Here is a 72,089-nt window from a genome sequence, read left to right as displayed (position 1 = left end):
TACTGGATGTTACTTCAGCTGATTCTTTGATATGCTTCCGATTCATCCTAATTTACTAGACAGTCCTTCTAATTATTTTCATTACCAGCTTTAGAAGAGCTGCATTTATTATGGCATAGTGAAAAACAAATTACTTCAGCTTATTAAGAGTAAGCTTTTTGGCATGACTAACCTGATTATTGTTCAACTAGGATAGATAAATGGGTCATCTCATAGAGGAATGACAGCAGTCTGCTGATGATGATTTGGTTATTTCAGTTATTTTACCAGGGCTAAATAAAGCTGAGGAAATAGAATCTTTACTGGCTCAAGCAAAGAGCTGGCATGAACCCATACCAGCAGGACCTCAAAGTAAAAGGCCCAAAACATATCCTACATGGGCAAAGATGTACCTGTATGCAATGAAGAGAGAAAGCCTATCTATACACTTGGAACATTTCTCAGAATACATGTTAAGCTGTAAATATCTTGACATATTGAAATTTCATTATAAGTGATGTTGCACAGATGATGGAATTTCAAATTAATCCAGATTTCTGTTGCTGTATAACATGAAAAGTGGGTTAATAGTATGAGGAATGTTTTCTTGGCACACCCTGGATCCTCTGATTCCTGTGGATGAATGTTTGGATAGTAGGACTTCACTAAGCATTGTGGCCAGCCAAATTCATACCTTCATGGCAGCTGGTTTCCCCTATATCAGAAAAACACTTTCAGCAGGGCAATGCACCATGCTACAAGAGTCAAATGGTCATGGATTTGTTCTCACATGTCAGTGAGTTTGCTTTCTTCTCTGGCCTTCACAGTCCCCAGTTCTTAATCCTTTAGAGCATCTCTGTAACAAGGTAGAACAGGCTGTTCAGAGCATGTCAGTACCTCGCTCTGATTTGTGGCAGCTGCAAACAACTATGCTGTCCACATGGGCCAAGATTCCTGCAGAACAATTTAAATACCTAGTGGAATCTATGTCATGCTAAATGCTGTGGTTCTGAAGGCTAAAGGTGTATGTATGTGTCTACATTGAATCATATGCTTTTCATGTAGTTGATCCAGGCAATGCTTAGATTGGTCTGGTCCGCTCTATGTTTCAGTAGATGGTACTTTCTGCCTCTGGTATTATCAGTCCCCTTTTAAGCAGTGCTGATGAGCTTCCATATATGCACATTCAACTTGGTGGCTAGTATTCCTGACTGGCGCGTCCATGTTATAGACAGGCAGGTTAATGTAGTTGGGTGGTATTTATTGGGGTCCTTCATGACCAGCCAAGATGGGAATCGGTATTTGGCTGGTGGTTCATTTGTTCTGCTAGCCAGCCAAGCAGAGCTGTTAGTTTCTTTAGCCAGTAGACAGAGATCATGTCAGAGGCAGGGACTACCCAGATCATCATGTTTCCAACCCACTCTTGGACATCTGCTGTTGTAATGCTGTCTGGTTTCGTGACTTCTGCAGCCAGGCTTTGATCTTTAATCTTTATGCCCTTCTGGAACTCTATAAATTTGCTGACTTCCATCTGGGTTGTCTTTATCTTGGTTTCTAGTCTCTATTTCCAAGGGTGACAGCAGAAGTGGCCTGTGGCTTGTATTTTGTGGCCTAAGGTCTCAAGAATGACTACTGCAGCAACATACACCTGTTTGTTCCAGTTGCATTCTGACTGCAGTCTAGGCAGTGATATTTACAACTTGTTTAATCTATCTCCATAGATAATAGGAGATACATAGTTGTAATAGGAGGCATCATTTCCAATGGAATGCTTAGCCCTGTATAGTCAATACGACCATAAGGGCCCTCATACAGAACTCAAACAAACACTAGAGAACATAGAAGCCAACTCAAAGACAATTGCTCAGGTCACCATAAAGTGTAGTATATACTAAGGATATGCACTGTCCCTACTACTTTTCTGCATAGACCTAAGTCCTCTCAGATAGATCGTCAATAAGAGTTACAAGTACAGATTCAGGAGTGAAACTTCAATCAGCCAAGACAGAAAGGGACATTGACTCATGGATCCACCAGGCTATAGCATTTACAGAAAGGATTTAGGAATGTAATTTGGCTGATAGTTATAAAAAAAAAAATTAAAAAAAAAAGATTAGGACAGAAGGAATTGAACGTCCATTAGGTCATATAACAGATGTGGAAGACAGGAACAAATACATAGGGATTATCCAGTCATACAGGAACCATGAGACAGAAACAAGAAGGCCAGCAACATCCAAGTACCTCCATGCACTCCGTGCAAGAAGAGCAAAGCCATGCATGGCATGACAACAGAGCCTCTTATACAATCCAGCACCTAGTAACAGGATACACAATGCCGGCAAGAAAAGCATACTCTGACACACTACCAAGTATCATATAGCCATATCAGCTGGACAGGCCAAAGTCCAAATGGGAGGAACCACACAGCGTGGTGGAGAACAACAAGGCTAAGATTCTGTAGGACCTCCATATCCAGACAGATAAACAAGTAACAGCAAACCAACCAGACATCATGATGGTGGACCAGATGCAGGAAACAGCAGTGACAATACATGTGGCAGTCTTAATTGATTAAAAGGAAACATTCAAAGGAAGGAAAATGAGAAGTTTAAATATATGACAGACTTAAAAAGGAAATCGAGAGAATGTGGAAGATTAAGTAAACACCAAGGTTGTCCCAGTGGTGATAGGTGTGCATGGAGCTGTGACCCCTAAGCTGAAAGTGTGGCAGAAATCTCAGTTCAGAAGAGCACAATTCTAAAAACCAAAGGCCAAAGTGTGAAGAAAAATAAGATATAACCACCCACTGGAAGGGTTCTAAGGCACGTTTTGAGTTTGGACATGTTAGTTGGAGCACCAGTTATATTCAGCTGCAGTTTGATTCCTGCAATCCTCCTCTGGCCCCTTTCATCAGTGAGGTTTTTTTTTATGTCCACAGGATCCCATTTTGCTGGATATTTCTTCTCAGTTACACCATTCTTGGAATACTCTCAACACTGTTACACACGAAAACCCCACCAGATAGGGGTTTTGAAATACTGGCCAATAATACTAGTTTTTGAAATACTGACCACAGCTAGTCTAAGCACCAATGACCATGCCTCATTAGACGATGCTCAGATTGCCCGATTTTCCCATTCCAAAGTGGATTTACACTGAAAAAACTTACTCACCTGACTTTATATTGCACTTCAAGTTCAAGTTCAACTTTCAAGTTCAACTTTCAAGTTCAACTTCAGGGTCATGTGTCTAGTTTCCATACAGAGAAGGTGTTTATAATCATAAAAGGTGTTTATAATAAAGTGGCAATTCAGTGTGTGTGTATATGAATATGAAAAAAATCCCCACTCATCCTCCCTATGGGCTTTTTTCCTTCAAGTTTGGATCCTCTACCAGAGCACTGGGAGCTTGAAGATCCTGCATAATATCTTAGCTGTTCCCTCTCTTCTGGACGGAGATCTTGGATGTTGTTCCTGGGATCTGCTGATGCCACACTCCCAGTTTGGGAGTGATAGCCCATAGTGCTCTGATTGCCACAGAAACCACTGTTGTTGTTCCTGATGTTGCTATCACTTGGGATTGCTACATCTATCACTACGGCCCTCTTCTAATTTTTACCCATCACTACTATATCTGCTTGGTCATTACCATTTTGTCAGTCTATATCTAGACGTCCCACAGATCCTAGCTTTGTTATTCACCACTTTTGGGGGTGTATCCCAATTTGACATTGGAACTTCAAGCCCATACTCGGCTTAAATGTTACATACATGTATGTATGCAAGCCACTTGGTAATGGCATTCCATCTCCGTTCTCCCTGCATTACATCTCCGTTCTCCCATCTTGCATCATGCTGTCATGTGCTGGATTGTTTCAGGGTCATCTTTGCACAGCCTCTATTGATCTTGTATTCACAGCTTGTTCCTGTGATACCATGATTAATGCCGCCGTGGTGTCTTTCAGTCCAGCCATTGGTATGATTTCTCCATATCAGCCATTCCACTATTTCCCAGATGATTCCTGCTCCTTCTCATTACCATCCTATTCAGGTTTCTGCTGTCTGAGGTACTCACTAAACACTTCATCACTTGGGACTATCTTCCTTGTGTACTCCTTTATCTTGGTTGTTTCATCCTGGATAGTGGATCTGTTACTCACTAGTCCACAGCCTTCCTCCTTCTGCTTAGTGTAGAGTCTTAGAGTGCTGGATTTGGGATAAAACCCTCTGTGCATTGTGAGGAGTTTCCTTGTCTTGATGTCAGTGGTTTCTACCTCCTCCTTTGGCCAGCTTATTGTGCCAGCAGTGTATCTGATGATTGGTAAAGCATAATGACTGGTAGAGTATCTGATGACTGTTAGAACATAGGTACCATTCAGTTGACTTCTCAGGATTTGCCTCACTATTTGTAGGTATTTGGCTGAAGCTACTTCCTTTGTGGTGTTTTCATGATTCCCATTTGCCTGTAGGATTCCAGGGTACTTGTAACTGTCATCAACATCTGCTGTGTTACCTTCCAGTAGGATGATCCCCGCATTTCTGGCTACCTTTCCTTTCCTTGTAACCATCCGTCTGCACTTAGTCAGTCCGAATGATATTCTGATGTCGTGGCTGTATATCCTGGTGAAATGAATTAGTATGTCAGTCTCTCATTCCCTTCTGGCATACATCTTGATGTCATCCATGTAGAGGAGGTGACTGATGGTTGCTTCATTCTGTAGCTGGTGTCCGGAATGAGTCTTGCTTATGATCTCACCGAGGGGATTCAGGCCTATGCAGAGAATCAGTGGGGACAGGACATCTCCTTGGTAAATCTCGCACTTGATGGAGACTTATGGAGCTATTGGCTTGATGTTGGCCTTTAGAGTTGTCTTCCACAGTCCCGTTGAGTTCTCTCTCTCTCTCTCTCTCTCTCTCTCTATATATATATATATATATATATATATATATATATATATAGAGAGAGAGAGAGAGAGAGAGAGAGAGAGAGAGAGTAAAAATTGCAGAGGTCCTTTAGCTGTGCATACATATGTATGTAAGTATGAATGCAACAAACTTTTTTTTTTTTGTTTGGTGCTGGAGAATAAATATTTCAGATTTAAAGCTCTCAGTAGGATGACAAATACACTAAAAACAGCCCATGCTGCTCCCAGCAGAGTAGCTGATGTATAAGCTATTATCAGACACCGGGCCCAGTTGTGCTTTTTTTGCCTAGCTGTGATTAAATCAAGGAGCTTTATATTTTAGGAGGAGTTAACTGTCTGCTTGCATTACTAGTGTCAGAAGTCCCACTGATAGATTCTTACTCATTTACACAGAAGTCTTCCCTGCTGTCACTTGTTGTTTGTGTGCCTTTTATGGAATGGCAGTTGTGTCTGATGATGTCTCATTTGTGCATGCTACTTCCAGATTGTGTATAAGGGAAACCCATATGCAGCTCACAATTCCACTGCATATACCACCTATGAGAGGGGCGTTGAGATGGGCTGCTGGGGTCTGTGCATCAATGCTGTGTCCTCCGCTCTCTATTCCTGTAAGTGTTCCTGCCCCCTGATGTGAGTGCATTGCCCACCAGCCATATTAGTCTACCATTCATTGCACCTGCCTTTGAAGCAGTAAATGACTGCTCAGTGTCTCTCAGTCTGTGGCAATCTGTGAATCAAAGAAAATCATAAAATGCTGCCATTAATCTAAATGTCTGAAAGGAGACTTTCTGGTCATTTATTCTTAAGGAGCAGATTTCAGAGGGCTTTTTGAATGACTTATTGACTCAAAGATAAAATGTACTTTAGACTAAAAGCATTTATCAATAGATGATCTCCACTGATTATGTAAAGTGTAAATTGTCTCTACATATGTTATGTATGACATGCATTTTATATGGAGTATCTTTTTAGATATTACAAGCAAATGTTTTTGTGCACAGATGTACAGAGACTGCTGCTGCCATGCATTGGCCTGAAGGGACTCTACTTTTTAGGCTACTTTGCATTTGGTCTGGGTACCAGTCTGATCGGCTTGTTTCCTAATATAATTTCCACATTGACGCTGTGCGGTGCGTTCGGTGTGATGTCCAGCACCCTTTATACCATTCCATTCAACCTTATCACAGAGTACCACAAGGAGGAGGAGGTGAGTATCAGGGCATGCTAAACAGAATGGCTCAATCTATGCAGTTTTATTCTCTATATGATGAAAGCATATTTCAAAGCTCTTGGTTTGCTATTGTGCTTATTCTAAAGATTATTAATTTCTCTTATTAGAGGCAAATGAGTTTTATAATATGTGCTGATAAGTGTATCAGAAACAGGATATGACTCGTATTACTCAAAATATTGTTAGAATTGTGTAATATAAAGTACAATTGAAATTAATCAGTCACTTTGCACTTTAACATGAATTAACGCTGAAGAGGTGGAGTTTCCATGTTCTCCCTGCGTGGGTTACCGCCACAGTCCAAAAACATGGAGGTCTTATATAAATAAATTTCAAAATAAATAAATACACACACACACACACACACACACACACACACACACACACACACACACTTAGTGCAGCCCACCAGGGGACTGTGGTTCCAATAGAGATGCTGTGTGCAAATTGGCTGCTGCCTCTCATCGGTGTGTGAGTGATTGTAAAAGCTAATATATGTCTATAAAGTATCTCTGAGTATGAGAAAGGCGCTACATAAATGTAAATAATAATAATTAAAAAGATAACTTTTTTAGACTGCAGAGAGCTAAACAATGAGATGCCTTGACCCTGCGTGGATACAGTGCTGAAGCTTTTTTTTTTTGCAATAGAAATACTAACATGGAAGCTTCTTGTTGTACTGGTGATACTGTTCTGTTCGGGGGGAGGGGGTAGCCTATATTTATTGCGAACATTAGAAAATGCTTTGAGTTTTATTCTGAGGTGTACTGGTGGTAGGTGTGATCATGCTAAATATATTCAAGCACAGAAGTGGAGCTAAAAAAAGTCCTGGAACCTGTGTAGAGACTTTAATCCTGACTATATTTCTGACCATTACTAGATATTTGCTTGAGGTGTGGGCAGCTAATTTTATGTCTATTTATGAGAGAGTATTAGATGAACTACTACTAAAAGTGAGCTATTAGCCTTTGTGGAGAAATGCAAAATGCCCCAAGTGCAATAATGCTATCAGCTCATGGTGTAAGATCATTAGAACCGTAAAACATTTTTGGATGTAATATATCAGCGGAAATCTCAATAATTTCCTTACATTAATAATTACCCGTTACCATAGATGTTAGGCCATTTAAAGGATTAATTAGAAAGGCTGTGAATGGAGAACTGGAGTGCAAAATCTAGCCTCAGAATTCAAACACTCGTGGTGCTGATTTTACATTGTAAAAATCAAGCTTTCCCATTAAAACTTTCCATTAAAACAAACATCTGATTTCCATAGTACAATGTGCATCAGGCTAATATGACACAATAGATTTTTTTTCTGTCAGTTGGATTCTTCTGACTCTTTTAGCTCCATGAACATAGTATTACATGGAAAGCCAGTAATCATTTATTCACTTGATAATGTTTATGCTTGCCATCTCTTTCTCTCTGAATTCTCTTCTCCTACAGAATCAGAGAAGACAGGGTAATCACGACCCCTCTGTCCTGGGCCGTGGCACAGGTGTGGACTGTGCTGCCATTACCTGCATGGTCCAGCTAGCTCAGATCATAGTAGGAGCTGGACTCGGGGCTCTGGTTAACCTGGCTGGCAGTGTTGTGGTAGTGGTCTTATCAGCTTCAACCATGTCCCTCATTGGCTGCCTCTTTATTGCTCTCTTCATAAAGTGTGTAGATTAAACTTGGTCAGACTGGCAAAATGAACACGTCATCTCTCTTTCTACTGGTCTGCATTTTGTGTACTGAACATTCATTTTATTTTAGGTGCTGTAAAAATTATACAAATAGCTTTTTGAATGTGAGAAAGCAAATAGAATCTGTAATCTTATAGCACTTAACTGACCTGATAGATCATCTATCCTTTTGTGGGTTGGCTACTCAGCTGCCATGTGAGATATGAGAAATCAAATACCTAAAATGAATTGTATGTTATGGATCAATATATTTCATTGAGACATGAGTGGAAGATACCAACTGTGGAATAAGAAACTGAATCATTTACCTGTATCTGCTTTATTTCATTATTTTTGGTGGTGAGGTTTTTTTTCTGACAATAAATGATAAGTGCTTGTTTCATTGACATACAGTGATCTTAATGCAAGCATGGTAGTTTGGGCTCATATCAGTAGTTTTGGCTCATATTAATGCTGAGCACACTGATTAGTCCCACTTATAAACAGGTTATACATACAAATACACTACATTTGAAGCATGCCATTGTGACTATATAAATTGCTTGAGATGAGCCTCTTGACTATATCCAAACAGAATAAGTGCTTGTTTTGTATGTTTACAGTCTAATTGTCATTGCATTGACCAAAAAAAAAAAAAAACATTTGCAAAAAGAATATATTGACAGTCAAATGCTGAATATAGTCAAAACAAAGGCACTAGCCTATTGAACGGGAGGCAACCTGGGTCAAAAAACGCTAATTTGTTATATAGTAAATGAAAATAGTACAGGACAGATTAATCGGTTGCACATCAGATATAGTAATAAATGTTTCTACGTGCTGTTGGGTAGAAGGTCATTTTTTCCATTATAAATGACAACTCCGGGCGGATAGAAAATAAGTCCGGGCTCAGCCTGACTCAACGGCACTAGTGCACGTCCCTGCTCTTCCTGATCATGCTTCGTAGACGCGGTAAAGGGTCGCATATTAGTGACAGACGGCGAAGTAATTTGCCAAAATAGCTTTTTCAAAGCCTTTCTAAATTCTCTTCTCATTAAGCAATACAATATGGGGTTGAGGCAGCTGTTAGAATGTGCCAAGCAGACTGTAACTGGAAAAATATACACATGTGTGGTGTAATATTCGTAGCTAAAGTGTACTGCATTTAATTTGATTAGTATACCCCATGTTGTCAGTGCATGATTCGGTAGCCAACATAAGAAAAATGACAGAACTACAGTAGTTACCGACTTTGTAACCTTTGATCGTCTCTTTGCGCTGGAAGTGTTCACGTTTTTGTTAGTTATGAAGCGCAAGAGGAGTAAGTAACAAATGGAGATTATTCCAAAGGGGATGAGGAACCCCAGCAGTACCTTTTGTGCGTGATATAAACCCAGCCAAAACTGTGCATCGCCGCTCCGGTCGGGGAATTTGACTAGGCACAGTTCCTCGTTTGTTACGGTGGCTGTCGTGGAGAATATTGCATTCGGTAGCGCGGCGACTACTGCAGCCAACCATATGATGACACTCATCCACCGCGCTGAAAAGCGCAACCGGCGTCTCCTGTTCTTCAGAGCCGAGGCAACGGAACAGTACCTTGCAACGCTCATTGCAGTCAGAAAAAAAACGCTCGCGTACATGTTCATAGCAGTCACATATGACACTATCTTACACATCGCTTTTCCAAACAACCACGTGAAATCCAGGGCATTTTCTACTGCCCAGAAAGGTAGAGTTAAAACAAACTGAAAATCGGTAACAGCTAAACTGGTAACAAACAGGTTGATTGACGATTTTTTCCAAGCTTGCTTAGACTTCATGAGATACAGGACAAGGACGTTCCCAATTAAGCCCAGAGCGCATACCACTGAATAAATAATTGATATAAGGATTCTGAGGACTGTTGATCCATCTCCAACAAAATCTCTCTTATCTATTTCCACGAGGTCCTGTAAATCATTCCACGTATGATTAGTTTTATTGAACACGAAACTTGCGTTGTACTCGAGGATCGGCAGACTTCCCAAAAGGTCATCGATGATCTCTTGCATTGCCGAACTCCGCTGCATTACTAGCGTTCATGATAACCACTGATTCCTTGTTAAAATAGAGGTAATATACAAACTTCTCTTAGTGCAAGCTTTAACAAAATATTCAGGTTCCATCTTATTTTAAACTTCCTATTTCACATTTCACTAAGCCATATTTTTATTGGGTAAAATTTTCTTTGAATAAACGATTTTTTTTAAACATCAGACGACGTTCATGTCTTAACGTTAAAAGAGATATAAATAAAAAGCAGATTATGACGAAAGCTTTTGCTGAATGAGGTTGGCGCGAAGGTCTCTGTCATTTATTGTCCCTTCTTTGTGACAGAACCGCTTGGTGCTTTTTATTGAAGCAAGTGTCCATGGATTGGATGGCGTATTTTTACGCATTCAAGCAGCTCTATCCAGCATGTTTAAAAAGGGCTGCTACTGAGTTATCTTAATGCAAAACAACATAACACTGTTTCTCAACGATTTTGAAACTTGGAGTGTTATTTAGCAGTTTGATTTTAAATAATTTTCACAATGGAATCTGCAGGGACAACTGCAGAAGTTAAAGTCTACTATGTCTACTATGTCATTTATTGATCAGAATGTAATTGTCATACACCATCTTCCGTTTTGCTTTCTTTTTTCCTTACCTTCTATTGTAGTAGGATTCAGTAAACCCCAGGAGCATCCCAATAAAACATCACTCCAAATTGACAAGCAGTTCCAGTTCACTGAGCTTGAAATTAATGTATTCTTTACCTTTTATTTGTTACTGTCTTTGTTACTGTCTTCCATATATCTTAGACATCTATAAAGTTGCAAAGCCATTCGATTTCTTTCTTACTGGCAAGTGTTATTCATATTACATGATTTAACATCAGGATGGCTTCTGATGTGAAACTGACTGAGGGCAGTGAGAACACCTTCAGACTTAAAATGGACTTATGGGATGTTATTGCAATGAAGGCACACACACACAAGGGAGAGGATCCAACTGCTAGAGGTTTTATTTAATTTGTGGTGCAGGTAGGAATTGTAGGGAGAGGTTGTAGGGCTTTGAGCATTCCAAGTCAGGTAGGTGGAGTTAGGCTGGTAATCCTGCTCAGGTCAGCCCAAGGTCAAAAATGAGAGGCACAGTCCAGAGCGTGTCCAGGGGTCAGGAAGGAGACAGGGTCTGTAACACAGGCAGGATTCAGCAACCAGGAAGACAAATATGTACATGGAAGGCTTGGTATGAGAATGGTAATACTTCGCAAAGAGTGTGCAAGAGCTGGGAGTTTAAATAGGAGGTTAGTAAGGGAGAGAATAATAAACAGGTGTGTGGAATTAGTGCTCTGGCATACCAGAACGGAGATGTCGGTGGGAAGAGGTAGGCGTGGCATTACTGGGATGAGCGTGGTTCCTGGAATCCGTGCCAGTTATACACTTGAACGGATGTCATCTAGAGGGGTGAATAACAGTGCAGTCAGTTATCTAAAAAGAGTAGAAGTGTTTAAATTTTCTCTTTTGTTGATAGAAAGCAAGCCATTGGCAAATGAGAAAACTTTCAAACTAGTCCTTATATCTTTATACATGTTCAATTATCAAATAATGAATTTCAGTAATGGTTTCCATCACTCCTGAGGTAAAGGGCCAATTGCACATATTGCCTTTCTATTCCTTGGGTAAATGTAGAATGCAATCATTAAGTAGAACAGCTTATTATGGTGATGAAAGTCAGCATAATTAGCAGAACCTTAAGTTTTATATAGACCTTTTGCACATATGCCTGAGTGCTGGAGGTCATGATTGAGTTGCTGACAGTGGTGACCCCAAATGAGGATGGGCAAGGAATGGATCTGGTCTGAATACATTTTGAAGTGTAAATTGTGTTCAAAGGATTTTTATTAATTATGACAGATTAATGCCACCCAGATATAATTATATAATTGTTTAAACAAGTAATACTTCAGGAAAAGTAATGCAGACTGGTCTGAAGCACACAGGGATTCTTCATGAGACTGGATGAATGTTTGGTAGCAAAGTGTTCAAAAGACTCTGAGAGCAACTTATATATTTATCAGTATGGCATTACATGTTCTTCCTGAGAAACAATCTTATGACCTTGATGTTTACTAGTACCTTGAAGATGCTTGAATTCAATTTAATTTGGATTATCTACAGCAGATTTCTCCTGCTCAATCATTTATATTTATGGCATTTAGCTGATGCTTTTATCCAAAGCAACTTACAATTATGACAATACAACTTGAGCAATTGAAACTTAAAGGCCTTTGCTCAGGGGCCCCAACACTGGCAACTTGGTGGTGGGGCTTGTACATGCAACCTTCTGATTAGAAGTTGAGTACCTTAACCCCTGAGCTACTCACTTTTCTCATGTGGGATAGTATGATTAGGTATACTATCTTAATGAAGAATGAAAAGGACCAAAAAACAGAGCATGGTTGAAAGGGAAAATGAGTGTAATGTGCTAAATAATTTTTTTTTTAAAGTTTATATAATAAAAATATATAATTTAAAAAATGGAAACTTATATCCTGCTGGTTGAAAGTAGGAAACCATGTTGACATGACCTTTCATTAAGATAATATTTATTCTATTGCGTTTCCATGCTGTGCTTTTTATCTCAGAAATAATAGCCCCGCATGCAAGAAATCCAATATGTTTCTGTTCCCTATAGAAAAGGCTATTAAGTGTCTGACTTCAAAACAGGGAAAGATGGTGTTATTTTGAAACAACTCTACAAGCTATATTAATGAGAGCCATAGCACATACCCAACAAGCACAGCAACGCGGACAGCAACCACACCCTGTTCTGACCAGAGGACCAAAGCACCAGCATAGTAGCCAGCGCACCCATTTTACCTTACTGATAGCCCCTTTCGACCAGCATAGAACGGGTTCCATTCTGGTTCGCGCATGTAATTTTGAGAGTTTCGGGGTATTTCCGCCAAAAATAAATTCCTGAACCCAAAGAATTCGTTCCCAGCTGGAACTAAACAAAAGTAGGTTTTCAGCGTGAATCGTGTGGGTAGGTTGACAGCATTATACATTAGTATACATGTAATATCATATTTCCACGATTATTTAATATTGTTAAATTAATTATATTAACATTGTTTATTATTTGTAATAACTGTTTAATATGAGTTATTTATTATTTCGTTCGTTTCATTAAACGCTTCTGCAGGATACTCCTGTATGCGTCCTTTTTCCCCCTGCACGTGCTTCACCCATAACAAACATAATTTATTTTTATTACAAATAGTTCATCCATACTTGTTTTTTTTGGGGGGGGGGGGGGGGGGGGGGGAATAAAAACAAACATGTGTAACAAGATCACAAATGCTTGCAGATAATCTATACGCTCCGCCACTTTGTTACTACCGTTTACTTCCGTTGTGCAACGCTCTCCGTTGATGACGCATCGTTGATTCTAATGAAAATCGGTGCAAACGCGGAACGGTCCTTTGAAGAGCACCAAGTTTCTAAGAGGCATGCACAGACCCCGATCAAGAACTAGAGTTATTTTGGTCGAAAAGTGCTATGAGTGACAGACTCCATAACACTACTTGCTCCTTCCACTTCTCCTTTTCCATGTGTACCTCACGCATCCACCCTTCGTCCAGAGCCTCACAGGCTCCTCATAGCAGGGGGGATCCTTTAACCATGGGCACACTTCCAGTGGTCTCAAAGTGATTCCTTACGGAAATCCCTAGTAATTCTTATAAACATTAAAAAAACAACAACAAATGTTATGGAGCTACCCTCCACCACAGTGTGTTCATATGCACATATGCTATGTATACTTTTATATATGCGTGCACATAAATTAACACACAGGAATTGTTTGATCAAACTTTATTGACATGATTTATTGAGTGATGTCATTAACATTCGTGGAAAAGGGTTTTTTTTTTGTAAGTAGTGAAATGTATTGTAAGTACGTGAAATTAAATATTGTTCTTATAATATGTTTCTAGAATTTAAGTTTAATGTTTATCTGGCCAGGAAAGTTTGTATATTTTAACTAAGTAGATAAGACTAAAGTAGATTAAGAGAAAAATGAACTACCTGTGATTATTTTTGTGGAGAGGCTTCCATGTTGTTTTGGGGGAAAAAGAAACCATATCCTGTGTTGAAGGGGACTTTTATGGGGAATTTTCTAGCCCAAAGACAGGAAGTGACATCACCCAATTTCCCATTTTTCCCTATATAAGCTTCAGAGGGAAAATTCAAGAGGTGATGTTTTTTTTGATGTTGATTGATATGGTAGACTTTATGATTGCTGGATTTGTCCTTAAACTTGTAAATACTACATTTTCCTTTTTGAATATTTTTGTTTGTTTTTGATGTGATATGGTTTTTCTTTTGCACTGAAACACTGGGAGCCAATAAACACCTTTTCTTTTGTATCCCACTTGGAGTGTACCCATGTGTCTTTTCTGCCGGACCATTGCAATCTAACTTAATATACTATACAAAAAGTCATTCAAGAACTTCTAAAATATTTATCTAAGGTAATGGCTTATTTAGGATGTGAGCACACCAGAAATGATTAATCATCAATAGTTAAAAAGTACTCAATAGTAACTATGCATGCATTGTAGCCTGCATGTCTGAATGAAGATGTAAATGTATTTTACCCTCATGCACAAGGAAGTTGGGTCAAGAGGTAAAAGTCTCTTCAAAAAGCATAGTTGTACAGCTGCATACTACCTAGATCATCAAGTCTCCATAACAATAATAAAGTGCCATCTTCATGCCAAAAAGTATTTAGAAGTAATCCTCTGCTGTCATCAACGCACAAACATTACTTCTGTAAATGTATTAAATATCACTAGAGGTTTGACTGGAACTGAGTTCTATGGTCAAATGAGCCAAAATAGATTTTTGGCAACAAATATCACTTGGTGTAATTAAAGGATTGGTCTAGAAATCATCAAGGTCATGCAGAAAAAAACTTAATCCCAACCATGAAGTCGTGGATCTCTGATATTTTGGAACTGTTTTATTCAAGGATCTCACACAGATACATTTCACTATTGACTCTAACAAATACCAGGTGATTTCAATTAAAAACTTAATTACTTCTGCCAGGAAGCAAAGAAAAGTACACATAGAGAACACATGTAACTACAAAAGCAGAGGGATGTAAGAATTGTTCTTATTTAATAGCCTTATAGCCTGGGGAAGCTGTGGAAGGAGTGGTTGGTCCAAGTCTTAAAGAGCTCTCACTTCTGGTCTCTGGTGGGATGGGAGTCACTTGAAGAGAGAGTGACTCGGGTGTAAGGGGTGGGCTATTATTTTCCATGCCCTTTTTCTAGTTGAGTAAATGTTGTTGAGGGTAGAGAGCCAATAGACAATAATACTTGAGGAAGCACAGATTTCTTCAGCTGTTGCAGGAAACATATGCACTGCTTGGACTTATTCATAGCTGCCGTGCTATGGCTATCCCATTTCAGATCCTTCTGAATGTTGGTGCCCAGGACTTTGTTCTCTTTTGACTGAGGAGCTGTGAATTTTCAGGGGCACCAGAGAGTTGTGCTTCCTTCTGATGGTCAGCTCCATAATTTTAACTGCAGATGCCTTTTACTTCCACCTGCTAATTGGACTTAATTTGTTGTTAGAGATGAGACTGAACAAGAGCAGTGTCATTTGCAAACTTAAGATGTTGCTCAAAGTCACTGTTAGAAGTACAGTCATTGGTGTAACAACACCAATGAACAATGGAGACAGCACACAGCTGGAAAAGGCAGGACATTTTCTGGTTTTTAGTATGATCTTAAACAGAACATACTGGCATAAAAAACATACTGGCATACTGGCATAACACACTGAGCCAGGGACTTATAGAAGTGATCAACAAGGACAAGCATTTTAAGGATTCTGTATATGGATATTTTTTTTGATTAAATTTAAATCATTGAAAGATTAAATTTCTGTCAATAACTTTGTCATGATTAGTCCCTCCCATCTTCCGTGTTCCATGTTTTCCCTGTCTTGCCGTGCGTCCTGATCCAGATCCAGTTCCTGGCGCGAGAGACGCCGGCCATCATGATCCAGTTTCCGGCGCGAGAGACGCCGCCCGTTCTGATCCAGATCCAGTTCATGGCGCGAGAGACGCCACCCGTCCTGATCCAGTTTCCGGCATGAGAGACACTGCCCGTCCTGATCCAGTTCCGGTTCCCAGCATAGTGGATGCTGGCCGTCCTGTTACCAAGTCTGTTCCTGTGGCCAAGCATCTGGACCCCCCAGACCCACCGCTGCTGAACGCCTCAGCCGTGCCTCCGCACCCGCCAGTTCCAGTTCATGGAGTGGAAGAAGCCACTCCACGAGCCCCCATGCCTCATGCCAGGCCTGTCCCCATGCCTCGTGCTAGACTTGCCCCAGTGGTTGCTCCCTGAAGCTCTCCTGTGCCCCAAAAGGCTGCCATTGCCATTTCTCCTGTCTCTTCTGTGTCCACAGACCTGCCTCCTGTTTCACAGGCCTCATGTTCCCTGCCCATCCCGCCTTGGCCTATGTTTGCTGTTCCCCGTATACCTCCTGTGTCGCCATGGTTGCCTGTTCCTGTTTATGTCCTGTTCCTGTCCATACGTTCATGCTTGTTTTTGTTGCCATTGTGAGATCTGTTACCCTGCCTTGTGGCATCAATGTTCCGTTACCTGTTCCAGTACCCGTACCCATGCCTGTGGTGTCTCTTGTTCCCGTGCCTGTCTCTGTTGTGCTGGAAATACTTCCGTCTTCGCTTCTGTCCCTCAGTCTGCCCCATCTCCTATGCCTGTCTGTAGTCCTTCCCATGTCCATACTTTGTTTACTCCTTGTGTCCCTCAGGTCTCTGTGTCGGTTCCTGCTTCTGCTCCTGGTTCTTGTCCTGTTCTGTCTGCTCCTCTTGCCGTGGTTTCTGTGTCTCCTCCTGTTATGTCTTCTGTTTCAGTGCCTATTCCTTGTCGTGCCCCATGTTTGGCTCCTGTTCCTGCTCCTGCATCTCGTCTGGGTCCTGTCCCTGCTCCACGTCTAGCCCGTTCTGTTCCTGTTCATGTATTGTCCTAGTCCATTTTTTCCCCCTGGTTTTGGTGGTTCTTGTGTTTGCGTGCACCCAGGAGTTGCACACTTTGGGATGGGGTACTGTCACAATTAGTCCCTCCAAGCTTCCATGTTCCATGTTTTACCTGTCTTGTGTATTTTAGTTCCATACCATAGTTTGGTTTTCTCCACCCCTCATTTGATTGCTTACACCTGTCCCTCATTTCTACGTTGTTAAGTTCATGTATTTAAACCCTGTCGTGTTCCCTGTGTCTTGGCTGTTCATTGTTTATTTGATGGTTGCGTTAGGTTCATTGTATTTGGTTTAATGTCTGGATGTTTGAAAGCCCGTCTGTTTAAAAGCCTTCATTTGTTAGTCTGCATTCTTATTCTAGCCTTCATGTTTCCTAGCCTATGTTATAGCCTGATTCCCCTGGTTGCCTTCATATGTTTTTGTTTGTATGTAATGTATTCCTGTAATCTCCATATTGGCTCAATGACCCTGGACCGTTATACCGACTCTGATTTTGGATTTGCCCATAATAAATGTAGCTCTTTTCTGCACATGTGTCCGTCTCCTTATCGCTCAACGTGACAAACTCAACAAAAAAACAACAGTGATGTTTTTGTCACTTTTCCACAAATTTACCAAAGGTCCCATTAAGGAGGACACTGTATTAAATTTAATTTTGCAGAAGCTACTGTAATAGAAATTTGACATTTATTGAACTTGGGAGTGTGAAATTGTCACATCATGGGTAATTGGTCTAGTTCTGCTTCAGACCAGAGCTTGATAAGTCACAAGTCAGAGAGAGGGAAAAGTTCTGTCACAACTAATACGTTGGCACTAGTGTTGTACACTGTGTGCACAATTATTAGGCAAGAGAATATTTTAACTATATCATCATATTTATGCATATTTTCCAACTCCAAGCTGTATATGTGTATTGGATTTAAGCATATCAGGTGATATGCATATCTGTCATATTCTGGAACTGCAACCTACCTGGAGTGCCCAGAAGTACAAGGTGAACAAGGTGTACAGAGACATGGCCAAGGTAAGGAAGTCTGAAACCTGACCAAAATTGAACGAGATACATAAGATGAAACATCAATACTGGGCCGAGAAATATCTGAAGACAGGTTTTTCAAAGATTTCATGGACTGAGGAGATAAGAGTGACTCTTGATGGACCAGTTGGATGGGCCCATGGCTGAATCAGAGCTCCACTTTGACTCAGACACCAGCAAGGTGGAGGTGGGATACTGCTATGGGCTGGTATTATTAAAGATGAGCTAGTTGGACCTTTTCTGGTTGAAGATGGACTCACAATCAACTCCCAAACCTACTGCCAGTTTTTAGAAGACACTTTCTTCAAATAGTGTTACAGGAAATAGTATTTTGCATCTTTTAAGAAGATCATAATTTTTATGCAGGTCAACACTCCATCGCATGCATCGAAATGCTCCACTGCGTAGCTAGCCAGTAAAGGCCTTAAAGATGAAAGAATAATAATATGGCCCCCTTCCTCACTTGACCTACACCCTATTAAGAACTTGTGGGCCCTTCTTAAGTGGGAGATTTATGGAGGGCTCATGAATGGGAAGCTTATGACTCTTTTTGAAAAGAAGGGTGGCTATATTGGTCACTACATTTACATTTACGGCATTTAGCTGACACTTTTATCCAAAGTGACTTACAATTATGACTAAGTACAACTTATCTCTTTCTCTTTTTTTAAATGTCAGAAATGTTTATTTGTATATTTTGAGTTTTGTTTATTATTCTCACTTTAACAAATGAAAATAAACAAGTGAGTTGGAAAAAATTTACATTTTCATTTAGCTCTAATAATTCTGCACACTAACAGTTGCCCAATAATTATGCACACATAGATATTCTCATAAGAAACCCAAAACCTCACTTTTACATTCTTAAATATTCAGGCTTGAGGTTTATTAACATTTTGGATTGACCGAGAGCACTGTAGTTGTTCAATAATCAAATGAATCCTCAAAAATACAACTTTCCTAAAAATTGTGCACACAATGTATTTAGTCAATAGATGCTGTCTCTTTCTATTTTACTCAGGTCTCCTGGAGTAGGCCTGGATGAGAAATAAGAGCAGCTAGTGTAGAAACAGCATCAGCACAGAACCAGCTGGAGAATGACTTCCAGCAAACATATGATGGAGTCAATATTGACAGCCCCATTACAGCAAAATGTTTGTAAAACTAAGTGGATGGCATAACATACTGTTGCATTGATACAGGAGACATAGAAAGCATTTTTACATTTGGCATCCCATATGACTGGGAGAATGTTTTCTTGTGGAGTCTCTCTAACCTTTCATGGCTCCCTACCTATAGTTCCCACCTCTTTTCCTAGTGCTCTGGACTTGGGTTGTTGTTGTTGTTGGTGGTGGTGGTGGTGGTGGGTTTTGTTTCTTTACCTTGTCTGCCTGATTTCTTATGGCAGGTATAGATATGCCCAGATACCCCTTTTGTGTCTGTTGTCTGACCCTGAATTGTGAAAATGACTGTATGTTCACTGATGTATTAAAGCAGTAACTGTTCATTGTGCCTCAGAATCCTGGTATACAAAATATAACTTCAAACTGTGTAAAGGCATCATTCAGAATGTAACTTACAAAAGTTCATGCTGCCTTTTATAAAACTGATATAGCAAGCTTGTCGTAGATCCCCTAGCAGACTACAATACCCAGTACCCGTTCATCACCCGATCAACGACTCAACCAATCAGAGACGTCCAATCAGATTAGCGTCACCGGAATATTGAAATTACTTGTGTGGCCTGACTCTTAGTGTATATAAGACTGTTTCAAACTCTCGTTCGTTATGAAGTGTTATCGATAGTTTTCTGAAGTATATCGAGCGTTCTTTTGGATAGTCTTTCTGTGTACCGTACCCTGTCTTCACGTTCCTCGTTATTGTATTTTCGCCTGCCCCTTTTTGGATTGTTTGCCTGGTTCGTTTTGTGATTGCTCTTCTGGTTGCTGACTCGGACTGTTGTATTTTCTACGATTTGGATTGTCCCTTTATATGCTCTTTTTGATCTTCACCGTGGATTATCCCACAACCCCTGAACAAAAAATAAATCGACCTCCTGTTTCATATACACAAGCATCTGATTTTACCCGTGACGTCACAAAGCTATCTGGACAATAATCTGTGTTAAACCTATTATTTAAAGTTCAGAGTATTATAAATGTTAAATTAATCTGGGCACCTAATGTTGAAAACAGCTAATCATTTTACAATTAGTGGTGAGTTTCCCTATTTTATATCTATACCCCAGCAGAAGGATGCTAAGTGCTTTGAACAGTACAGCTGTTGAGGGTGACTTGCTAACAGGTGGGGAATGTGAAGCTTGGCTCTTGCAGCTCTTTCCACTTCACTGCACCCCAACAATAGATTTGCAGACGCTTTATGAGACTTGTAGTGTTCCTCTCATCCACAATCAGGTCCTAAAATAGCATCGACAGCAGATTTGTACTATCTGGAATACTTTGTGAAAGTAAAACAGTTGGAGATTCCGAATATTATGAAAATATTATGAATTATTCATTTTTATTGTCAAAATAAAGATGCAATAATTTTAGTCCAGTATTACTTTTAGTCTTTTTTTTCTTTTCTTGTAAGACTTTGGAAATGCCGATTAAGATCCACCTTTGAACATGAAATTCAGAATATTAGATATTGATTAGTTAGGCTGAAACAATGTTTCAGCTCTTTTAATTTCCCAATGAACATACATGTATTATCCTTTATTTCTAAAATTCCATACAAATTTGTTTTGTAAAACTAAATTAAGATGAAAAAAGATCAGTACCAAGCATTTTTAAAATAAAAGGTATTTAAATTCTTCCTTGTCTTTGGTAAATTTTCTTTCTCCTGGTTCATGAAAGCATAACACAAACCAAGAAAAAGAACTCATACCTTTCTACATTTCACAAAGGAGTGGGCTTAGGAAATGCCAGTACATTCTGGTGAGTGACCCTGTTTCAGAACAATTAAACTCTTGATGAAAACCCACAGAGGACTGATAAGCAATAGTTTTGCAAGGTACTTCAAAGGTAAATTCTACCTATCCAACTTGGTGAGAAGGAAACCAGAGAACTATCTTCATGCACTGCCATTGTGTACCCAAATTTTTACTCCTGTTCAGCATGACTTGCCACCATTCTGTGTCAAATGGGTTAAATTGTGTAGCTGGAGTATAAAAAGTAAATATTTCTTAAAAGTTTCTTCTTTAATTTTATGACTAACAAAGGGTCTTGGTAAACACGCCTCACCTCCTACTGAGATTCACACCTTTGCATGGTTCAGAAAATGGTGCAGTTGCATGCTTCCTCCTTTACAGCTGCCACATCATTCTAAATGTGTGAAAAATATGTTACTGGGTTTTAAAGTGTGTCTTGTAGCCTGGTGAAATTTGTTTTCTAAGACAGACGTATTTAAGATTTGACACTATATGCTGAATGCTCTAATCCTATTTTTAATGACTGCAGTGGTAATAGGAGAGTCTCTGATGAGACAGAGAGAGTATGAAACATGGCCCATCTTTCCACTAGCTAATTATCACACGGAGCTTTATAACCAACAGCTCTTGCCTTCTGATTCAGATTTTTGTACTCACTTTTCCTCTAAAATATGTCCTTGGTTACAATTCCATGGGAGCTGAACTGCTGATATTTAAAGTTTCACAATGATTATATTTATAGACATTAGATTTTTAAATTGTGATCATTAAGAATCAATACAATTTCAATTAATTAGTCTTTATTGGCATATTCATTTACAGCATTGCAAACTAAATATTAAAAAAACATGAATGAACTTTTACCATATAAAGAAAAATTGGAACTACTATATGTTAAAACTGATTAACATGAAAAGAACTGTAATTGTCATGAAATAAGACAATTTCAAATAAGAAGAAATAATCTATACTTACAAATTTATAAATATAAATAAATAATTAAAGCGTTTACATGCGTGCGTGTCCGTGGGTGTGTGTATGTGTGGAGGATGGGGGGGGGGGGGGGGTGCACCTCACAAACCTGTGAAAAAGCATATGAAAACATGCATCACCCCTACCAAAAACACATGACCACAAATGCAACCACAATATTCTGTTCTGAGAATATAAGCAATGTGAAGTTTTTTCTAGCTTCTTTGAAACCTATTTAAGCACTGAGTGTTAATTACCCACAGTTACATTCATTGACATTTCTACATTGATTAGTGGTTGACCAACCAAGATAATGAATATTCAACAACTTTTATTTTATAATTTCATTCTGCTTTTCACCACTTTACAAGACACAGGTAAATGGGGTTTGCTATCTACTTTGTGCCTAGAAACACTTGCACTAACCAGTGCATTATCAGTACCAATAACCTGTGATTCTTATTACAGCTTGCATGGAGGTCTCCATCATAGGCGGGAAGAAGGTCAAAAAACCTAAGCCATGGCTGGTATCCATTCAGTTACAAAACCAGCATGTCTGTGGAGGAATATTGATTCAGGACCAGTGGGTTTTGACTGCTGCACACTGTAAAACGTAGGCACTTGTGTTCAATTTAAACTGCACAGATAAGGAAAACCTTCAAATAATAAGTATGACACACATTGTCGTCTGGTTATTGTACTATTTGAAGTTCATTTAACTCACAATATTAAGCCAGTATGGTGGTTACTTTTTCTAAGTTTCCTTTTTTTTTTTTTTTTTTTTACAGTGTATTTGCACAAGAAAACTGTCTTATTGTTTATGTAAAATATGGCATCTTTTACTGCACTGTACTGATATTGCCAAAAATGCTTCCAAATTATTTTTCATTGTTTTCAGATTACTACGACCTCCACAATCAGTAAGCATCCTTTTAGGAGCTCTCTCTTTAACAAAAAAAAGCAAAAACATTCAGCATATTGGAGTCCAAAGTTATCATATCCCTGAAACATTCAGCAGGAACTCAAAAAAGGATGACATCATGCTAGTTAAGGTAAAGCTCTTTTACATAGCCTATTGCAATTCTAAAGTCATGAGAATATTTTTAAAGCTCTAAATTAATAATGTATTAGGCCGCTATAGACCGTCAGACGTCGTTAGGTCGTTTAATGGCGTCGTTAGCGCTGTTTTTAACGATTGTGCATAGGCGTAACTTTGCTTTGAAAGGTTCTGGTGACAAGAGTGAGAACCGGGTGTTGCTATCAAATCAGCTGCCCTTCAAATTCGTGTTCTCTTAAGAGATCAAATTCACTGAAGAGAAACGAGCGCTGTAAGTGAAAGGAAGAGGTTCATGAAAGGATTTATCGCGCGTTTGTCAATCTTATGACGTTGAGCAATACAAGAAGTGGGTTAAATAAGATATATTTGTATCAAAATGGCTTCCTATTTTTTTTATTAAAAATAATTTGTTTCGTTTCACGAAATGTCAGTTTATAAGCATTTTACAGTTTATAAGCAGTTTATAAACATTTTCTGATTTGACATTGCGTTTCGTTTTATTAACTAAAACCAACTAGTTTTTACTAAAATTATTGTTGAATAAATGAATCAAAGACAACTTTACAGGAAACCATTAAAATATTTTCAGGGTACACTTTCAAAAAGTGGTGGGGACAAAATCATCCATTTCAGAAAGTGACACGTGTCCAAGCGTAAAATATGCGATTGTGCACCTTCAATCGGTGTCGGCCGTGACGGAGATTTTTGACTGGCTGTTCAGTCTATACGTACACCGTATTAGTATTTTTATCGGATTATGGATTGATCTACCCAGGCAGCATGATAGGGTAATATTTTTTTTGTTTATTTCACGGAAAGTAATTTTGTTGTGTTTAGTATCTAGAGAGCAGGTTGAACATGTGTCATTACCATGACGTTATGCTGTGCATGTATATGGCTAGGAATGGTGCTCAAGAAGAGTTTGGAGTCACGCAGAATTCAGTATATTCGTTATAAGAAGCTTGCATCTTCAGGAAGCAAGTTTCCTTTCGAGTTATTTTCTTTTGCACAGGCGCAGAGCAAATGTGGGTGTCGTTCATCAAGTGTAGTCTGGTGTGTTCGAATTTAGCACACACAGGTGACGAGGTATGGCAGTGAGCTGAACATCAGTCATTCGCAGTTTAGTTCTTCAGTGTCAGTTTGGGGTGTCCCCAGCATTAGGTTCATATACCATGCGCTATGATTAAAGTGTTGTTGTTATTGTTGTTGTTGTTTGGTTGTTTGCTTTAATACATAGCTCCACAAAAAGCCCAAATTAATAAAAAAAAGAGTGGAAGTGAAGACAATCCCCATATTAGGAAAAGATGTCCCAGCTGGAACAAAATGTATTGTGAGTGGATGGGGAACTACCAATAAAGAAGTCTTGAAAGCCAGTAAAACACTGCAAGAGGCTGAGGTGACAGTGGTGAAAAGGAACCTGTGCAAAGATTTCTACCGTGAAATCCTTGTGATCACCGATGATATGCTGTGTGCAGGGGGAATAAAGGCACAAAGAGATGCATGTTGGGTATGCCAGATTTTCGAGTTTAATCTATGCTTGGCCCTTTACAATTGCTTCTATTTAGCAAAAGTAAGGGAATTGAAACAAGCTTTGTTTTCTTTTCAGGGTGATTCTGGTGGACCTTTGGAATGTAATAATGACATTGTGGGTGTGGTGTCAGGGGGAAATGGATGTGGTGACCCCAAAAAACCAGGTGTCTACACACTTCTCTCCAAGAGACATGTTTCCTGGATAAACAGCATACTAAAAAAATATAAGGGCACAGTAGTTTAGTGATATATGCTTTATGATTACATACTCAAGGGTTTGCATTTTTTTGGTGACATCCATTGTCTATATATATAAAGATACATTTGTATTCTGATTTTCTGTTGCAGTCTTTTACTGATTTTTGTGACTCGTGTCTTGTCTTTTAAATTATTTTAGACATAGTTTACTCAGTGTTTTGTGTTTCCTACATATTTGATTATAAAGAATATGTAACGTTGTCGCTGGCCCGAGTGCCGATGGGTGTGGAGCAGGACGCACAGACTCCCTCGATAGCGAAAGACATTTATTGACATAGAACACATACTGCGACTATGGCACTCACACACATTACCGACAAACATGACTTATACATTTAACTAAACACAGGCTACAGCTACATTTAACATTGGCTACACAAACGTTTAACATACATCAGCAAACAAACAATGACCTACACGATGCACACACTAGCAGAGGTTTAAATAGACAGACAAAACACAAGACGTTAAACCCCGTGAACGTGCGTGCTATCATGGAGGGCATGGCTACAAATAAGGGTGACCCCCCCCCCCCACCCCCACCTGCACGGGGAAGCGTCCCGTGACAGAATATTACTCTATGTTGTGCTTTTTACATGTTTATAAAGAATAGTCTTTACCCAAATATGTTACTGATCATTATGAGTGATATCTAAAAACAGCTAGAACAGACTATGTATGAGAATGATCAACAATGCTCTGATGTCCTTCAGAAAAAACATTACGATGCCCTGACACAATTAATAGAATTCAGATGCTTGCATATAAGATCAAGCAGTTCAGGTTTATTAGGAGAGGGGAAATCCAAGAAACAGAAACATGTCACAAGACAGAGAGGGCAAAAACTGTGCAAACCTGGCTGGCCAGAGAATAAATGGGAAAACAGTCCAAAAAATACAATACTGGTAATCAGTTCAAAAGAACAAACCAGAGTGGAATGAAACAAAGGCAAAATCCAGAGAACACAACAGGTCACATAACAGGAAGGCTAAAATAAACCATGGCAATACTTAACCATGAAAATTAACAAATTACTGCATTCCAGCCAATGCATTTCTGCCCTGCCACAAAATGGCCTGCTAACATCATTTCAGCAATCTTTGCGTTAGCTCAGGACAAAGTGTTAATGAGGACAAGGCAGCTGATTTAATTCAAACATCTATGAAATCATCAATAACTTCAAGGAGAGAGGTTAACTTGCAGTGAAGAAGGCTTCAGGGCATCCAAGCAAGTCAAGAAAGTCAAGCAAGCAACAGGACCGTCTCCTAAAGAGGATGCAGCTATGGGATCAGGTTACCACAAGTGCAGAGCTTGCTCAGGAATGACAGAAGGCAGGTGTGAGTGCATCTGCACACACAGTGAGGTAAAGGCTTTTGGAGGATGGCTTGGTGTTAAGTAGGGCAGTAAAGAAGCCACTTCTTTTCAAGAAAAACATAAATGACAAACTACCATTCTGCAGGAAGTATAGGGATTGGACTGCAGAGGATTGGGGTAAAGTTATTTTCTCTGATGAAGCCCCCTTCAGACTGGGACATCTGGACAAATGATTGTCCAGAGAAGAAAAGGTGAGCGCTACCGTGAGTCCTGTGCCATGCCAACAGTGACGCATCCTGAGACCATGTGTGGGGTTGCTTCTCATCCAATGGAGTGGGTTTGCTCAAATTTTTGCCTAAGAACACTGCCATGAATAAGGAATCGTATCAAAATATCCTCCAAGAGCAACTTCTCCCAATGATCCAGGAGCAATTTGGTGATGAACAATGCTTTTTCCAGCATGACGGAGCACCATGTCAAAAGGCAAAAGTGACCAAAACATTGACATTTTGGATCTATGGCCAGGAAACTCCCCAGATCACAATCCCATTGAGAACCTGTGGTCAATCATCAAAAAGAGGGTGGACAAACAAAAACACAGAAACAGGGATCAACTCCAAGCACTGATTAGGTAAGAATGGGTTGCCATCAGTCAAGAATTTGCCCAAAAGCTGATATCCAGCATGCCAAGTCTTAAAAAAGAGGGGTCAATACTGTAAATATTAAGTCTTTGCTTAAACTGGATGTATTTATCAATAAAAGGTTTTTAAAAACCTTTATGAAATGCTTAGACTTGTACTTCAATATACCTTATAAACATGTGACAAAAATATGTATAAAAAAAAAACTGAGGCAGTAAACTTTGTGAAAACTAAAATTTGTGTCAGTCTTAAAACCTTTTGCCATGACTGTAGTGACTGAGATACCTATATAATCTTTTTTATAATTATACAATACCTATATATGGCCCTATGATTATTTACTGGGTCAAAATAAGGCTGAGCATCCATGACACCACACACCAGCTTTGACAAGCATAAAATATAGATCCATTTTATATATAATATGTATATAAGCACAATATATATTCATTTTAGTTTCTCAAAAATGTTATTCTGGCTCATTATCTTTGATGATGTTTAAATAAATCTTTTTAGAATTGGAACTGACACTTAATCTCTTAATGTTCATGCTTGCTTTTGTGTGTGTATATATATATATATATATATATATATATATATATATATATATTCACCTCTCTAAGATGTTCTTGTAGGATTCAGTGTTTGCTATTTAATTTATAATAATAATTTGCATGTTTTGCTAGTTAGCTGTAAAAATATGTTTTAATGCATAGTAAAAATTCTGAAAAAAAGCATGGAATGTATTTCCTGTGATCATTATGTAGTGTATTGATTATAGCAGGCTCTGCAGATGTACGTAGTATTTTTGTGTCAGCAGTGCTCACTGTGGTTTTTAATCAGCCTAAGTGCAGTCTCAGTTTCAGTGTTATCTATTCACACCACTCCATGGACTGTCTATAATTCTTATGGCCTTTTCCAGTTGTAAAATATAAAGATGGGTGACTTCCAGAAACATACTCCAGGAAATTCTCTGGCTATATAGATAGGGCTCAGGAGAAGGAGAAGATGTGTCTCAGACAGCACGATGGGGGAATATGACTAAAATGCCACAGAAGATACCAGAGAACAGTGCCTCCCTCTGCTGGAAAGACAAGAATTAAAATGAATACCTCTTAATTGCCCTGTAGGACTTCACTGGGACATTCAGCATCAATCAATACTATGGTTCATTCGTAAGTACATTTGAGAACATGATAATTTGTCATGGTTAATTACGCCTTCATTAATTTTTCTAGTAATTTATTTATTCAATTATGTATTTACAAATGACATATTGACTTACATGCCCACATTAACAATTCTAATTTTCATTTAATTTGATGTAAATAGCATATTAGTTGTTGCTTGTTTATTTGTTTGTTTTATCATAAACATTTTGGCAAAAAAGCTTTACAGAATTCCAGATCCAGATGGGTAGTAGGATATCACAAAAGTTTAATTACAAAAGTAGGATTATAGAGAAGAACTTAGATCAGACAAAGATCCATTAGATAACCTGGTAACCAGTGACTGTGGTAAACATCTGGTAAACAACTGATTATGCTGTACAGTATATTAGATATGTGAATATATCAATATGAGCATCATGAAGGTTTAAAACATCAAACATTTAGAAGTCCATGAAAAGGTTTGCAGATCATGAAGCAAATTAAAATTTGGAGAGGGATGAGATGGCACATGACACATTAAGATTTTTGGATATTCCAGGTGAGGCTGTTCATTCCAGTAGAAGAGTAACTAATGCAAATGTTCCAAGCTGGTCAAGCAGACCCAGAGAGTGGTGGGACCCACAGCAGGATCCTACACTAGCATGTCAGGATGTGCTGTTAAATTGATGAGGATTTTTTGAGTGCACAGTACATAACAAAGCACAAGCAAGTGTGTGTGTGTGTGTGTGTGTGTGTGTGTGTGTGAGACAGAGAGAGAGAGAGAGAGAGAGAGAGAGAGAGAGAGAGAGAGAGTGTGTGTATGTGTGTGTGTGTGTGTGTGTGTGTGTGTAGTTTATATATAGTCTACAAGTACTTCACATAAAGTTTATCTTTCTCATTTTTACTGTGCTTTTAATTTTATGTTGACACATACAACAAGATAATTTTTTGTACACTTTGTACTTGGCAAATAAAAAGAATCTGATTCTGACTCCAACAGGCCAAGTTAGTAGATCTTAAGTAGGAGGAACTTCCTTAAAATCCAATATTATTTCCCATTCAATAACCATGAATCATACTAAGGTTATGACTGTAATCTGGTTTGAATGATACATGAGGTTGTGTCTCATCACCATAGCAATAACACAGCAAGCGAATGATTATGTCATCATCATAATCATCAACAAGAATAGCAACAATAGCAATAACATGATAATATCTGAGGTTCATACGTTAGAAAATCTTTCCATTATACTTCTGCACAAGATGTGGGGATTTCCATGAATATATATTCTATATAATCTACAGTATCTCTTCTTTATGTAGTATATCAGCATTATTTTACTGTGTGGCCTCTTTGGAGCAATGAGGAATTAAAGGCTTTTTGCAGCTTCTCACTGAGCTTAAACGTGGTCTAATGGGAAAATAAATTAAGCTTTTACAAAAAGGATATCCACAGACATGCCTTTAGACACTCTTAGAAAAAAAGAAAAGAGACATACTTTCCATACCACACATACTTCCAAGTGCAGGACGTTGTGCTCAGATATGATATTAAAGTTATTTAAATTCACTCAAATAAACATAACAAAGACTCATACATTTCTCATGTGGTAGAGCTACTGGTCACGGTGTGAGTAATTTAAAAATAATGGGTAGCAACTGTTCTAAGGGTCTTTTTTTTTTTTCTTTTTTTCTTTTTTTAAAGCGGAGACCCTATCACATCTGCAGATTGTACATTGCTGAAGCTATGATACAGGGAAAATCCGATATCGTTTGGTGAGTCACAGAAAATATTATTTCAAGAAGGAATAAAGCGGTGTCGTTGAACAGAAAAAACCCAACCAAAACTGTGAGGAAAGTGAGGAGATTAAAAAGGTGTCATGACTGATCTATTGGGCATCTGACATTTGTATGAACTAGTAGTCAAGTGGTTCTAGAAGAACAGAAAAACCGTAATTAGGGTAGATAATCTGAATGATTTACATAACAATGGTATATTTTTTAGACTTTTAAAAGTAAACCTCAAAAGGTTAGACAAAAACATTTAGGGGGAAAAACTTCTTATTTTTGTCTATACCTTAATATTAAGGATGGAGATACAAGCCTTTTATCAGGCATTTACATGGAAAGCGAACCGCTGGTTAAATTGGTGGACCGTATTCTGTTATTTCCATGACGTCTACGAATTCCTTTGAGCAAACTCAATTCTGCATTTTATTCATTCTAGACCCTGAGGGCTATTTTACACAATAAATGTGCACTCAAGTGAATCAAAGCGCACTCGTCGGATTTATCCACCTTGCGGCGCACTTTCCAAACATTGCTGATGTTAGTAGACTAGCTGCAAATTCATTGTGAAGGTTGAGTCCACTGTGCCGCTCCGATGGAAACTTGGTTAAACTAAATTCAGCAGCAAACAGCAAACAGCTATTGGAGTGCTATCCAGTTATGTAGATAGCACTATAAAGCAGTTTATATTTTCTGCAGCAGTTACCCGTCCTGGCAGGCTATTTTAGCTGTGAAACATTCCGGTTTGAATAAAAAAGAAACGAGCTTGTAGTCACGAGGACACAGAAAGTGACGTCACTCTGTCCGGGGAACAATCAAAGGCATAGCGAGCGCCTCTGCTCGGGCTTCGAGACAGGCCATTTGAATGGGGGTCTTGTCGATGAACAGCAGAATTGTTCTTGCAAGGCTGCATGTCTCATAGCTTTTCGCATATTACCAGCATAGTGCATTTGAATAAATATAACGCATCAAATGCGATGTGAAGGGTTTTATTTCTCTCTACGGGTCTATTTGCAACTAAACGTACAAGTCTGTGCCGTTCAACTTTTGTAAAGTGGGTAAGTGTTCAGAATCTGAAAACACTTCTCCCGTGCAATTGTTTCACGAATTCGAAGTATCTTGGTAGCAGTAGTCTTGAGCGGCTTTTTGGGGACATAGATAATAACATGTAAGCTAGCCAGCTTTCTGGATACCAGAAACAACATGTAATCATGTGTTTTAATATTGTTTGCATTTGTAGTTGTCATTCTCGTCAGCTAGTTATATTTGGAATACAATGTTACCCTTATTCCAGAAGGTTGTTGATAAAAACGTTGTTTGCTTTTCTTATCTGATATGTGCTACGAGCTAGCAAGCTAGCCGAATACTCTGAATGGCCAAGCTGAAGTTTTTTTTACTTTCCCGCTGAGGTACCCCTGCAACAGTGATTGCGCCTTAGGAATATCAATGACATGAGTGTGCTAAGGTTGCTAGTTATTTCCTGTTGAAGGGACTTTGGCAGAAGGCCTATTCACCTTATGACATAACAATTAGCACCCAGAAGGAGCCTTATTAGTAGGAAATGTATGTGCCAATTTGACCTTGCCCTTCAGTGTGTAAAATGTAACAACTTCTGATTTTATTCAGACACGCCTGGATCTGTTGTGAACTGCATGGACTAACATGAAAAGCCTCAAAGCAAAGTTCAGGAAGACTGATGTAAGTACAAATGAGCTCAGCTCAGTGTTGATTCACTTGAATGGAGTCTTGCTTATGTGAGGCATCTGTGATGTATAAGCAGGAGCAAGATATGTTTATGATGCATAGAACTTGGATTAATTTTTAGCAATAAATAAATGGAGTCTTTAAGATGAAAATGGATATAAAAACATGTATTGAATGAGTGTTTTGCCCATGCCCTTTATGGTAGTCCATTACTTCTTGGTCTCCTGAAAAAAAATATGTCTAGGATAGAGTTTGTAACTTACTTGACTTGTTTTGGCTTTGTTTAACATGAATGCTGGACAAACAGGTTATGGACACTACGGACAATACTAACCCTAGACGAAAATGTTTCATTTGTATCCTAAAGATTGTCCTCTTTCTCCAAGTTAGAGGACTGATACAAGGTGATTCTTCCTGCAGGTTTTAAATAGAGACTACCTAGACATAGACTGAAATTAATACGGGACAGGTTGGACTCTTGCTGGTCAATGGTGATTCTCATGGTTCTCATTTTAATGTAAGAATGGTTTAAGATGAGTCTTGGATCTGTCAGTCTTTGTATAGGAAATCAGACCCTATTGTCATTCCCAAATAATGCTGTGGTACTCATTATTACTACCTCCATGTATCTGTATTAGTATATATGTGTGTGTATACACACACACACACACACACACACACAAACACACACACACACACACACACAAACACACACACACACACACACACACACACACACACACATATATATATATATATATATATATATATATATATATACCTGTCTCCTGCCACTGAACAACTTTCAAGGTGGAAGGTGGAACTGTGCATAATTGCATCATAACTGACTCATGGCTAGGAGTGACTTGTATCTGATGGGAGTTTCTGCCCTCCAAAGAGGGGAAAGAGCTGAAGAGGAAGTGACTTACTTCCACTGTTTTGTGATTCAGCAGACCTTTCAGTGACCATAGAGGGTCATCGCTCATAGTCTCCTGTGGAAGAATTTGCTGGGAAGAGATTTAAATATTCATAAATGTAGGGCTATGTGTTTGCTTTCCAGACCATTGCCTTTTGAGCTTGGTCAGAAGCTAAAATATTCTGACATTGTTTGTGGTCATCACAGCACCAAGTACATTTCAGAACATTACCGTTTACAGCACCTCTTTGAACATCTGTGCTTGTTCATACTGGTTCAACTGTGGCCATTGTTGGCGCTCATTTCTATGCCTGTCTCCTGTAGCCATGTAGCATAACATTAAAATCTGCCCGAAAAGGTTTTATTTAAATTTTAAAGGTGGTTTCAGTGCCAGAGGTCATGACATATGTTGTCATTATTTTTGCAGGCACTTTATCCAAAGCAACTTAGCACTGAGGAAAAAACACAAAATAAGCACACAGGCTGGATAAGTTATTGGAGTCTTTGGAGCTTAAATTTGATATCATTATCTTGCATGCAAATGTCTTATTTACTACAAAGATATTTTATGATTTGCTTTCACTGTGCATTTGTGGTAATTTTTAAAAATATACACATCTTTGATTCGTTGCAGTATTTTCAGTTGGCATAAAAAGCAGGTTAATTGCTTGAGATGAGGCCTACTTTGATGGTGCATAAAAATGAAAAACATTCCTACTAAAATATGGCCTGTAACTGCTGACAAATATTGTGTGAAACAGATTTAACTCAGAATAGTGGGTGTTCTTAACAGCCTGGTTGCTTAGTAACATTTTTTTTACTAGAAGTATAGAAATAAATCCTCCTACATCAGAATCACCTCGATTGTGGGGTAACAAAGCTATGTAGGTAGGCATGTCTATTATTCTAAAGAATCTCAGTAGGCTTACTTTTGACAGTTGTGTAAAAAAAATAAATAAATCTCCTGATGATGTGCCTGGATATTTTTCCCTGTACTAATCAGGGACTGGAATCAGAAGGGGGTTTTAGATTAGTTGTCCCATACTGAATCAGTATTGGGGTTTTTTTGGTTCAGTTGGTACTGATCTTTAAGTACAAGAATATGTTACATGATATTAAATATGGTCCCAATTAAAAATGTAAACATTAAAAATGTAAACCAATGAAATGGCTCCATTGCTTTTCTAGTGATCTGGCTGTTTAGAAGTTCATAACTTTGATTTTTGTTTTTGTTTTTGTTTGTTTGTTTTTGTTCCTTGAGTTTAATTCAGTTGTGGAGCTAGGTTGTCAAGTTATGCCAAGTCTCTGCCTTTTCTTCCAGTGTATGACCAATTAAGTTGCACATATCTGTACGATGCGGTACAGGGGATACTTTTGCAAAGAGCCAGTGAAGAACCATAAAGAAAATAGCCTCTTGGTTATATTTTAGGTTTTGCATCAGCCACAAACTGCTGTGGAATGTCTTATAGTGCCAGGCCATTCATTCTTTGGCAAAACAGGAGATCAGGAAAGCCAATATAAATATTTGAAGCCAGCAGGTTGTCAGGTTGATCTGGTAATGATGCAGTGCCTTTTACATGTTAGATGTACATGGTTTAATATTGTCACAGTAAGAGATGCGTCGTTACATCTGCATGCTTTTTGGAAGCTAGTTCAAGTTCCAGTGTTTCAACGTCTTCTACTGAATGGTTTGGAATCAAGTTTGTCTAGTGCTTTGTGGATTTGAACTAAAGCACATATTTGTGTGTGTGTGTGTGTGTGTGTGTGTGTGTGTGTGTGTGTGTGTGTGTGTGTGTGTGTGTGTCTGTCTGTCTGTCTAAAATGGCCATCAGGTAACTGTGGTTCTAATATCTTCTGCAAAGATCTTGAATCTAACTGTCATGCATGTATGTTTTGGTAGTAATATGAGAAGTGTTTATTTTGCTAGGAACTCACTTGTGGGTCTTGCATGCACACTTTTTTCTTATTTTTAAAGAAATTGCATGAGAGCTTTGGCTCCTGTGTAGTGCTTAGGCTTCTACTTCCACACCAGGTACCCAGCCAACAGCTGACATGCATATCATGGTATGTAAGGAGCTACTCACTTATTTTTGAATTTTGTATTTCATACTGGATAATTCTTTTTCGGTTTTGTGTTGCAAGACTTTATTTCTTTGGCGAGCACTGTGGATGTTAATGTTGTATATAAATGCGTTAGTGCAAGGGTATTTATGGTACATTTTAACATTACAGTTAAAAAATTGTGGTAGGTGCTTAATCAGGATCTTTTAAGGCTTCCAGTGAACTTTTAAGTGGCCAAGCTCTCATATTTTAAGGCTAATTTTGAAGCACTAGAGTTCCAGTGGTGACTGTATGAAGTATATCATGTGGAATACAGTCCTTCAAGTCTTGAACGTTTAACTCTTAAGCCAGATCATATAATAAAGGTAGAATATGAAATGTAAATCATTAAATGCTGCTACATTAATTAGCATGCATTACACCTATAGAATGACAGATTTCTGTAGATTTCTAACAGAATGCCCATCTCACCTCAGCTAGAATCTAATCATAACCAAGGCAATTGGTTCCCTAGCCTCAGTGTCCTACCACATCCCAAACACAGGCAATCAGTGAATCCATTTTAAACTAACTGGAGGATGAGGAATTTTTCACTCCATTTGAATAATAACTATATTCTTTAGATCAGAAGATTATTACTATCCATAAGCTATGACTGCGGGGGATACAGAAACAGTTTCTGCCGTTTAAACAAAAACTCTCATGACCTGTAATTCTCTGTGGTATTGGTGGACTGGAAGTCAATTTTGTGTCTTGAATTTGGGGCAGTGCTTTTTGCAGCCTTCATACGAGTTCAGTATGGCTGCTAAAAAGAAAACACGTGCCCCCCCCTCCCAACCCCATACTCTTGGGACACAGCAGACAGCTGTGTCTGTACACGCTAATTCCTCGCTATCCTTTGTCCTAGACTGACACCCTTAGTAGACGCTGCCTTTCACTACCTGGACGTTAAAGGGGGTTGACCTTAGCTCTGGCCATTTGAAAATATGCCTCTGCCCTCTCTAAGTGACTGATGCATACATCATAAATAGCTGTGTCTATTGACAGGGTCAGGTGTATATAAATTGCATATTGTTGTGCGTCAGCCAACATAAAAACAATCACTTGAAATAGTATCAGAAGTATTAACCTTCTATAACAGATCACAACTCATGTTAGTTGAAGGGTTATTTGAATTTATTCTCATCTTTCTTTGCTTATCTGTCATTTTTCATTAATTCATTTTGCCTCTGGTTATATTCTTATGTATCTGCTCTTGGGACCAACCAAGTACTTGCAACTACAGAATGCTAAATGAAGAAGTAGTCATGATTAAGATGATGACCTCAGACAAAGTTCCAGGCAACCGATCAAAATGAATTTACCCGGATGGTAAAGCAGATGAGAATTGGCACAGCAGGAACTTCCAGTGAGAAGAGAGTGACTATATTAGTCCAGTCCTAGCTGCCAATGCTGAGCAGATTAACCAGACCTAGTTGCAACACGTTCATCCCCTTCACACCACACACATACTCTCTGGATTATACAATACACCCTCTTGCTTAATGCAACTGTCTGAATATCCAGTTCTAAGCTCCTTTGCATGCAATTGTGGGGAGTGGCAGAATTCAGATACACTGAAATGCTCCGTTAACATGTTTGCAGGTACTTAAAACCTGCATCATGTAAATTTGTCAAGCTGATGACTGCTTGATTTTTATGACTGGTTATGTTTCGAAGAGATCATAGGCATGTCCTTTGCTTATTTGATGAGTGATCAATTTCATGTCAGAATAAATCTGACATCCTTTTCTCCCTCTACTTCCCTCTCTCCCTGGTTTTAACTGCAGAGCTGAAGTAATAGCACAAGAAGCTGATCTGAGAGGAGACTAGCTCTCTATTTATCTGAAAAGGATGTCTAGTAACACAGTTATTCTGAATAGTCTCAGAATGAAATCGACACACACTAAGTTCAGGTTTTTTGAAGAATGTGTGGGAGAGTCCAAAGAATGCTGAAGAAAAAAAACCGACTATTTTTAGCCTTCATTCCTTTGCCTTTACAGGCATAAACTCATCCTTCACTCAGCCGTGACCTGTTTAGCCTCTGGGGTTGATGCCCAGTGCCGTGTAAACGGATTCCCGTCAGTCTCCAGCATCATGATGCACTCAGTCTTCCCCTGCACTCTCACTTGCCTCTCTGCCAAGGCTGATCAAGCACAGGGGCCTTCGAGAGGAGGGGGTGGACAGTGGCCTTAGGAAGAGTATGGACAGGATCCAAGCTGAATCAAATGAGTTAAAAAAGCACAAGGACACATCCATTTGTTTTTGGGAGTTTTTTGCCGGGGGGGGGGGGGGGGGTGATGTATGTTCAAAGCTAGGTGAAGGTCTCAGCTACAGAGTTTTGGAATTTTTGTAACCCATTCATGTGCATTCTTGCCTGAAAATAGTTCTATATTATTTATTTATCTTTATGCCTGCCAAAAGATAATGTACACTACTTGACATTTCTTTTAATTATTTAGGCAGTTTCTCTTGTTCTTTGTGAGAAGGCACATTGTTTTCAGACATTTTCCGTATTGTGTTTGTTAGCAAATACTGGAAGTCATAACTATTCCGTTAGGCCACAGGACCACAGATACACCCCCTTTCTTACTCAGAGGTGCTCTGCTTTGCAGTGGGATTATGTAGGAATGCCTCAATATTTCCTTTAGAATTGTATGGTACTGCTCAGCTAACAGCTGTTTTTAACCATCAGATGTGACAGACTGTATTCATTTCCTTCTACAGTTCTGTGCAGTTCTGCACATTATCTGATTTGTATGTGGCAACATGATGGCAGTACTCAGGGCTTTGTACAGAGCCCTGTGTGTTCTGCATGTGTTTGTGATTGTCAGTGTGTTCATGGGGACTGGGGTATGCAGATAGTGGGCAGAATGTTTAAACCCACATCATTGCTGTAGGTGAAAATATGACCAAGACTTTAGTAGAAATCTGAGTGGCTTTACCAGCTGTTGCTTGTCTGCTCTGACCAGCATAAATCTGAACTTTTTTCCAGGTCTCCCTGGTACTTCTAGAAGATTCTCCAGCACACGGTGCTGCACTCTAGAGACCCAAGCCATGTGTGAAACATTGAGCAGCACAGCAGAGCATGCAATTTCTGTCTCTCCGTTTCTTCCAGGCCATTTATACTTTGAGTTTTTCATCAATATGCTGCATGCCTGAAAATCTACTAACGTGATTAAGGGAGATTGCAATCTTAGCACACTTTCACCCTCATAAATTGGCATTGCTAGAGGGGGCTATGAAAATTAATTCCTAAGAAATTCCATTATATTCTTCATGAATGCAATAGGCAGTAGACTGCACTTGTGTAATATTCTCTTCCTCTTGTTTATAATACTATAATGAATACTTTAGAAGGTTTGGCAGATCTCTTGAGTTGCTATCCCTTTTCATGTGTTAATTGTCTTACTAAGAATACTCTGCCAATGTTTTGGCAGTCTGTACTCAGTGTCTTATCTATCAGCAGTGTACCTGCCAGACCCAAGAACATATAAAGCCAGTTCAAAAGAAGCTGAGGTGATTTTATTCTGTGTTTCCTCCGAGTCTTTAATCACATAATAAACAAAGACAAACAAAGATATATTGAGTTTATTTTACTCCAGAGCCATAGTGCTTGTGTGTGTGCTCACCAGTTTACATAAAATGCCTTGTCTTCTGCCGCTGTGAGCAGAGGTACCCCTGTCGATAAAATGAATCTTTGCCAGGCTTGAAGAGAGACTTGTGCGATAAGAGGTCATAGTCCAGGCTTTTCTCAAATTGTACTGCCTCAGGATATGAGAAGCTATTAGTTTGCAAGCCAAGCGGTCCAGTGACTGGTTCACATGAAGTATCATAGTACATGAGTACATGATCCATTTGGCCTGTGTACAGGGGCAGGCAGCCTAAACTTTGTTCGCGCAACTGCCATCTTTGTTGAGTGCAATTCTCATGCTTGTTTTCAGTATAAAACCTATGCAGTTCATTGTAATGTATTTAAAAGCTTTTGCTGAATATAATGTAGGTATGAATAATAATGTTGATAAATGCAATGCCATTGAAAAACTAAAATCTGCAGGGCAATACACTTGATTTATTTGTATAATTATTTTTAAAAGAGACATCACAAAGTGCCTTTACAGAAATCTAGGTATTGACCCTCTAAAGAACAAACCAAATGAAAATGGGGCAAGAAAAGAACTTGCTTGACAACAAAAGGAATAAAACTTCCATGAGCCAAATTTAAAAGGAAAACCCATTACCCTCATCCCAAAGCATTCTTACATTAAAATGAGAACCATGAGAATCACCATAGACCAACAAGAGTCCAACCTGTCCAGAATTAATTTCAGTCTATGTCTAGGTAGTCTCTATATAAAACCTGCAGGAAACCCATTACAATTGGGCCACAACAGATCCAGCAACTCTGTAGATTATAATAGTCAAATTATAGTAACTTGTGAACCTGTAGTATCCAGGTAGGGTGAGTCTGCTCATTTTCACATGAATATTATTCACCACAGTCTCTTTGCCATAATGGCTGGAAAATGGGTCACTACTGACTCAGCATGGCAGCTCTCCCACTCCCATAGGGTGGAGGAGGAACTGGAGAAGTGTCATCACACTAATCTTTGTAGATGAGGCCATGTAGCTGGCTGGATCAGAGGCCCACTGGGATACCGATGTCGAATCAGATGTCAAGAGACATGGACTAGGTTATTGCAGCCTTTCAGAAATAACTGCAGTTTTTTGTGGTCTGGCTCAAAGCTTGAATAAAGGTGCTTAGCTTATCTGTGGTCATATCTGTGGTTATTCCTTTGGTGTCTGAGGTGGAGTTCACTGTACTGACATTCTCAAGTCAACAAATTCTATCCTTTAATTTTCACCTTTTGTATCCAAATGTTACAAGTGAACAGAATACTGAGGCCCGTGGGGTTTTATACTACTGGGCTGTTTAGTTTGTTACTCGTCACAGCTGCCTTGTGTTCCTTAAATATTGCTCTGCTGAGGAAGAATTTAATCAGATAACAGTTAAGTGTTTATATTTAAGAAATGGGTGGAGAGGTTTCCATGTTCCCTGATGGGTTACAAGTCACTCCTCCTTCCTGATAAGGTTATGTAAGACAGGGTTAAAGCAGATGGAGTTGTACATGATTGTTGGAGAAATACAGGAAATGAAGTAAATGCCTGTTTTTTTGGAAGCTGGTGCAATTTGTAGATTTGCCTAGTTTGAGTGTCTAGATTAGGACTGGCCAATGTTAGAATGTTTAGAGTTATGTAGCTTTCATATTTTGTTTAAAATGAATAGCCTAACTTGGTGTTTCTCAGTCCTGGTTCTAGAGTAGGTGTGCTCTGTACCTTTTAGTGTTCTACCTCCTTGAACAATGTTTTACATCTCGTGAAGTATTTGTGAATGAGCCGATGAGCTGAGTCAGTTGAATATGCAAGGCTGGGCTGCTCCAGGTCCAGCGCTGAGAAGCGCTGCCTTACCTCCTCTCCTTCCTGTAGAATTGTGACCAGCAGTGGGCGGATTTCACACAGTGCTAATCTGTTGTGACCAGTTCTACTAGATGACTCTCTTTGTCATCCAAAGTCTGCTTTTTAGAGGTTCTTTGCACAAGGCACTTTCTTATAAGTATTGGGCTTTGCATCAGTATATCTTGCACATGTTCATCTTGTTAAATGTTCACTGCTGTCTGGTCGGGTACCGTTTATTTTTGGTAGTACAAAAACAACAGCTTCTGATTTAGATTTATCTGGAATTTGTATTCTCTACCACAGCCCAGTTTCCCAGTCACTGTTTCTGACGGTCAATGCATCATGTTGCTTAACTGTCGGCGGGGCCCACTCATCTTAACTGTGGCTGGGGCCCACACATTTTAATTAGTTGGCCAAGATTTCAAACCACTGACAGGAGAGATGTATTAATTGAAGCATAAATTATGTGTTGCAGCAGCTGCAAGGACAGTTTAACAATGTAAATAATACTCTATAACTTGCCCCCCACCACCAGGCAGTATCTGTATCTAATGTCTGTTTACCCACTACTTTAAAATAACAATGTCCCTTACTGATTCATTTGCACAAACCCTCATGCAACAATTTGTGCATCTTAGGACTTGCAAATGACCTATAGCAAAAGCAAAACAGACTGTGCCGTCACGAAGGTGACCCAGATGTATGTCAGTGGAATTGTTTATTTGTGTTGGCTGAAGGGCTGACCTCCAGTTAAAACAGTTAAAATTCAGTGCAGCACACAGCAATAAAAGAATAAGTGGTTTGATCTTTTTTTTTTTTTTTAATCTCAAAAATAAATGGGCTAATTTGATTTGTAAATATAGTTTCAGCTATACCAGCTGCCAGTGAATTGTAGGTCAAATAGGAGCAGTTTACAAATATAGCACTATGGAGTTTTCCATAGTCTGTCAGCAGGAAGTGTAGTATTGCAGTGCTTTCCAAAAATAGTGATGAACTCTAGAAGTGACCTCCGCATTTTGTTGGCTGACCCCTGTGAACTACCTTCCCGCTGCCTTGTCTCCACTCGCAGTCTAAAATAAAATGCCGACTGATGTCATCCAATCATGTTCAAACTCAGTTCTTATTTATTTCATGCTGCCTCATCTTTTGCACCATGGCCTTAATCGACATCTTAAAAAAACACTGTAAAAGAGAGCTAGCTGCTTGTCTGTAATGAATGTTTATTACCATGTACTTGGACCCCAGTTGATTTTGTGGCCTTCTCGGGTGGTGCTGCCCTGGTGGTCTCCACCTCTCACCCACTGTAACCATTTCAGAGAGTCGTGACATTTAGGCATTGACCAATTCCTAAATGATTTTTCGTTCTCACTTGTTGCGGCAGGACGTCATCTTCCTTGCTAACTCCTCAGCCTGCTTTCTTTTCATGTGCAATTGTTTTTATTGGTAGAACTATCAGGAAATCTCATAACTCGGTGGATGATGTGAAGGTTTGTGGCTTTGTGTTAAATGTAAAGAATAAAATTTGATGTTGATCTTTGAAACTCACCATCTGTGCAAGTCCATCTGTATATAAGAGAACTGCAGTAATACCCATTGACTTCAACATGCCTGTTTTGATAGCTGTGTGAGTAATGAATATTCTTTCAAGGTGACCTTGTCCTCAGCTATTTAGGAAACACTTAATGCAAAGATGTAAATTTTTATAATTTTAATGAGCTTGATATATTTGAGTTAATGCACTAAATTAATTAATTTCACTGTTCAAAACAAAGTTCAGAAAATCTTATATGAAGCAACAGAATGAGAGTGTAAGTCTCTGACCAATACCGAAAATCTTTTGACTGGTTAGCTTTGTGTTACTGTAATGAAACTGACATTCTTATCCTCAGACCAATGAATGGAGCAAGAATGACGAGCGTCTCCTCAGTGCTGTGGAGCATGGTGAGGCGGAGAAGGTCACCACCCTCCTGACAAAGAAAGGAACCTGTGCCACAAAGCTGGACAGCGAGGGCAAGTCTGCGTGAGTACGGCTAGCGGTGGAATCAGAGGGGGCCCTCACACACGCCCAGAAGTGCAGTAAAGGAGAATGCTTTTAGAATTCTCGTAGTCATATGTGCTTAGCAGGGCAGATGAAAGCTGACGTTCTAGATGCACTTCAGCATTGCTCCTGTATTAAGTGTGCGTTTCGTTCCACTGTGGGTATGCACATCTGGCATAGTCACACTTTGTAATCAGATTGCATTTTCCATTTAATGCCTTTTGCTCATTTCTCAAGGCTTTCTGGGTGCCCAGAATGTGCTAAGCAGAACAGAACAGAACAAATGCCCTCTCAGGGAATCTCAGACAGATTAGAATTCTGTGCCTACACCCCATTGATTTAAACTGGGGACCTTTTCACTTCCAGGTTGCTTTATGTTAGTCATTTCATGTTGTCGCCAAGGTAATTGATATTTTCACTGACATAGTGTCAAAGTGGTAAGGTTTTGTTTTTTAATGCAAGCTGTTGTCCACTGACCAAATATTAGTGTCATTCTCTCTTCAGCTATGTGTTATACATTAACATTATTTTCAGTCCTTTAATATACATGGGCAATGTTCCTTCCAGGATTATAGTGTTTTAGTATCTGAACCCCAGAGCAACAGAGGAACACCCCCTGAGCTGATGTCTTTACCACAGATGCAATGCATCCAGACACTACTGACCTGAATTTCCAGTGCATAGTCTCAGTGCAATTGACTTTGAGAGGAAATGCCATCATAAGCTCACTCTTTATCTGACCATGAGAAGAGGCCATTGTGTTGGGCCACGGGACGCTTTGCAAGCTGGTGGAATGTAAGCTATATAGGCCACAGGCTTTTGTGGCATTCTGAACCGTTCTAATCACCATGAACATGCCCAGTGTTTGTGGATAATAGGGCAATTGCACCAGATATTTTGTCATTTGTTCATTACATACTCTGCTGACCATATCATTCACTTTTAAAAGCTCTCGACTTTGTACTTGATTGTGTTAATGCTGGAATTGCCTTTAAACATTGATTATTACTAGGTTCCAGACAGAACATGTTTATCCTTGACTTTTTGAAAAGGTGTTCTGATATCGAGACTTCACAGGCAAGTTAGTAGAGAATTGTATTCATGCCAAGTCTGCTATGCAAATAACATTTAACTGAAAAGAATTTCCCCCCCAGATTTTCATGGGCAAATATGCATTTGTAGACATTAAAAGTCAGCTTAGAAGTGTTAAATGTTATCCCTGTAGTAAATAAGGATTTGTAGGAAAATAGCCAAACAGATATGAAGGTAATATGATGCATCACCAGCAGTCTCTGATGTATATAAATTAAGATGGACTTTGATCGAACAAATCATGATTGGTTCAGTTGTCTAAAAAACATAGATTTGCTCTACAAATGTGTTACACTTTAGAATAATTTTGCCAGATAATATATTGGTTCTCCAGGAGTGACCTTGATTAATGCAATATATTTCACATAACACATTGTAACCTAGAGAACTTTTTACAGAATGAATTTCCAGTTGCGTTCTATAGGATAAGATGACGTGACGGTTGTCCCCTAAGATAAGGTGCAGTGGAGTGATCCAGTTGTTTCCTCTAACATAAGGGGCAATGGTGATGATATGGTTCCTATTGGACTACTTTCCTGGAACGTGTTTATCCTTAAAATAACACACAGATCATGTACTGGGCTCTCAGGCGCTAATCTGATGCAATGCTTTGTTACATTTATTAACTTCAGATTATGCTAACTTTGGTTCAGATTCATCTTTTATCATTGAACTTCTGTGAGCATCTGTTCTTCACGGAAGCAGTTGATAATGAGATGGTAGATATCGACTTGACAGGTCTGAATAAATGCCTTTCATTATTGTGTCTCAAGAGCACTGTGGAACTGAACTGAATTGAAATGAGCTGATGGATTTTTGAATGGCTGGTTTCCCATGGGTCAGTGATTCCAGGAATCTTTGGGAATTGAAAAAGTATGCACTTCATACATGAGTGACTGACAATGATGCATGATGGATTAATGATTAAAACTACTTGCCCACGTCCTCTAGTAAAGCCTGTTTGAACTTATTCTCTGTTACTGTCCATTTCTTCAGTGGGTATTGTGCTTTTATTTATGCCACATAAGATAAAGTGAGAAACTGATCTCGCTTATGCTTTGGTTTGGCCTTTGTGTTTACAGACCAGTGAACACAGTTGTGTATATGCCCTTCAGAGATTGCTCATGTAGCCCGGGAATGTTGGTGGCACATTACAGCCATACCAGATACACTTCAGCATCATTATTGTGTTGGGGACTTTCACAGTTCAGCAAGCGTCCTAGTGCACCATGTACTCATATTAGAATTATCATGTACTCATTCTCAAAGTGTGTGTGTGTGTGTGTGTGTGTGTGTGTGTGTGTGTGTGTGTGTGTGTGTGTGTGTGTGTGTGTGTGTGTGTGTGTGTGTGTCTGTGTGTCTGTGTGTCCTCTCCCTCAGTCTGCATGTGGCAGCCACCCGTGGGCAGGCAGAGTGCCTTGCTGTCATTCTGGCTCATGGAGCTGATGTGTCCGTAGTGGATGCTTCAGGTTAGGATGACTGGGGCCTCTTTTTTCCTGCTCATCGGAGAATGACAGTTTCATGGTTTTCTCATGCACACTCCACTCTTGAGGTCATTTCTATTGTGCTGAATGGAGTTCTTAGGGGAGGAACTCACCTTTTATCCTGTTTGCTCCAGGTTCCACTGCTTTACACCTTGCTGCCAAAAACAACCAACTAGAATGTGCCAAAAAACTCATACAGGTAATGCAATATTATGCATTTCTCTTTCTAATCTTGAATCTAACAAAGTGTGATTTACAATTAGTCGGGAAAAACTCCATTAACAGGCCATTTAATGTTACCTTTAGAGTTGATGTGAAGCATCTATTTATGCCTGAAAGCAGTCCAATTTCTAGTTTCCCCTTTTTATTTAGACATTGATCAGAGAATCCTTTATTCTTTTGTTTTTTTTAACCACCAAAACAACTACTCAACATGCATCTTGTTGCTATTTGAATGATAAAAAACAAATAATCAAGGCCATGTGATTTTGTTGAGGTTTGTTTGTATGGCCTCAGGGTACCCAGCAAAGTCTGTGCTATGTTTGAATGCAGCCTAAAGTAATGTGAAGATCTTAACAGTCTGCCAAGGAGCTGCTGACGATTTCACCCACTACACGCAAGAATTTATTCACATTTGGCGGATAGCAGGTGTTCATTTAAAAAATCCTGGTACCCAGCCATGACACTCATGTACTTTGATTGTTTGAAAACTAATGCTGATTTTGAAGTCTATATTCTGTGAAGATTTTATAATTGCAAAATAATAGCTGCATTGTCTCCAAATGGAGTTTGGAATGACAACATAAATCAGCCCTATGCATACCTGATAATGAGCCTGTGCACAGAGCAACTGTTTGCTTATCATGTGTACCATTACCATGGTCACTGTTATGACATGAAAATGATGACAGACATATTTTTCCTTTACTCTCAGTTGTACATCCTCAGTGCATTTGCATTGATGGCATTTAGCAGATTCTTTTATCCAGGGGACTTACAAAATTGCCTTAAGTTGTACTCTGGTACAGTTCTCTGATCTTTGCTGTGCACGTTTATGAAACACTGGGCCATCTGGTACATGCTTAACTGGCTGTGTGATGTTTGGTGTGCATCACGTGAGCGTTTGAGCTGCCCACACATGCTGTTAGCATGCCAGGCCCCTCCCGCGGCTCTGTGGCTGTCCACCTCCCACGCTGCTCCAGACAGCCGAGGCTGTCCTCCTGCAGCCTGTGCCAGAGCTGCTCTCTGCCCTGCCCTGCTCACGCCATTACAGCAACACGAGGCTTTCCATTCATTCCTAGAATTCCTAATGGATTCCAGTTCACATCCAATGTGACCACTTTGGGAAATGCCTGTGCAGGTGTTTACACTGGACAGGTTAATTGTTTGCAGGTCTGATTCTTTGGCAATCACATATCCCCTTTTAACCTCTCTAGAGCTGCAGGTGCAAAGATGATCAGTCCATGCTTCAAAAGTACAGTGTTCATCTTACAGTTTATCTGAAATGTTCTGCAAAATCTTTTCATGCAAAAAGCCAAATCCAGCCAAACCAGCCTCTGTGTTGCACATAAGTCCATTATTTAGTAATGCTGAATGTCACTGATCACAGTTCATGGTACATCAATACTGCATAGACTAGAAACAAAGCTAAATGGGGAAGCCATGGCCACTAACTGGATTCTGCAGTCAGATCTGATGCATCATATATCCCCTCCTCTCACACTCAGCATTTAAGAGACTTGTGCTTTCTCAGCATTGAGCGCTAGTCTGACATGCTGGTTGGTGATGTAATGGTTGATGATGTAACTCTGTGTTTGGTCCTACAGGCCAAATGTATGGTTGATGCTCAAGACAGCTCTGGAAGGACCGCTCTTCACCTCGCAGGTAAGAGGTGTTCAAGACCAGGGATCCTCTAGATTTTACTGCACTATTCAGTCTGATTTTTTTCTTCAGAATATGTGTGTGTGTGAGAGTGTGTGTGTGAGAGTGTGTGTGTGTGTGTCTGTGTGTGTGTGTCTGTGTGTGTGTGTCTGTGTGTGTCTGTGTGTGTGTGTGTGTGTGTGTGTGTGTGTGTGTGTGTGTGTGTGTGTGTGAGAGAGTGTGTGTGTGTGTGTGTGAGAGAGTGTGTGTGTGTGTGTGTGTGTGTGTGTGTGTGTGTGTGTGTGTGTGTGTGTGAGCGTGTGTGTGCGTGTGAGAGCGTGTGTGCGTGTGAGAGCGTGTGCGTGAGAGAGCATGTGTACGCGTGTGAGAGTGTGCGCGTGAGAGTGCGTGTATGCAAGTGTGCATGCGCGAGTGCGTGAGAGTGCGTGTATGCAAGTGTGCGTGCGCGAGTGCGTGTGAGTGCGCGAGAGTGTGCGCACGAGTGAGCGTGCGCGCGAGTGAATGTGTGCGTGAGAGTGAGTATGTGTGAGTGTGTGTGTGTGTGTGAGAGAGAGAGAGAGAGAGAGAGAGAGAGAGAGAGAGAGAGAGAGAGATTTTGCTGCATTTGTTATAAGCAGCCTCCTGCCCCAGGACTGAATGTACCTTATTAAAACTTGACTATACCAGACTGCTGGTCAAAGCTTTTGGAGGCAGTGAGAGGCATGCTATTCAACTTCAGAGAAATTGCTTCTCAGGAAGCCAGATTGCCCTTGAATCAGAAGAATGCAGTACTGTCAGTACCATTATCTGTTGACCATTGAGCTTTTTCCCAGCACTTTGTGCCATGGGGATTAAAGTACAGGACAGAGCTGGAGTGCTTACAGCCACCTGGAGGCTCACGTGCCCATGGCAGGTCAGTAGTCAGTCAGAGGGTTACTGCCAGGGTAAAGAGGCAGGCCATTTATAGGGAACAGGCCGATCGCCTGCCTGATGGTAATTGCTGGCTCCTTTGTGTGTGTAGCATATGGTGGAGTAATTTTGGTTAGGGTGGTGTGCTAATTGTAAGGGAGGAAATGGTATAAATAGGGAGTCGAGTTGTGTCTCTCCATGGCACACTGTGGACACATTGATTACTGCATAAAGATGTTCAGCCTTTTCAACCAATCTACCTTTCCAGCAGGAAGACTGAGGCTTGGTCTTTTTATCTGTTCTCACAGCTGCGAGTGGAAACATTGGGATTGTTCAACTCCTGTGTGAGCACAAGTGTTCATTGAATCTCAAAGATGCGGTACGTAGACGTTTAACTGTTTCAGAACCAACCCAACCCCTCCATGGAATTCACAGCAGTGTGTATACTCCTACCCCTTTGCCACACTTCATTGCACGCGTTACTGCTATCCAAATGTGTCTGCGGATTACCTCAACCACATGCAATAATAAACACCCAGCGGCACACCTACTGTTCTCTCCAGAGTTTGGCTCAGTGTTTTGGTTGTGGTGATTAGAGTCTTCCATATGCAGACTTGAGGTCTCCATGAGAATGAGGTTGCTATGTCTGGCTCTTTTTCCCCTGTCCCTCTGGTGGGCATTAGGCCTCTTTTTAAGATGGTTGTTTTCTGGGTTATTCCCAGTATACTGATTCTCTCTGTAATTATACATCTCCTCTTGTCTCATCTTGTCTCCTGTCTCCTCTCCTCGTCTCATCTCCCTTCTCCTCTCCTCGTATATCCAGCCCTATTTTACTCAACTGGACACTGTACCATGCATAAGTCAGCATCTGCACATTTGTCTGTAATGAGTATTATCATGACTTGGGTCACTTGGACATTTTGCTTTGAAATAATAAATTAATTTGACTTAAGGCAGTTGAAAGGCAGATTCAAAACATCTGACATTAAGCATTCCCTAGCATGACCACTGTAGTTGTGAATTAAATAACTGGTTGCTTCCATAATAATATTTATTTTAGTTCTTGGATTAACCTGATTGAAAGATGGGTTCCAGGCTCTGAGTTTCTGATGCAAAAAACATTTATACTGCCACAAATGACCATAATGGGGTCTTTTGAGCTACATGGGCGTTGTAAATGTGATTTGAGGAAGGTGAGTGTAGCTGAACTACTATAGCTGGGCACTATGCAGTTGCTTATTCCCCAAATAATCATATGTTTCATTCAAGATATTTAAAGCATCTCCGATATGGAAGCTTTTAATAATGCGGAAGGCCTCTCAACATTAACCACGTGTTACATAGTTCTGCATTCTGCAACATCTGCTGTGGAGTGCCAAAGCCTGCCTTAATGAACTGCTGTCATTCTCTCGGTTATGCATTCACGGAGGAGGCTCTGTTGTGCAGTTGTCTGAGCAAAATCGGAGAAAAAGACGGTTTATATGTGCTGCCCAGAAGCACAGCTCGCCGTAGTTGGACATCGTCAAAGACGAGCATCGCACATTTTGTTTTTGTTGCTTTTCTCCCTGTAGCAGGATTGAGCTGTTCTCAGTAGCTGCTCTCTCCTGGAAGGCAAAAATGGAGAAACACATTTTGCTTCAATGGCATGCTGGGATTCATACAAATTAAGGCTGTGATGCCAACTGACGAGGCACTGTGGGAGTTTCTCTGTAGGACCTGATGTTCAATTTAAAACAACAAAACCCCAAACAAGTCAGTGAAAATTACAGAGCTGTAGAGTAATGATTAGTGTCTCCCTCAGATTCTTTTCTTCTCCATCTCCATAACAGTCATTTTGTGTTTGGCATCCTCATCAGTGCCATGCTGGCCAATATTCTGGCATGGTCCACGTTCTGAACATGTAACTTGCATCTGGAACATATTCCCCTTCTAGTAACATGGAGGTGTGCCAATTTGCTAATCTTAAACTTGCCATGCGTCCATAAGATATGGATGAAATACCACAGAAATATTTTAACAAGGAATAAAATGTATTGGAAATATTAAACAAGTGTGGGGAATATAGAAACATAGACCAAGGAATAATGCTTATACGTTGGTGAACCAGCCACACAACAGAACAGCAGTACTAAATGTAAGGGATTTTGAGACCTGTTTTTGCCCAGAACAATTCATGGCCATTCAGCAGTGGGTCATGTAAGCAAGAGGAGCCCTCACCAGTACTGTGGCATGAGCCTTGTTTTGGTCAGTATTCCTCCTCACCGATAAGGTTGGGCATTGAGTGCCTATAGGGAATGGGGAGATGAAACCTACTCCACTGTACAGCTTGTAGCTGTGTAGTGCAAATTAAGGGCTGGTCTCTTGTTTCATGTTTTTCAGATAGCTTCTCTTAAGAGTAACTTGCAATGTAAACCTTTATAAAATATGGAACAGAAACTAAATGCTAATTTTATCTTAAGTGAGCCAACAAGAATAGAAATGACCTAATAGCTGCTGCTAGAGACTAAAAGTCTGAATGTGTTTTATATGGTGTTTAAATCACCATTGTACTGTACTCTGTAACGCTCTGAAAATAACCCAATCAATTCCCTACTTTGCCCCTTCCTCTGTGTTGGTTTAAACCATAGCCGTAACATTCTCTGGAAGTCTGAATGTGTTTTATATGGTGTTTAAATCACCATTGTACTGTACTCTGTAACGCTCTGAAAATAACCCAATCAATTCCCTACTTTGCCCCTTCCTCTGTGTTGGTTTAAACCATAGCCGTAACATTCTCTGGAAGTCTGAATGTGTTTTATATGGTGTTTAAATCACCATTGTACTGTACTCTGTAACGCTCTGAAAATAACCCAATCAATTCCCTACTTTGCCCCTTCCTCTGTGTTGGTTTAAACCATAGCCGTAACATTCTCTGGAAGTTCAGGCCAAGTGCTAGCATTACACATGGCTTAAATGTCAGATTGTTAAATTGGTCACCCCAGCTCTGGAGTTCTTTCCAATACAGATGCCAGGCCAAAGTTACTTTATATAGGACAGAACCTATTTTGTACTCTTTATATTTTACTGTTTGAGCTTCAGTCAGTTTATGTGAGCCTGCTCACATTCAGTGGATAAGGAGAGAATTTGAAAGGACTTTTGGGACAATAATGCATGCGCAGCTGCTCAAAAACATACATGAGTGCACAAACGGGTCTAAACTCATAGAACACAAAGACCATTTTGTACCAAAGTTTAGAACTAGCAGGATTTCATTGCCGTCACACTTTGGTGCTGAAATCTGCACCGTGTTGTAGGTGACATTGAGAGTCTAGATCAGCCCTTCCAGGACAGTGTTTGTACTGAAAGTAAATGACCTAGTGGACTGAAGTCAAAACGTATGTGATTTGGACAAAGACTGCTCATCCCTGGAAAACCAATCTGCCTTGAGTGCACCATATTGCCTGCTGTCAGTCTGGTACAGATTTATGTGCACTGAACCAGATTGTAACGTTTACTTCTTCAAGGTCAGTGATTCATCACCAGTGCAAATGTTCAAATGCATTCGTACCTCTCACTGTAGTTCCGTATGTTCAAATGCATTCTTACCTGTCAGTGTACTTGGTTGGGGTGAGATTTCATCTTCCTGAAGCTGAGCTTAAGCTTCCCTAAATGGGTTTATGATGAGGTGTTGCTTTCCTAGCCTGGGATAATTGCCACAGCCCCTTAGGAAGAGGTGCGGGATGGGGGGTGGGGTTTCAATCCCCATTGGACTCTGTCCCTGGATAGGAAAAACTACTGCTCTGAACTTTCCAAGAGGTATAAAAAGATAATTTAGCATGCTCCTTTAAGTTGGTGTTGTTTGTTTTGCACTTAAACCATGATGTTGCACTTTTGTTTTAATTGACTGTCTGAAGCTGTGACACATCCATTGCTGCCCATCACTTCTGCCTGGGTGTGTTCCTAAAGCACACCATCTTTGCCTTTTTATGGCATTAACAACATGTCTGTCTTGCACCACCAAAAATTACGTAACTGTGGGTCTGTAATATCTATGCATTTTTAGACCAGTTGAAACTGGCATTTGTGGCCCGTTTGCCTTCGGAACATAAAACATGTGGATGAGGAGTTAATCTTACTTTCCTTTAGGATGGACTCACACCCCTGATGATGTCAGCCAGACACGTCCATGCGGAGGTGTGTCGCAGTCTGCTAGACTGTGGGGCAGACGTCAATGCTTGTGATAAGAATGGCAGGTGGGACCCTTGTGTAGAATGATTAACAGAATGCTGTTCTTTTGACAACTGGCTCATCAGCTCAGCCTGTGACTAAGATACTTTGTGCTCTTCGTAGTGCTAAACGGAACACTGCCTTGCTGGTTCATGCTGCCTTGCTGGTTGATACCAAATAAGGATGTGCTGTTATTGTGCTAGGGTTTGTGCTTACCTAACACCACTGTGTGAGCATGGTGATGACTTGCCGGTGACTGATGCCTTGAAATCCAACAGGGCTGCTGTCATGCTAGCAAGCGAGAGTGGCTGTGGGCCTACAGTGGAGGTGCTGCTGCAGAGTGGAGCTGACCTGGACGTGGTTGACTCCTTGGGCCACGATGTTCTGCACTACGCCAAGATGTCCGGCAGCACGGATGTCCTAGCTGCCATCAACGCCTCCCTTCTCCTCCTACAGACTGACTCAGGTAATCCCTACTGTAGTTCCACTGAGAATTCTCACAAGCATCCATTACCTCTAGCACAGACAGGGACGTTGGCCCCACTCCCCACCTTTTTTCCTTTTCAACACAGCACCATTTGATATTCGTTATTTAGCACCTAACGTTAAACCCCAGCTATGTTCATAGTGAATTGTATAGACTGGTATGAGTTTCCCGAACTACATGCAACATGAGTCACTGAGGTTGAAACTCAGAATTGAGAACTGCATTTTTACAGCCACAGGAATGTTCTTTGGGCCACAGAAGGAGAGGGCTCTCGAGGTAAGGGCTTGATGGTGTAGGCCAGTGAAACAAAAACATCTGAAGAAGGCAATACAAAGAAGGGATTCCAGAGATTATTTTACAGTTTCTAATAAAGAGGAAAAAAAGCAGCCTGGCTAACGCTCAGTCCGAGCTGTCAGTTGTTAAGTTTATGCTTGTGCAAGGCATAAAGCAGCAATAATAATCATCTTTTCTCCTAAAATTTCAAAAGCAGTCTTTCTAACTTTTAGTGAACATTCAGTGGGTGAAATTTTGAATAATTATTGGAACTGCTTTTGAAGTAGGCACTTGGATTGTCTCCTAAAGAGAATAATGAAAACTTTTAAGTATGCTCTTTACACTCATCCTGTGGGCCTCTCTGTGGTAAAGTAAGATGCATGAGACATCCTTGACTTATTTGCTGTGTTCCTCTTTTCTTTTAAAATGTCACCAATGCAAGAGCGCTAGCGGATGGAATTTCATGAGCAACATCTCAGAGCCATGCTGTCATTATTTTTCCTCTTTTGGTCAAAGCAACTTGAGCAGCACACTCGCTGTTTGCGCAAACTATGTCAGCTCAATATTGCCATCTTGTGGTGGTCAGTCACTGCTTCCTCTGTGTAGATCCTGATGCTGTTTCTGGTTGCTTGATAATTGAATGTACTGGAAAGATTTATTCACCATAATTAGTACAGGAGTCAGCCAGAGACATGACATTTCATTTTTCTTTCATACTGCCACCCCATGTTTTTGTTTGTTTGTTTGTTTTTGTTTGTAAAAGCAGATAAGAATGCAACCAGAACACCCCAGGTAAGCTGCTTATTTTAATTTTTCTTTTATTTTCATTGTGTTTTTCTTCTCATATTTCCCTTTTCTATAATACATTATTTGTGTTCGTGAAGGAATGTTTCTTTATATACCTAAAGTTCACAATTTAGCACTATTAAGATCAACTTTGTAGTTGTTGTTGTAGTCACCCAGCTGAGCTTATTTTCCACCGTGTTGTGCCATAACTGGGGACAGTGTTGGAGTTGTAATTCTATACGAGCATTACTGTGTAATAAATATTTAATGCACTTTTAGCAATGTGCATGAGTATATGCTTCACACTCTAGCTAGAAAATGTTTTCCCTATCAAATTCTTCTGTTTTATATGTATATTTTTCTTACTAACCATTTTGAATCACCCCTATCTCTTTCTCTCTCTCTCTCTCTCTCTCTCTCTCTCTCTCCCTTTTCTTTTACCTGTACTCAGCATGATCATGTGGTTAAGCTAAATGAAGAGAGAAGCACAACCCCCAAAAAGAGAAAAGCACCTCCTCCTCCGATCAGCCCAGAGCAGGTAAAGGCCCTTCGTGTGCTCAGTCTGTTAAACTGTATGCGTCTGTGTCATCTCAGCTACAGGTGCATGTGGACGGCTTAGAATGCCATATTTGTGGTGTGTGTTTTGTTACAGCTATATTATATTTAAAACCACTATATTTAAAAGTCTGTGGCCTTTCTCCAGATTTTGTAGATCTGAGACTAAATTGGAAAACTGGACATATAAAGGCTTTCTGAAGTCTGCTGTAGTAAATGAAAGGCTTTTGCATTTACCAGATTTTTCAGTACCTGTTTAGCCAACCTGTAAAGTTATGAAAAAAATATTTGCTTAGAAGGATTGAGCCTCTGAAAGCAAAACAATATTTTCTTATCTTGAGTAGGATTTAATGTCACTGTTTTCATATTAAACTTGCTGAGGAACATGGATCTTAGTTTTTGGTCTTGCATTGCCGTTGTATATGTTTGTCTTTAAGTTTGACTATTTTCTATGTCCATTGCAACATTGTTCAGTTGGCTGGTATTGTCTCTCCGCCTTACTTGACCCCAGCCGAAACTCCTGTATCAAGTAAAAGTGATTCGTCCAAGAGGTTCAATTACAAGGTAAAGTACACTCCAGTGCAGGCAACAGAGCCAAAATGGATCCATGTTGTGGTGGACTGAGCAGCAGTACCCATGCCAACGTCTCCGCAGCAGCTTGCGGCTCTCTCACCCCGCCGTGTTTCTGCAGAAGGAGGATCTGAGGAGCATCACACTGAAGGAGGAGATCGAGAGGCTCCAGGAGGAGAAGAGCATACTGTTGGACACCATTCAAAATCTGAAGCAGCAAATTATAGAGCAGAGTGAGCCCAAGGTGAGTAAAGGCCAGCCCTTCAATGTTCCCTCACGTGGCACCGCTTTGATCCTCCACCATGCGCTCTACCTGGAGCCGTCTTTAACAACTGCGGTTACTGGCCTTGGCGTGAGGGGACCCAGCGGCATCCCTGTCCCGGCCATTTTGCTGGACCTAGTCTTGTGTTTAAAAGCCTCACCTTGTGTTTTACATTTCCACGTTTGTTATTTTCGTCCGCCTTGATTTTGTCGAGAGTCTCTGAAGCCTTTGAATTGACAGAGAAGACCTTGAAATGTCTTACCGCACTCTTCATTGCCATCCATGGTGTTCAAAAATCACATTCCTAGAGCTGGCTAGTTTAGTCAGAGTTTTACCGTTATACAAGTTTACTCTGTTTCTCTAATTACCGACTTTCTGAAGCGTGATCAGAGAATTGTCGTGCAGACATGTTGCAGGCTATAATAGGAATTCAGTGAGATATTCTGCCTCAGACCTAATAAAGGGGTCTTTTAAACCAGACACTCTTTTTCTGTGTTGAAACAGACAGCACACCGTGGGAATACAGATTCAACATTAGTGGCATCGCTGCAAGCAAAGGTGGCTTCCCTCTCTCTGGAAAACCAGCAGCTTGCCCAGATAATCAAGGTAATTGCTCTGTAGAGAAACCAAATAATGGCCTTACATAATGTTGATATCAGCAGAGGGAATGAACAGAGGTGCAATGCATGGTTCATTTGTCAGCCTCCGGACCAGTCTAGTGACTGCAAATGCAGGGGCTTTAGGTTTATGCAACTTTCAACTGTGCAGTGTTGATACTGTAAGGCAGCAATCGTTATACTTATACTCTAATTTGTTATAGCTATACTATATTTAATTATGCCTTTTTTCCATCTTGCTGAGCAGAAACGTCCTGCTCCTCAAGGTGAAGAAGACGGGCAACTTTCTCGCCCAAACAGCATTGACTCCAGTGCCTCTTACCACTCCACCCACGCAGACCTCGATCACTCCAGCGAAGGTCACAGCCAAGCAGCTGACGTGCAGGAGCTCAGCGAACTGTCAATCCTGGATGTGAGCAATACACCTCTCGGGCATGAGGAGAAGGACAGGGCGGTATTGAGGGCGGGCAGCGGAGATGAGGTCCTGCTGCTTAGGGACGCACTGCAGAGTCTGCAGGCTAAACTGCATGAGTCAAGGCTGGAGAACCGCTCACTGCAGGCCCAGCTGAAGCCCAGCTCCTGTGCGGATGAAGCTGGAACCAAAGGCGTGTCAGAAAGTGTGGCTGAACTTAAAGTTAAGCTTGCAGACATGCAGCGAAAATACCAGGAAGTGTTGGAAGAGGTGCAAAATCTCAGGGTGGAAGGGAGAGGACATGCAAGTGCTGGAGAAGATCCCATGATTCAGAAGTTTCAGTATTTGAAGGGTTGTCTTGAGCAGGAGATTAAAGATCTGAAAGCAAAGCTGGTGAAGTCTCAAGAGGAGAAGACGCGCGACGCTGCTTTGGTGAAGGATCTGGAAGCTCGACTGCAGGGCACTCACATGACCGAGGATGAGCGTCAGGAACTGAAGAAGTCTTACAATGTCCTGGTGGAGAACGTCAACCAGGAGAAGGCGCTGTTGATTGAGAAGTACAAGGAGGCTCAGGAGGAGATCAAGATTCTACAGGAAGCCATACGTGGCACAGTGCCCGTCGAGGCTGCTGCCAAAGACTTTGAGGAGATGAAGGCAGAGCTGGGTGAGGTTATTGAAGGGCTCCAGAGGCGGCTGCTGGAGCTCTCAAAGTCGTATAGCGAGGCCAAAAGTGAACTGAGCGCAGCCCGCAGCCAGCTCCAGGTTAAAGCTGCAGAAGCTAAGGAGAGGCCAGACGTGGCGGATCCCACCAAAGAACAGAACGAGCAAAAAATACAGGAGCTCGCTCTCAAGTTGAAGGACGTGCAGAGCACACTGAAGGACACCGAGGTCAAGTACCAGGCGGCACTGAGGGACATCGCTGAGCTCAAAGAGAAGGCTGAAGTGCAGGCTGAGGCTTCCTTAGGGAATGCCGTGAAGAACTTGGAAGTTGAGGTCGAGGACCTTAAGATGCAGCTCTGCCAGAAGACCTCACAACTGGATGCCCTGCAGGGCCAGCTGGCGGCAAAGAACGACACACCACCAAACAATTCCGTGTCCAGGCTGGAGCACGAGCAGGTGAGGGAGTCGCTGGAGCGAGAGGTGAAGCACCTGACCCACCTCCTTCAGGACGCACTGAGGAAACAGGATGAGATGGCCCTGGAGGTGACGGCCGCCTGGCAGGAGGTGAAGGACGGAAGAAATGAGAAGCAGGCTTTACAAAAGCTGGCTCTGTCGAGAGAGCAGGAGAGCAATGCATTGAACACCAAGTATAGGGAGGCCCAGGATGCCATTATGCAACTGAAGAAACAGGTGGAGAACCATGTCAACTCTGAACGGGAGAAGAACAAAAAGGTGAATTCTGTAATCTACTGACTTGGTCAAGATTTCAGGTGTCTTAGTTCACACCCCTCATCCCAGGGTCACTTCATTTGCTGCTCACTTGCAGTGTTTGTTTTTCTTCATTTAAGATTGATGATCTGTCAAAGGAGGTTGGCAAGTTGAAGGATGCCCTGAACAGCCTGTCCCAACTCTCATATACTACCAGTAGCCCTAAAAGGCAACAGAGTCAGCAGGTTGAATCTCTCCAGCAGCAAATCAAGCAGTTGCAATACCAACTGGCTGTAAGATACAAGGGTTTTTTTTGCTCAATTACTTGTATATTTTGAATATAAGGAGTCATCATTTTATGCATTTTCATAGCTAAGGTGATAGATGTTGAACAATGTAGCTGCTGATTAAAACTCTTGAGCATCACTGAAAATGAATCACCAGCAGGGCAATCATTAATTTATTTATTATGAAGCTCTTCTTATGTCATTTAGCAAAGAAATTAACTTGAAGCGTTGCCAATGGTACTGTATAACCAGCATAGCTATATGCTGGCATTGAATTATTTGTCATGTCTTTCATATTTCTTTTCATAATAGGAAAGTAAGAAACAGCACCATGAGATCGTCTCAGTGTACAGGATGCACCTCCTCTATGCCGTCCAGGTTAGCCCTCTCCAGTCATTTTATTGCTTATATATGTAGTGACCATGAAAGTAATCATTCTGCTTTTTTTTATCAGCAGTTAATGTATTTTTGATTTGCTGTTTGTTTTTTCCTGATTTAATGTTAGGGTCAAATGGATGAAGATGTGCAGAAGGCCTTGAAACAAATTCTGATGATGTGTAAAATGCCCAAAGAACCCAAGTGATTGATCAGATGCAGTCATATTACAGTCATATTACTGTCATGTACTGCTCTAGTTACTGTGGGATGAGACAACAGCTGCTTGACTGAGCTCATTGCTCAGTCGAGCAGCATCACATTGAGAATGGAAATGAAGCCAGATGAATGAATTGATAATACATATTAGCAAATACCAGCTCATAAAGTGAGAAAATTTACAATGAACCATTTTTTAAAATTACATTGTTCACGTTTTCATTGAACAATTTTAAAAGTCAAGTTACATTTATATATTGTAAAATGTGTAAGTACATGTATCATGTAATCTGAAATACTTTCATGTCTATAATGTAAATCAAAAACATTTGTTACAATGCATACTTTACTCATTTAGACTACAGGACATTTTGTGTCTCTGCACATTAGAAATACGATATGGCATTGCGTGCTTGATGAAGCAGAGCAATGAAATATAGTCGTGTAACTTTTTTTTTTTTTTTCTTTGTATGTTTGTAAAACTTTTTGCAGTGTGTGCATGCTGAGAAAAAAATTGTAGACATAAGATTTACCATAGCATACCTTTTGTTTTAAAGGCCTCTTGCTTCGGGAGATATTTACATGGAGCGTATGTCCTTGCTTCACACAGCAATGTCCCTCCTCTCTGTTTAATCACATCTGGTGTTCCCTGTCAAAGCTATAGGACATGAAGAACCGACATCTGTGTTTAAAATAGTACTTAAAACTTGATATTTGTCCTCTATTAAGCTTATTTTAAAACGTCTTTGTTGTTGCTGTGAACAAGTGGACAAATGTTTGTTGATGACTTATTGTGGCATTTTAGAAATCTGATGCAGGGGCTTCTTATCACAGACTTGTCACATTAGTTTTTGTTAAAGGAATGAAATGATGCAACTGGTTTTAGTTTTACCTCACCTGTTCAATATTTGTTGTGTTGTACAGTTTGGAGGGAGAGGGGGGAGGAGACATTGCTTGCTGTACCAGGCACATGGGACAGCAGTAGAGTTAGTTTACATAGACGCACTTGTTTAATTGGATATGTACCATATAGGATGCCATGTACAGCTTTACCTGTATACTTGCTTTTGCTTTGTACTGTAATTCTGAACATGGCCTAGCAACCCTCTGTAAGCATGCCAGTCACTTTTAGAATATGATAGTTTTATTCTGAATTAGGTTCAAGTTCGTACTGGTTTTGTATGTTTGGTCATCTTTTTCTATTTAGACGCTGTTATGCAAGCAAAATATGCCTTGTTAATTAAGAACAAGGCTAGAAACGGTGCTCTTCCAATATACAGCAGATTTGTTATTTTTAATTTATAACATCCGTTTCTCAGAAGGTGGTAATCTGGATATCAACCTTTCTGGCCCAGAGGAAGGTTTGATTGTTACCTCTATCCAGTGTCTGCTGTCCTCTCTGCTCTATCCCTCTGTCCTCTGCTTACAGGGATGGTTCCTAATTTACAGGGACATCAGCAGATTTCTAGCACAAAACATCTTTCTCTTTTCAAAGGGGAAAGTTTTGCCATGCACACAGAACATTTGATTTTAGTTTATAATATTATAATAAAATTTAGCTTATTTTTTAATATTTAGCTTATTTAGTCATCTCCAGCTTCTAGTTCACCGTTCATTCACCATTCAGGTTGCCTTTGTGTCCTGTAAGGTGTCCCTCTGCATGTATGTATGTAAGGAATGAGGATCAGCCTGCACATTTTGGCAGTTCCTTTTATATACTGCATGTTTTAATGTATAGTTATGTGCAAAAGGAGACAACATGGTTGGGTGTCAATATATATAGCCAGATACCCTATACAACCACATAGAACACACATCTGTGCCAAAATATGTGTTGGTTTTGTTAGACATTGTATGACATTTTTATGGGTCTGTGGACTTTGTTGAAGCTGACCTGTAAATGTGATAATCAGAAACCTTTTTTGACCATCTTTAATTAGAAGCTGTAATCATTTGGTGATTAGGTGTATTTCAAATTGGAAATGTGAGTTCAAGCTATGACCAGTAATGTTTGCTGACTCCTTCTGTTCTACTTATCACCCTGTGTCCTTTTGAGTGTCATGTTTGAACCCCTGTACAATATTTAAAAATATTTTTTCTCTCCTTTTTGACTTGCTTATTTTGTTTGTGTTGTTTTTTTAGGACTTTGCAAAAGAGAAAAATTTAGAGGTTTCATTGTCAAGGATTTTTCCAATTATTAAATGGTTATGAATTAATTCCTTTGTCTTCAGTAATTGATTCTGAGTTTTTTGCACAGTGTAATTGTAGTACTTTTACAGACACTTGGATTGTGGTGACAGGATGTGTACTAAAATGTTCATTATGTTCTTTTCTTTTTGCCCTCCCCCTGTGTGATTAGTTTTAAATGGTAATGCTTTGCCCAGACTGACTCGACTCAGCGGTACCTGTGTGAAGATGCAGAATACTCATACTCAGGCCTGCTATAGCAGTGGCCTTTCTAGGAAGTCCAATTACTGGCAATAGAACCCATCTGTTTATCCATCGCCCCAGGGTGACCATCAATAATGATTAATTGCATTGAAAAGAGGCCCTGGCGGCTGAGCCTCGATGTGCTTTTTATATCTCCTGATAGGCTTTGCCATTGGACATCTTTTAAAGTTTCATTATTTAAAAGTTTCAGGAAAAGTCATTATTTCGTTACGGGATGTTAGGAGATGAGAACACCAGAGTTTCATTTTTCTTCCTCATTTTTAAGGTAGTGTTATTTCACTAAAAGAAGTGCCATTCATCCCTTTAGGTTTGTTCTAAACCTAATAACACTGTCTTGTGTTCATTATGCACATGTAAGAATCCCCACATTGTTCAAATGTTGCGGTGGACTTAATGTGGTGTTGGCTAGATTCTTGATGAGGTCATCACCTCTATACTTCTGTAGCCAGCAACTGCTCCACTCAAAGGTAGGAAATGAAACCACTACCCTACCATGCCCCCAGGGGTCTAATTACAATTTATACTGAAGGGGAACACGCCCTCCTTGGCCCATTCAGATATGCTCAAAATGTCTCTCCCAATTTTATGAGGGAGGGCAGGGGGAACTACATAAAAATATTCCACTCACTAACTTGTATAAGTAATATTAGGTTCTGTCAGTTGATGATTATTATACCACATCACCAAGGTCTTTATAACGCCCCTGGCTTGCATGGAAAAGTATTGTTCACATCAATACGTCATTTGGCACTGGAACTGTAATTGTGGAAATTAAATTTTAATAAAAGTGTCAGTAACTGTATGAAGCAGAAGCATTTTTAGTGAAAACAGAACTAATTACTCAAATATATTTTGCTCCTCCACCATCCACTGTGTAGTTGAACTTGCTTATGATAAATAGCATTATTAATGTTTGTTTCATAATGTGCAGACAGTTGTTGTTTTTTGTTTTGTTTTGGGGTTTTTTATAGTCAGCTTTTATTTAAAGTGAGTCGTCATTACCAAGAGGAAGGGTGGCAGTAACATTCGCCAGTTTTTCAGGCAGCCTCATAAAAAAGAATAAGTTGAGAGCAATAGTAAATGAGTATCAGTCAGACGATAGACGTATACAGTAGTAGAAGAGATGAATTAGTGTTTCTTGATATAATTGCCAGTCTGATCAGGAATGTTCAGTAATCCATTCCTGAACATTATGGCATACCTGTGGTTTACTGATAATATATTTTATTCATGTTCGATTGGGTGGAGTAAGAAGATGATAACAGGGCAGGGATAGCAGGTGAGTTGAGAGGAAAAGAGAGGAAGAAAGAGATGAAAGGAGAGATATAGGGAGGAGATGGGAAAACGGCAGAGGAAAGAAGAGATGACTGGAGAACGCGGGAGAGGAAAAGACATGACTGAGAAGAAAATAGGACAGGAGGCGAGAGGGCTACAGAGGAGATCACAGCAGAGGCCTCTGCTGCCCACCCAAGAGTACTTGAAAGTAAATAACAACAGTCTGGACTTATCACAATATCTGGAATGGTCTTCATTTAACAATGCAAAGATTTCTGTTTATATGATAACAGTTATTATTGGCCTTAATCTCTTAATGTGTTGGTGAATTTTCAAATATTTTATAATGGCAGCAAATGGGTTTTAAGATTTTGACATTTCTATGTGGAATTTGTGTGTATAAAGTTCTATCAAGAAATTCTAATGAATTTTACAAACTAGACACATTGTAATTATTCTAATGCTTCCTATGTATTTAAATACAGAATTTTATCTTTAATTGCTTTCTATAAATAAATAAATACAGAATCTAAAATAGTAAATAATGGTTTTTTTTGTTGTTTATTTTTTACATTTATCTATTTCTACAGGTATTTATTTAATCGTTTCTTTATTTATAGATTTATTAGTTTTGTTTTTTTTTCCTCCACTATGCTAATGAAGCGGAGTAAACCAACACATTATTGGGTAATTGTAGGGAAAGCAGAGAGTTAGATTACGCTTGCCTTGGTTTTGAATCACGTTGGCACCTTAACCTTAGTTCACCCTACATCAGAATAGATGCGGCGAGCACCACTGTTCCGGGACTCCGCGGCAGACCGCGTGTTTAGGAACGTCCTCGCAGTGACAGTGGGAATGTGGATGAACTTTATGGTAGCCTATTCCCGTGAGAACGATAATAAAATATATAACAACTCAGTAACAGTCACTGCGTTTTCGCCACATGGTTTAATCTAAAACAGCTTCTGCTCGTCGGAGTTTTGTTATAGTTTTCCTTCAAAAAGTTAAAATACTGAAGAATAGTAAAAACTCTAGAACTTTGTCGACATTTATATGTTGCTGAATAAAAAACAGCATATGGTTAATGTCTTAGGTTGCATAATGTAACAAGAAAATTAAATTTTGTACTGTTTCTAGATGGAAGCTGATGGTTTGTGGCAATCGGCAAAAGTAGACCCAACACAGTTTTTGCTTGCTAAGAACAATACCTCTGCGGCTTTGCACGCAACACTAATCCTGTTATAAAGGTTATAGTGATTAAAATAGGAGTAGTGCTCTCGACGTGTAATATTATACAGAAAGAAGACATTTTAATAGTATCCATATTCTAGCTATCCTGCTACTTCTGTGATAGCAGAAGCTCTTTCTATGCAGTTACATTTGATAGCTGCCGAGTTAGACTGGGGTCACGAGTTAGACTGGGGTCGTTTTATTTCAGGATTAAATTTGGAGAAATTATGTGAGAAAAAGATGTGGACCCGTCATCGAGTTTGAAACGGATTCGCCGTGTTGGTTGGAATTGGACACGTCGACCTACTGTTTAGTCGCGTCTAGTCCGCCTACCGCCTTGCAGCTCAGCTCCTGCACACAATTAGACTGGAGGAAGAAATCCATAAATAATTACATCTAGAAATAAATAAAAGCATGAATAAAATGCTAATTTATTTATCTATTTCTGCTCATAAGTACACGTTTATTAATTCAGTTATGCATTTCTCTTTATTATTTTTGTCACACATTTATTTATTTATTTTTTTAAATCCACCACAAATGTATTTATTAATTTACGCTTTTATTGCCAAATATTAATTTATATATTTATTCATTTATTTTAGTTTTTATGTTGCTCATTTATCTATTAATTCATTCATTTACAGTTTATTTATTTATTTGTTATGTTTTGTCCTCCATACAGTATAAAGAACGTTGAGTATTTTTAATTTGATGTGAAGTTTTTTTTTTTCCTTTCCAATATAAGAAACTAAGTTCCACAAGTCACAGGTCAGTGTAGAGTAAAGATAGATTTAACTAATCATAATTTGATGTGAATGACCGTCCACACATTAAATATTTGCAAATGGCACCTCACACCCATGTGCTCTGTTAAGGAGCAGCATGGTTTGGCCACAGAGCTGAGGGCTTTTCATACATGTGTTTCTGGCTCTGCTAGTGTGCCCATTCCTGACCTGCCACCAGCACTTTACCCAAGCTATTCCCCAATAGCACCACATCGGGTTTATATGAAAATAAATGGAACCAGATGGAGCAATTGAATTTTAAAACAGATGGGATCATGTTAATAATGACATAGTACTTTAAGCTCCCAACCCCCCTTCTGCAGCTTTTCGTAACAGAACAGGTTTAAATAGCTAAGTACTATGAAATGGTGAGGGGGCTTTCTCAGAGCTGGTTAGGAAGGGTGTGCCACTTCTTTGGTGTTCATACATGAGCGGGGCTTTTGAACTTCATGCGATCCTGCACTTTAATAGCTGCTTTTACATTCACTCACACCTGATTTGTTGAAAATCAAAGAACAGAAGCCACAGTGACTCAAAACCTAGCAAAAGAGGGTCAGGCTGGTGGAAGGGGGGTGGGGGGGTGGAAGGGTGGCATGTTTGCAGCCAAGTGACAGAGAATTTATGGGAGCACTTAGGCATCTTGGAGAGTAAGTCTGAAAAAGAGAGAGAGCAAAAAAAAAAAAAACATCCAACACTTGTCTATGAGTGGCTTATTAAAAAGGTGAGAAGTGAGTGTACTGTCTGGAGGGGGGAATAATTGTACTCTTAAAAGCAACTTCAAAAGGACTGTCGTGTTGGTGGAAAACCGTTAGCAAGCCATGAAGGGAACCCAGGGAGGAAGTGGCTTGGGAGCGCTTACCCCTCTATTGGCATGTGCTGGCTTAAACCGTCTGGTCTTCACCAGGGGTAGAGGAGCTGCAGATGCCATATGCCTCAGTATCCTAGCATCCATTCATTTGTGGAGCCTCTTAACCACACTTCTATCCTTTTTATTAAGTACTTAGTATTTAGTATGTACTACCAAGACATCAGTGATCTGGAGCTAGGCTAATATTTTATTTGGGAACTGAAAATGCATTGTCGTGAGGTCAGCTTTGCATTGTCTTTGCTATCTTTGCTTACAGTTCTATCACTACACTGACGTTTTATTAGAAGTAATACTGGCGGTTATAATTTATCTATTTATCTTATATGTCTCTTCAGAGAGTACCCTAAAAGTATATGCTGGTATACTGAACTGAACATCGATTGGGGGAAAAGTTTCTGTTTTTCAGCAGGACAAAAGTTTAGTCTTTGTGACTGAATATGACTCTTCTGCACCACACTGGGCACCTAACCAAGCTTCCTTTGTAATCCTGGGCCTGTGTTCCAGTGAGGATTAATTGTTCTTTGCAGGTTTATTCTTGGTATAAGAGAAATGAGTTATTGTGTTTTATGGAAGATACAGAAAATACCAGATTCTCTGAGTAGAGGGGAATGAGGGTTAATGAGGGTTAAATTCAATACCTCATTGAATTTAAGAGTGTAAACCCTCCAAATCCGAACTGTAGGGAAGGAGCACAATGGACAACAAACACATTTTGGTATGAAAAATTATTTAATCCCCTTCCAAAGTACATGACCATATTTAAGAGAGCCTAGTGTATTGGCATTAAAAAAAGAAATATCTTTTGTAAAATGTAATATCATTCATATATTCCTTTAGCATTTTTTTGCACATGGTGCTAATGTAGCAATTATTTGAGAAGTCAAACTGTAGTCCTAGAATCTGTGGATCTATTTTGTTCTACGTAATGTTAATTCAAAATTGCAAACTGTCCTGTATTTCTGCAACTCCTGTATTCTCTAACATAATTGCATAATTCTCTAACATATTGACTAACATAATTGCTATAAAAATATGGCAAACATATGTTTCAGGTAATCTGACAAAAGAAGATGAATACAAAAATATAAAGTAAAAATATAATGTTCAGTAACATGTTTCTATAATGTACCATATCAATTGCTTCATATGTTACAGTGTATCCCTTGCAAAAAAAGCATGTAGATAATGTCTTCAATAAAATAGCACATAATACCTAATATTCATTTGGAACATTGAAGATACATGGCGAATCTTTATCTTTCACCAGTACACTACTCTCTTCTGTGAACGACTACCCTGTAAGAGGATTGAGGATTACCCACATTTTTGAACCATCATTCCTCAGTGAGAAAACTTTTTATTTGTCTAACCAAGTTGAAAAAGCCTGTCATTGTATTGTATGCTGCATTTCCCCACACAAAGTGAGCATCCAGAGTGCATGTGATCCCACTGAGGTTTTCTATGCTTGGTGTATAAATCCTTTCTGTGTTCCCCCAAATTAATGGAATGAGATGAAGAAATTCTTTGGACATGTACATATTCACTCAGCAGGTCCAGGGAAAATTCATTCCGACGCAAATTTTCAGTTAGCACTTTGTTTGCACAGCTGATGAAGGACCTCTGTCCGAAATATGTGTTTCCCTATAAACTTTGTGTACTTCACTACACTGAAGGGAAGTATATATATGGACATTAAAAGTTTATATGTGGTCATCCTTAATGAAGATGGTTTAAGAGCTTTAAAACATTTTCTTGATGCAAGACCTGAGAAGAATCCTACCACAGATATTCTTTTACCACTCACTGAACTTGGGTTAACTTTGAACTGCTTCACCTTTGACTCCTCACAAATAAGAGGAGTTAGTATGGTCACTAAAATGGGACCATTCTATGCTAACATCTTTGATATCTTGAGAAACATTTTTTTGGGGGCAGTGGTAGCTCAGTGGTTAAGATACTTGTAATTGGAAGATTGCTGGTTCAAGCCCCATGACTGCCAAGTTGCCACTGTTGGGTCCCTAAGCAAGACCCTTAACCCTCAATTGCTCAAGTTGTACTCAGTCATAATTGTAAGTCGCTGTAAGTCGAACATTTAATTGAAACATAAAGACGACGGCACTCACATGTCATACAAACAATGAACGCAACAGGGTTACATTTAACGCATTACGTCAATAATAACTGACAACACTGCACACAACGACAAGCGTTTAAACACACAAAGACTAACAATACAGGTTTGCAGGTGTGGCTACGAACATGACCCTCCCACTGCACGTGGCGGGCCAAACCACGTGACTTGCGAGAGGCGAGCGTTCCGTGACAGAACCCCCTCCCAAGGGGCGTGGCTCCCAACGCGTCCGTCCAATGAACGCGAATCCGCGGGCGCCGTGTACATGTAAACACAAACGCAACACGGCAATGCCGGGTGCCCACCCACTACCAGGCGGGCCACGTGCCACCAACAAGGGAGACCTCGCGGCGCGAGGGAGAAAGGCAGCTTCCCTGCCTCCCTCAGGGTAGTCAGGTACGCTCCTTACAACGTTGCACCCAAACACAAACACATAATAGCCCTCACACAAACGTAAGCCGCTGTGATGTGGCACCCGCCGTCCTCGCCTTGATGTGTCCATGACCTCAACGGACATGCGGGGGTGCACATCCGCCCCAGTTCCAGACGTGCTACCTCCCCTAACGGTCCTCCTCTCTCCCGCCGCTCTAGGTTTGCCTCCGAGGCTTTGGGCATACCCTTCCAGTCTCGCTGGCGAGTCTGCTGAAGGGAAGGGACTCAGGAGATCCCGCTGGCTCCACCCGACCACCCTCTTTCTGGTTGTCGTGGTGCCCCTCAGTCCTCCTCGGGCCAGGAGGAGGCTCGACAGCCTCAGCCTCCCCACCCCCAAAATTCCTGAGGGTGTTGCCCTCCGCTTCCGGAGAGGAAGCCAAACCACGTGACTTGCGGGAGGCGAGCGTTCCGTGACAACATCCTGGCATGAGGATAAGCTTTTTGGTCGTTCAGTGAAGTTTGGAAATTCTTGTTTAAATAACACCATCTGTTATAAACCTATAGACTTTAATTCCTATTTGCAGTACAACTGTTCACATTCCAAGGCCTTCACACTCCATCCCTTACTCACAGCTAATAAGACTTAAGCAAATTTTCAGTGAGAATGAAGACTACCTCTTGAAAAATGTTGAAATGTGTGAATAGTTTCAAATTGTGGAATTACTGAAAAGGACATAGATTATGCTTTTTACTTGTGTTTTACCTCCTACAGATGAGACAAAAACATCAAAGACATGCTCATCAAGAGTGACATAAATGATCATTCATGTGATAACTGTAGTAGTGTGGCCTGCAACCACTCTAGATGTGCTATGTGTACATTTATTAACACAGCTATTATTAAAACAACTGGCATAAAATAATCAATTGCCATCACCCATCCCTCATGGATTACTCTATTACTTGTAAGAGATGTAATCAGCTCTCACATAAGCCACTATGTTCACTGTACACATTACTTTCACATAAGCCAGTATGTTCACTATGCACATTACTCTTGCATAAGACAGTATGTTTATTGACACATTACTGTGCACATTCCTTTTACATAAACCACTGTTCACTGTGCACATCATGCACATAAGCCAGAAGGTTCACTGTGCTCATTACTTTCACATAAGACATGTTCACCATGCACATTACTCTCACATAATCCAGCATGTGCACATTTCTCTTACATAAAACAGTATGTTCACTGTGCACATTAATCTCACATAAGCCATTCTATTGACACAGTACTGTACTTGCACAAAGAGCTATTATACTGCTATAATAACTACTCTTATTTGACTAGCTTCTCTGATGCATTGCAATTGCCATGCCAAATATCAAAGCAAGATATTAAGGTATTATATTTAATGGCAGATATTTTTTTAAAGTCAACAGGACTATCTATACAGAATTCATCATACTGTTGTAACCCATTTGTTTCTCATGATTTGGAAAGAGTGATTTGGAATCTAAAGGTACAGGTGATTTTTTTCTCTTTATGTACCTGCAGTTTGCTCACCCTTGCTGTCATCACTCACAGTCATGTTGTGTGCAGACTGGAGATGATTAAGTGGATTACCGGTATCCTGCCTCTTTATCTGCTTGAGTTGTTTGAGTCATAATCTGATGATATGGTCATTAGGAAGGAACAGATATGAGACAGTTATGTAACACCATAATGCGGGTGTGAAAACAGATAAAAATGTAATAATACCATTTAAAATTCAAATTTAAAAAACTACTTCTATGTCTGAATTTGTTTAAACAATTAATTGAGTATTTAGCTTTGTTTTTTTAGTATTAAGAATGGGAGATGAAAAAACACATGAATGCATATTTATTCAATATTTTTGATAATTTTTAAAATATCTTTTCAACAAGTTTTGAAACAGTGACAGTATCTCTTTAAAATATTATATATATATATATATATATATATATATATATTAACCAAAATGAAAGCAATGCCTTTCTGTGCTCCCTCCCATATGCACCCCAAGGCTTTATTTACAAGCAGCATAAGACTTCTGTAAAAAAATTCAGCATCTTTGCATTGTGCAATGGTAAAGGAATAAGGTCCCCTGCGCACTTTTTATAGTAGTATAGAATGGATAACACATGCGTTTTAATGTTCAGCCTCTGGTCCTCTGTGGAGTTCCCGCTGTTTTATCAAGCTACTCAGCACAAATCTGAGTTGTCCCCTAAATGCACAGGGTAGCGCTGTGGCCTAAGCCAGTTTGTATGTTGGCCAAAGATTTGGACTGTTTCTCATTGTGTAGACTATTACTTACTGACTCTACAGGTTGCTGTCAGCCTTAATGTGTTAAAGAGGTGTCTGTTCTTTTGGTTTCCATATTTGAGACACAAGACTGAAGCTGTTAACACCTATTGGTTCAAAATTAGATGAGTTCTGACTTTTGTATTTCTTGTGAAATGAATCCAAGAAATAAGCAGACAATAACTCAGAAGTCCAGCATTGTGTTATACTTTTACTTCACTAAGATCAGTCAAATAAAATACAGTAAGTACCATGAAAATACTACAATATAACCTGGATGGGATATGACATGTACCTCTGGAGAACATGATGTCTCATCCGTGGATCTTGGATGTTTTTGTAAGAAGATAAGTCATTATTAAGCAAAGTCAAACCTATTTAGTTAATGATGAATCAATTGGAATATTTAGATAATTCTGTCCAGAGTGATTTCCTGGAATTCTGGACATCATTTACACAGCTGTGGATTTAAACAGGCCATACCAAATTCTAATAAAAGAGAGGCTGGAGGTGGTGTTTCCTCCAGTCTATGAAAATCAGTGGGGTTTTCTGGCTTGCACATGAGTGATAAGAGAAAGACTATGGTCATAGGAGTGCATTCATTTTCTTTTTATTTACTTTAATTTGTGCTTTATCAGATTTCGCCAAGGGGTTTTATTGTCATATTTTGTATGTTTCCCTGAAGTCCCAACTTAAAGAGCTCGACGTCATCGTCACTGAATGCCACTCATTTCTCTCTGACAGAAAACTAACATTTATGACCCTTGTAACCCTTTCTGCATTAGTCACACCTCCCTGCGCAGCATCAGATAGTCTCCTTGCAATTGCATTGTGATGATAGGGCCAAAAGCCATAGATAATTTTGGACATTTTGATTTGTTGCTGTATTTTCCTTTCCTTTTTTACTGGGATGTATGGTGGTCTGAAGACAAGCTGTTAAGATACTATTTTCACTGGGCATTTCAGCAGAAGCCATGCAGAGTTCTGCAGAAGCATGTGGTCTACAGGGGAATGAGCATTAAACCAAGCTACTGGAGGACCTATGCTGTACAAGTATTTGCATTACTCTCAATGTTTTTCAAAGTAAAAGGTAAACTAAGACTCAATAACTTATTTTTCTGAGGTTTGTTATTTGTCTTAAGAAAAAAGCCTTATTAATGCAATTAATCAGATGCAATATGTACTTATTGTATATAGTAAGTTATAACCTTTGCCTGTGGTGCTGATCAAACTATGCGGTGACATGTAACTGAGGTTCTGAACATCTTGTTCAGTTATCAGCAGCATGAGAAAGCCCAACATCTGAGACCAGAGACAGGCTTCATTCCACATAAATCACAAAAATTACAAGTGGGATTTTCTCTTTATATGTTTGTTTAATTTGAAATGTTTAATGTTTAATTTTTTAGAAAATTAACCTTAGTTTTTCTCTATGTATATTCTCTATGTAATAATTTGATCTTTTATCAAAATATTTGACCTATGTAATTTGGCTTTGATTGCATTGTAGCACACTGCTATCAAACACATCACATAACAGCAAGGCAATAACTACAGAAAAATTCTGACAAAAGCCTTATTTTACCATTCTCTCCATATGACTAAGCATGTAGCCTTATATCAGTATGAATAGCTGTGCAGCCTGTTGTCTTTACATGCGCTCAACCTCCGGAGGATTTGTATGCATGAAACCACAGGGCAGAACACTAAAGCCAGAGAATTTTAAAGCTTCTGAACATTATATGTTGAGGGGAGGAGAGGCATGTGTGTGGAGAATCAGACAGAGACCGTTTCTCCTTCAGCCTGAACATGTCGATGTGCCATCTCCATCTGTCCACAGCTCTCCTAGTAGGTAATGCTTCCATGAATAAGTCATAAACAGTTGCTATATTTCACTGCAGCACTTCCATGACTGTTTATGGCAGCAGGAGGGGAGGGAGGCCAGGCCGCAGAGGGCCCCTCTGACAGTACCAGGCAGAGAAGATCAGCACTGGGGAGTGATGAAACCAAGGGAGGGTCCCCAGAGTAATGTTCCGTGTGCTCGAGGAGTGCACACTTGTCAGAATGAGTAACAACCCTGTCCATCTGAGACAACACAGCATCCCCCTCTACTATCACCCGCCAGAATGCTGTTCTTCTCCAAGACAAGAGTGCTCTTTATGGGAAGGCAATAGCTCTTAGACACAATACAATTGGGTCAGGATATGGGCAAAAGTGAAAAGCACAGACCTTTTGGCTCCAGGACATTTATTCAAGGTTTGCACATGAGCTGTGGGGAGTGTATATCCATTTTATTATGCATGAAAATGAGGGTTTTCTTAAGCAGGCAAAGTCACTGACTCGTTCCTATGCATGACATATGAAGTAACTTGGGTAACTTTGGGACCGTTGTAGACATTGTATTTTCTTCTTTTTTAAAGCCTGTGTCAGCTATTGTAGGTCTTAGCCTTTTGTAGGTATTGTAACAATCCACCTTTTCATCTTACTTTTGTTTAATAGTTTTACATTTTTTTATTTACATACTTATTTATTGTCTTACTTATTTCAAATGCAAATCAAAGAAACTCTTTAAAATAATTAAGTTGATAACTGGTTCCACTGTGTCATTAGTATCTCTCTTTTTAAAATTTGGACCACTGCACACTATGTATTTGTATTTTCTTCTTTTTTAACACGTGTCAACTATTGTTGTCTCATCATAAAATGTGGCTTTAACAATTCACCTTTTATCTTTAGTTTAGCTTATTAGTTTTCAGTTAGTAAATTAATTAATCTTTTTTTTTTTTTTACTTATTTACTTACTTATTTCAACTGCAAATAAAATACATTTTTAAAGAATTAAGGTAATAATTGGTTCCACTGTTCCACTAGTTTCTCTTTTAAAAAATTAATTTTCTTCACTAAACAGTAATTAAAATGCTTAAAATTAATGTACTTAAAATTAAAATGTACATTCTGAAGGAAAAAATACCTTTTTATTTTTTTTTAAACAAACAATCAAAAAAGCAATGCATAAAACTCTGTTAGAAATGCCATGGGTATGGTATGAAAGGAATCCAAGAAATACCTGGGATTTGCCT

The 72,089-nt window shown here is 39.7% G+C and overlaps 4 protein-coding genes and 1 long non-coding RNA gene across 6 annotated transcripts in view; 3 read left to right on the top strand and 2 right to left on the bottom strand.

Moving 5' to 3' along the window:
• The window catches only part of slc45a2 (solute carrier family 45 member 2), a 16,741-nt gene extending 8,927 nt beyond the window's left edge, over positions 1-7,814 (top strand). The window contains exons 5-7 of the mRNA XM_026999404.2: positions 5,391-5,514; positions 5,908-6,113; positions 7,587-7,814. Coding sequence (XP_026855205.2) covers positions 5,391-5,514; positions 5,908-6,113; positions 7,587-7,814 — 558 coding nt within the window. The remainder of the gene's footprint in view (positions 1-5,390; positions 5,515-5,907; positions 6,114-7,586) is intronic.
• An 826-nt stretch (positions 7,815-8,640) lies between these two features.
• Positions 8,641-9,876, bottom strand: rxfp3 (relaxin family peptide receptor 3). Its single transcript, XM_026999406.2, has one exon. It carries the CDS (start codon positions 9,874-9,876, stop codon positions 8,641-8,643), a length of 1,236 nt encoding a protein of 411 aa, XP_026855207.2.
• A 1,053-nt stretch (positions 9,877-10,929) lies between these two features.
• LOC113570741 lies at positions 10,930-13,245 on the bottom strand. Its single transcript, XR_003409917.1, has 3 exons — positions 13,234-13,245; positions 11,190-11,287; positions 10,930-11,020 (listed from the first exon to the last, which is right to left on the bottom strand). It is a non-coding gene; the product is annotated as an uncharacterized LOC113570741 (long non-coding RNA).
• An 8,837-nt stretch (positions 13,246-22,082) lies between these two features.
• On the top strand, positions 22,083-24,768 carry LOC113570766 (granzyme K-like). Its single transcript, XM_026999382.2, has 5 exons — positions 22,083-22,223; positions 22,315-22,459; positions 22,745-22,898; positions 24,141-24,410; positions 24,510-24,768. The coding sequence occupies exons 1-5, from the start codon at positions 22,160-22,162 to the stop codon at positions 24,675-24,677; spliced, it is 801 nt and encodes a 266-aa protein (XP_026855183.2). The 5' UTR covers positions 22,083-22,159; the 3' UTR covers positions 24,678-24,768.
• A 5,660-nt stretch (positions 24,769-30,428) lies between these two features.
• Positions 30,429-59,781, top strand: rai14 (retinoic acid induced 14). 2 transcript variants are annotated; one of them, XM_026999370.2, is made up of 18 exons: positions 30,429-30,646; positions 31,215-31,286; positions 41,655-41,785; positions 44,276-44,364; positions 44,514-44,578; positions 46,206-46,263; positions 47,457-47,527; positions 51,274-51,380; positions 51,633-51,820; positions 52,881-52,906; positions 53,352-53,438; positions 53,930-54,019; positions 54,147-54,269; positions 54,792-54,893; positions 55,152-56,708; positions 56,825-56,977; positions 57,284-57,349; positions 57,477-59,781. In XM_026999370.2, exons 2-18 carry the CDS (start codon positions 31,251-31,253, stop codon positions 57,552-57,554), a joined length of 3,027 nt encoding a protein of 1,008 aa, XP_026855171.2. In that variant the 5' UTR covers positions 30,429-30,646; positions 31,215-31,250; the 3' UTR covers positions 57,555-59,781. The 2 variants fall into 2 exon arrangements, with proteins under 2 accessions (XP_026855171.2, XP_026855170.2); XM_026999369.2 differs by having other exon boundaries at positions 52,878-52,906.
• The last annotated feature ends 12,308 nt before the right edge of the window (positions 59,782-72,089 follow it).

This window comes from Electrophorus electricus, chromosome 6 (assembly GCF_013358815.1).
Source record: "Electrophorus electricus isolate fEleEle1 chromosome 6, fEleEle1.pri, whole genome shotgun sequence".
NCBI classification, from domain to species: Eukaryota; Metazoa; Chordata; class Actinopteri; order Gymnotiformes; family Gymnotidae; genus Electrophorus; species Electrophorus electricus.
Note: the sequence above shows the minus strand (reverse complement) of the source record. Positions and strands in the feature narration are given on the sequence as shown.

Bases quoted from the DNA above. Each gene is read 5' to 3' on its own strand.
- rai14 (XM_026999369.2), top strand. From the start codon at position 31,251: ATGAAAAGCCTCAAAGCAAAGTTCAGGAAGACTGAT. The intron at 47,528-51,273 runs GTACGTAGACGT...ACTTTCCTTTAG, and splicing joins CATTGAATCTCAAAGATGCG to GATGGACTCACACCCCTGAT. The intron at 54,270-54,791 runs GTGAGTAAAGGC...GTGTTGAAACAG, and splicing joins TAGAGCAGAGTGAGCCCAAG to ACAGCACACCGTGGGAATAC.
- LOC113570766 (XM_026999382.2), top strand. From the start codon at position 22,160: ATGAATATTCAACAACTTTTATTTTATAATTTCATTCTGCTTTTCACC. The intron at 22,224-22,314 runs GTAAATGGGGTT...TTCTTATTACAG, and splicing joins CACCACTTTACAAGACACAG to CTTGCATGGAGGTCTCCATC. The intron at 22,460-22,744 runs GTAGGCACTTGT...CATTGTTTTCAG, and splicing joins ACTGCTGCACACTGTAAAAC to ATTACTACGACCTCCACAAT.
- rxfp3 (XM_026999406.2), bottom strand. From the start codon at position 9,876: ATGCAGCGGAGTTCGGCAATGCAAGAGATCATCGATGACCTTTTGGGA.